General features: G+C 37.3%; 6 protein-coding genes, 1 long non-coding RNA gene and 1 pseudogene across 8 annotated transcripts; 3 read left to right on the top strand and 5 right to left on the bottom strand.

The window, feature by feature from the left end:
* Positions 1-11,074: 11,074 nt before the first annotated feature.
* LOC130742685 (uncharacterized) lies at positions 11,075-12,881 on the top strand. Its single transcript, XR_009021243.1, has 2 exons — positions 11,075-11,192; positions 12,631-12,881. It is a non-coding gene; the product is annotated as an uncharacterized LOC130742685 (long non-coding RNA).
* A 6,259-nt stretch (positions 12,882-19,140) lies between these two features.
* LOC130746040 (homeobox-leucine zipper protein ANTHOCYANINLESS 2-like) lies at positions 19,141-24,849 on the bottom strand (annotated as a pseudogene).
* A 5,793-nt stretch (positions 24,850-30,642) lies between these two features.
* LOC130744757 (uncharacterized protein At4g04775-like) lies at positions 30,643-31,168 on the top strand. The gene is made up of 2 exons (XM_057596916.1): positions 30,643-30,816; positions 30,896-31,168. Exons 1-2 carry the CDS (start codon positions 30,643-30,645, stop codon positions 31,166-31,168), a joined length of 447 nt encoding a protein of 148 aa, XP_057452899.1.
* A 2,237-nt stretch (positions 31,169-33,405) lies between these two features.
* On the bottom strand, positions 33,406-36,317 carry LOC130746039 (uncharacterized). Its single transcript, XM_057598547.1, has 2 exons — positions 35,655-36,317; positions 33,406-35,403 (listed from the first exon to the last, which is right to left on the bottom strand). Exon 2 carries the CDS (start codon positions 35,399-35,401, stop codon positions 33,584-33,586), a length of 1,818 nt encoding a protein of 605 aa, XP_057454530.1. The 5' UTR covers positions 35,402-35,403; positions 35,655-36,317; the 3' UTR covers positions 33,406-33,583.
* Positions 36,318-41,884: 5,567 nt separating this feature from the next.
* LOC130746038 (probable pectin methyltransferase QUA3) lies at positions 41,885-47,235 on the bottom strand. The gene is made up of 7 exons (XM_057598546.1): positions 46,403-47,235; positions 45,106-45,309; positions 44,812-45,022; positions 44,465-44,726; positions 43,850-44,224; positions 43,278-43,373; positions 41,885-42,413 (listed from the first exon to the last, which is right to left on the bottom strand). The coding sequence occupies exons 1-7, from the start codon at positions 46,826-46,828 to the stop codon at positions 42,206-42,208; spliced, it is 1,782 nt and encodes a 593-aa protein (XP_057454529.1). The 5' UTR covers positions 46,829-47,235; the 3' UTR covers positions 41,885-42,205.
* Positions 47,236-48,324: 1,089 nt separating this feature from the next.
* LOC130746037 (COP9 signalosome complex subunit 1) lies at positions 48,325-52,413 on the bottom strand. The gene is made up of 6 exons (XM_057598544.1): positions 51,893-52,413; positions 50,010-50,330; positions 49,690-49,806; positions 49,510-49,595; positions 48,917-49,151; positions 48,325-48,720 (listed from the first exon to the last, which is right to left on the bottom strand). Exons 1-6 carry the CDS (start codon positions 52,286-52,288, stop codon positions 48,544-48,546), a joined length of 1,332 nt encoding a protein of 443 aa, XP_057454527.1. The 5' UTR covers positions 52,289-52,413; the 3' UTR covers positions 48,325-48,543.
* Positions 52,414-54,692: 2,279 nt separating this feature from the next.
* LOC130746036 (plant UBX domain-containing protein 9-like) lies at positions 54,693-61,905 on the top strand. Of its 2 annotated transcripts, XM_057598542.1 has the most exons (11): positions 54,698-54,993; positions 55,153-55,214; positions 55,368-55,872; positions 55,970-56,041; positions 56,119-56,211; positions 56,767-56,859; positions 56,965-57,171; positions 57,250-57,369; positions 59,301-59,444; positions 60,366-60,422; positions 61,593-61,905. In XM_057598542.1, the coding sequence occupies exons 1-11, from the start codon at positions 54,796-54,798 to the stop codon at positions 61,698-61,700; spliced, it is 1,659 nt and encodes a 552-aa protein (XP_057454525.1). In that variant the 5' UTR covers positions 54,698-54,795; the 3' UTR covers positions 61,701-61,905. The 2 variants fall into 2 exon arrangements, with proteins under 2 accessions (XP_057454526.1, XP_057454525.1); XM_057598543.1 differs by lacking the exon at positions 56,767-56,859 and having other exon boundaries at positions 54,693-54,993.
* A 460-nt stretch (positions 61,906-62,365) lies between these two features.
* On the bottom strand, positions 62,366-68,698 carry LOC130746034 (probable methyltransferase PMT15). Its single transcript, XM_057598541.1, has 6 exons — positions 67,905-68,698; positions 66,237-66,447; positions 65,313-65,610; positions 64,157-64,549; positions 63,698-63,775; positions 62,366-62,893 (listed from the first exon to the last, which is right to left on the bottom strand). The coding sequence occupies exons 1-6, from the start codon at positions 68,598-68,600 to the stop codon at positions 62,653-62,655; spliced, it is 1,917 nt and encodes a 638-aa protein (XP_057454524.1). The 5' UTR covers positions 68,601-68,698; the 3' UTR covers positions 62,366-62,652.
* Positions 68,699-71,054: the final 2,356 nt, after the last annotated feature.

The raw sequence follows: 71,054 nt of genomic DNA, 5'->3' as shown, positions 1-71,054 counted from the left end.
TCCGAAGATTAAACTTTGAATCAGATATTTAAGGAGTTCAGTTATCTACGGTGTGTATGTGCGGCCTTATTATGCCCTCTTTAATTTAAAGTTGTGCATTGACTTTTTTTACTAAAAAGTTAATTTCAAAATGAGAAAAAGAATGATGCACCGACGGTGTAAAGTTTTTTTACACTGTCAACCAATCAGATTTTAAGGATGTGTCACGTCAATTAATGAAATTAAATAAAAAGAGAGATTTTCTCACATCCTTGAAATCTGATTGGTTTACAGTGTAAAAAAACTTTACACCGTCGGTGCATAGAAATTAAACTCTTTCAAAATTTATTATAATTGATCATAATATATTATTATTTCTTCCAATGCAGCAAAAAAATAAATTATTTATTACACTACACAAAATATATTTATTGATGATCAATTATGAGATAGTGCAACAATTAGGAGAGTATATATTGAAAAGCTTTTCCAAGAAAATAGTAGGGTGGTGGCTCAATGGAGAAAGAAACAGGCCCATAAGATAATGTCTTAAAGCTAACAAAACTAAAAAGGCCAACTGCCATTCCCTCTTTCTGATAGCCTTTCATTTTCTTGACTTTATTACCTTCGTCCACACCTACAGGTATATCGGGATTTGAGAGATCACACCTCACGTGCAATCTTTGTTTATGGATGTATCACTACTAAAAATTATACTTTTCACATCAGGGTTTTCACAACGGTGGAAATAATACCTGATGTGAAAGATAACACAGTGGCAATATTGAAATTATAGTGAACTTTTATGAGAGTTTTCACATCAGTTGGGAATATGTCTGATGTGAAAAGTAACTCGTAAATAGTTTTTACAACGGTTGATATAAAATTCGATGTGAAAGCAAGATGCGGTGGCATTTTTGAAATTTTAATAACTTACTTTTCACATCGGTTAGATTATAGCCGATGTGAAAAGTCCATCTTTTCTTTATTTTTCACATCGGTTAGAATATAACCGTTGGGAAAAGTACTTTTCACATCGGTTCGAATATAACCGTTGGGGAAAGGTACTCTTTTCTTTATGTTTCACATCGGTTTTTCTAAAACCGTTGGGAAAAGTCCCTCATTTCTCTGTTTTTGACATCGGTTATAATTAAACCGTTAGGAAATGCCCCTCCGTTCTTTAATTTTTTCACAAACCCTGAAACCCAAACGCGCACAAACTCACTATCAGCTCTCGCCATCACCTCTCGACGCCGCCATCAACTCTCGCTCTGGTGCGTTCGCCACCACCTCTCGCCGCCATCAACTCTCGCTCTGGTGCGTTTGCCACCACCTCTCGCCATCAGCGCTGGTGCGTTCGCCATCACCTTTCGCCATCAGCTCTGGTTCGCTCGCCATCACCTCTCGACGCCGCTCCTGGTTAGATCTGGTGTTTATGGAAGCTCTCGACGCCGCTCCTGCTTCGACACTATCAAGGTAGTTTCTGAACTTTTAACTGATTTGTGTACTGATTTGAACTGATTTGAACTGGGTTTTGGGTTTTATGTACTGATTTGAACTGGGTCTCATGCTTAGGGAAATCGGTTTCCATCTGATTTGAACTGGGTCTCATGCTTAGGGAAATCGGTTTTGGGGTTTTGGGTTTTAGTTTCTGAACTTCTAATTTAGTTTTCTGGTTTCGACAGTCCTTTTCCTTCAATCTGCAACAGAGGATGCTGGAAATCGATTTCCATCTTGGGGAAATCGGTTTCCATTTGTTACTGGAATTCAAAATTTCTTGTGTAGGAACTAGTAGGAATTGGGAATAGATTTCGATGTAGGACTCTCATCTGCAACAGAGGATATTGGAAATCGATTTCCATCTTAGTAGGCTATTGATAGAGAAGTTATCATTCCTAAGGGTAGAGCATTGAAAAGAGGATGAAACTCTAAGAATAAGTTTCATTTTATAGATGGATCCATGTAGGAATCCTCAAGCTTTGATCCTAGCAATGATGCATGGGAGAGATGAAATGATGCACGTTTGGTTTATGACCTCAGTTACAGCTTCGATAGCTCAAAGCATCGTGCACATGGAAGTAGCTTCAGAGTTCAGAGGTTCATAAAGATCTAAGGGGAGAGCTTTCTCAAAGGGATATGATTAGAAGCAAGGACATGTAATTTAGCTCTTTACTGGTTTGCATGACAATACTAATGTGGTTCAATCTCAAGAATTGCTCATGAATCCATTTCCTATCATGAATAGAGATTTTTTTCTAGTTCTTCAACATGAGACCAAAACTGTGGTCCAGTTGTGGAAGAATTAAAATAGATACTAATTAGTGTACAGCAATCAAGGAAGATACTAATTAGGTGATTGTTGAAAGGGCTGAGAAGAGTGATGTTCCTGATATTGATAAGAAAAAGTTAGTATCTTCTATTCCTTGTACAGAGAAGTTGTGTCTTTTGGCATAGTTTATGAACTCTGATTTTCTTTTTAGTATGATTACCTTATCATGCTTTACCTGGTTGAAGTTTTGATGTCAGATAGAATTGTACCTGAATTCTGAGTTCTGAACTAGCAAACCTTGTGGTTCTAATTTCATTTGGTTGAGTTGTTGAGGGTAGAAGTTAAACATGGTAGAACCCAATTGTCAATTGGATTTCTTTGTTGTTTCCAATTTTTTGTTAACCTTCTGTAGTGTTTGACACACTGTATAATTCATACTTAATTATTGCAACCTTATGTTGATACCATGTGTTTTGGGGATGGAGGTAGCAGTTTAGTTGAGTTGTGTGTTCAAGTGTTCATTGATACGACTTAAAAGAAATAATGGCCTGTTGTAGTTAGTGAAGAAAAAGAAGTTTGTTTATGTTAAATATACTTGTATGCGGCCTCTAATAATTACTTCATCATATATAATTGTTATTTGTATTAAGTTGGTATGTACTTATCCAGATTCCTAAGAGGCTAGGATCCTTGATCTGGATTTCAGCTACTTCAATGAAATCAGTTTTCTTTCTTATTCAATGGTTGTTTGTATCAATTTGGTATGTACTTATCAGATTCACATGTAAAGTTCATTTCAAGGGACAATGTTACTGCAAGGGTTGAAGTATATAAAGATCATGCGAGGAATAGACATAGGTTATATTAAATGTTTTGATTGTAAATCTGGTTCCATTGCTTTAAACAGAGTTGTGCTAACACTTAAAAATCATGTTTGAAACTTCTATACAGCTGGAAACTAGCCCATGGGTTTACTGGAATTTGATGTTTTTTTTTGTCTTGTTTGTGCAGTATTACTATGAGCCAGGCACTGGAAGGCAGTTTCGCTCTCTGATAGCTGTTCAGCGAACTCTTCCACCTACTCCAGCTCCGGCAAACTCTTCCAGCCACTGCAGAACTCTTCCATCTTGCTGTAAGTTTATTTTCTAAGGTTGTATTTAGCTATTCATTTGAAAAATGTTGATGAGTTTGGTCCCAGTGTCAATAATGTTAACTTTGGATCTAGATTAGCACAATAAAGTAATTTAATATCTGTTAATTTTCAGAATGTAGCTATGGATCGTAGTTGGATGAGAGCTAATCGATTAAGTCATGAGTTTAATAATGGAGTGACTGAATTTCTAGAATTTGCTGATAAAAATCTTCGAAACAACAATGGACTTTTTCCATGTCCTTGTGTTTCTTGTGGGAACCGGGAACCAAAACTTACTAAGGATGAAATAAGGGACCATCTAGCTTGGACGGGGATTTGTCAAAATTATACACGATGGATATGGCATGGTGAAGTAGTAACTCCAAGTGTATCCCAAAGAGAGGAAGTTTGTGTAGATACGGATGATCGGCTGGAAGACATGATACATGATCTTGGAGAAGAATCATTTAAGAGAGCGCATGTGTATGATACTTTATGTAAAGACAAAGAAGCTGAGATAGAAAACTTTTGGATTTCACCAAAGTGTATTAAAGAGTTGTTGGTGGGTTCGGCTTGGCTTGACGTTTCTATTCTACAAGTTTGGTGCACGTAAGTACACTATCATTTCTACTATTATCTTTTATAACTGCAATATTCAATATTAATTTCAAATTTATTCAGGTATATCCATCGTCTATGTATTGAAAGAAACAAATCAGATGTGTTTGGAATTTTGGACCCAGTCATCTTGAGTTTAGCAGGTCCAAATATCCAAAAGTCTAAAAGGAGAGTTCAAACACACATACTATCTAAGTTACGTGATTTCAACAAAGTGTGTTACTTAGCACCATATCTTGCTGAGTAAGTATATGTAAATTTGTCATTTCTTTTATTTTTTTTAATCCAAATATATCTTACTTGACACACTTATTGTTCTTCAACGCTTACAGTGGGCATTGGCAATTAATTATCATTTGTCCTAAACACAATACCTTAGTACTCCTTTGTTCATTACACAAGGATCTTCATTCACCAATGAAGGATATTGTTATGAGGTAAGTGTATATTTTATGTCGCTTTTGTTATATATTTATGTCCTATTACCCTGAAATGTTTAATTTTCTTTGTTGATTATTTTCAATTTTTTTGATATAGAGCTATGGAGATTTATCAATTGGCTGAGGGTAGTAAAAAAAGGGCTGAATTGGTTCGTCCCAAAGTAAGTGTAGGGTAGATTATGGTTGCGTCTTGTTGTTGTTGTTTTGATATATATTAAGTGTATAAACATCGAATTCATTTGTAGGCAAGGTTGCAGCCTAATGGGAATGATTGTGGATATTATGTGATGAAGAATATGCTTGACATTGTCTCTGCTAATATTACTAAGTCTTGGAATGAGGTATTTTAATTTTATGATAAGTTAAATGTTTGTCTCTTAATTAGTTTGTCTCACTGTTTGAGTTCTTCATCAAAATGTCACAAACCTTGTATTTTAACCCATTGTACAAATTGTAGGTATTAAATGATCCAACGGCATTAACAGAAGAAGAGTTGTATGATTTGCGAAACAGTTGGGCAACTTGTTTTCTAGAGTTGATTAAACCTTAGAATTTATCAGGTTTATGCCTAAACTGTCTGAAAAACCTTAGCTCTCTTTGTATTGTGCTTTTTTCTGCACCTGCATTTGTCTTTGCTGCACTTGATGCGTGCGTACGTACCTTGTTATACTCTAGTTTTTTATTCTCTTTTGTCTTTGTTTTGGCTATATGTTGCTTGTTGTAACACCCCGATTTCGGTGGCGTCACTTTAGTAACCAAAAGAAAATACTTTAAGCGGAAAAACGTGAATTATTTTTTTTCGACAATATAACTAAAGACAGAAAGCAATAAAACTCCCCAACAAAAGATAAAAGGAACTACTATACAACTATATATACATGCCTCGCTAAACACTACCACGTCACGAGTAACCTCCAGTGACGGGTGACAGAAAAAGAGTAACGCCCGAAGGCAATATGTACAGTCCAAGATAAAGATACTGTGTCCGCAACACTAAACTACAAAATCTGAGAGCAAGTTGGCCCAGCGGCCTAAGAAAAGACCCCCTAAATCCAGCCAGCTCTCTGTGATCTCCATAGGAAACCACACAAAAGCTACCGGTAGGAAAACTACCCTGTCCCCAAAAACGGAAACATGACGGTCAGAGCATCGACACTACTCCTACACTATCCCTACCCGAGGAGCCCACACTAGCACTCGATCCTACACGCTAGCGCGGTCGTCATCCGAATCTGCATCCAGGACGACTAGGTCGACGTACTCAACACTGCCCTCTCTGTCCACCCTAATGCGCTCCTGCACTGGACTCTCGGGCTCGGGGCCCGGAACGAGATCCGCGACGACAGCAGCAGCAGTAGACGGACTAGACTCTGTCGAAGCCCCACCTACTGGCACCTCCTCAGAGGGGTCCTCATCATCTGAAGGGGATGGTGGCGGTGGAGGTACTCCCAAGCCGGGTCCACAGTGTACTCCTGGAGGCAGGTTGAAGCTCACTATGTGCCTCCTCATCACTCCCTCCGTCAAGCGTCCAAATCGGTCGACACGGTCCTCCATGATCCGACCGGTGTAGGTCGCACGGTGGCCCTCGGGATCGACCACCCATGCACCTGGGTCGTCTTGATCAAGCATCTCGTACCTGGTCCCCCCCGACGGGCTGACCATGGTAAACCAATCCCCCATACTCATCTGACAAATGGCGTAGTCCGCCCAAACACACACAGCAGACGCGAGGGTCAACTCCAAAGAATTATATAATTAATAAAACCAGATATAATTATAGGATAATAAATACTCGCCTCTCAGGCTTATAAGTTTTGGGATAGCTTCCTAGGGTTGCATGTATCACAATGAATATAAAGAGCCATAAAAACAAGTAGCATGCCTCAAAAATAGGATAAACAGTTACCAATCACACTCAGCAACTAAGTCAGCATGTATGTTGCATGAAATGCAATGCTGGGTAACAAAATGCATTCCGGAAGAAGGATGGACATCAACGAGGCGGCCCTAACACCAGCCACGGTGGGTACCTTCCTGCTCGCGTGTCTCTTACACCACACAAAAGTAGTCAGATCAGCAGTGAACCCGTAGGTCTGCCATTCCGTCTGCTACTGAGGACCACCGTAGTGTCCTAAATATGGAAATCCGGGTCTTATGACCATTTTGGAATCCACCGAGGTCCGGTATCACGCCGTGTATTAACCTCAAAATGAGTGCATGAATGCAAGTGATTAGCCAAACAACGTCTCCGACCTCACCCGACACGTCGCCACGTGTTCTAGATAACTTAAAGTCTCTAAAAGAATACCCTAAGGTAAATGTCGATTCTGCGACAAAATACAATTAATCATAAACAAAAGAGTGCAACCACTCACGACAACTCTTCGAGTCATCAATGCTCTCACGAAGTCTCTCGCTTCTGTGGAGTCTCACACATTCACAAAGTCTCACGCTTCAGTGAAGTTTTATGCTTTCACAAGGTCTCACGCCTCAGTGAATTTACACACTTGCACGAAGTCTCACGCTTCAATGAAGTTTCATGCTGTTCACGAGGTCTCACGCCTCAGTGAAGATCCATGCTTTCCACAAGGTCTCACGCCTCAGTGGAGTATCACGCATTCACAAGGTCTCACACCTCCGTGAAGCTTCTCGGCTCATCCCTTGGATGGCTAAACAAACTGCTCCCAGAGCGAATGAGTATCAACATACCCAGAACTCGAAATCTTCTCAACACTTGGATCCGACGACACTTCTCGTTTTCCAAAACTAAACTTCAATCCAAAGCTTGCATCCGAGATTGTTATCTTTATTTAAAGGTTTAGAGGTTGTTTAATATCTTATGAATTTTCTTTATAAAAATAGCTCTTTTTTAGTCTTATCGTATTCCCTATGAGTTTCAAAGTTCCCATAAACCCAAGTAATTCCCTGAGAAGGTCTCGATCCATTGGAGCATGACAAGGTCCGAACTCCGTTCGTCCTTTTAAAACTCTCTCAAAATCTCATAAAAATTCGGCATGACCTGCCCGTAAACCTCACTCTTCAGAATCTCAGGTACAAGTGGAATAGCATAAATAAAACAGCTCAGTCAAAAGCATAAACAGCATATTCCAACACATCCTAAGTTAACCATGTAGCACATAGCATGTGAATCATTTAGCACACAATATCATTGCCTCAAGTACTCAACAAGGTCGGCCGAAGCCTCAGAGAACAATTCAGACATTTAGCAATTAAGTGCATAACACATAGATCAAGTCGAACTTGTCAACACCTAAAGCATTATCTAGTAATTCAGAGAGTAGCCCTCACCGGTGGGTCTTCCAGCTTCTTCCTCAAGATGTTCTCCAAACTCTTCTCCTTGATTTCTTGGAATCTCCTCAAACGAACCTTAAGCAAAAATCACAGAAATCAACACCAAGAGTCAGAAACTCAGCAATCAAAGAGTCCTAGGGTTACACAGTACACTACTACCTCCTTGGTACGACAATCTAACGCGTTAAGACAAGTTTTCGAAAAATCGGATTCTCCTCCCCCCTTGATATAGCTCTCGGCCACTTTCCTTAATTGGGAGGGTCGATTTTTCTTCGATCAAACTTGGTTCCTAGGTTAACATAAGCCGTAACTAAGACGGTTCTAGGCTCGGAAAAATTTTCGGATCGAAAACTGATATAGGGGCAGTTTGGTCATTATTTTTAGCTCAGAATTTCAAAATTGGATTTTTGAAAAACAAATTAGATGGGGACGTCCACAACGACGTTTATGACGACAAATCCTACTAGCACTAAGCCAAGTCGATAGATTAGAGCGTAAAGGTTGCGACTTTGCCGAAAAATGGGTATTTAGGGTAGAAATTGATCCCGGCGGCATTTCGTCGACATTTGACAAAATCTAATCCGCAGAACACGCTCAGGAGCATGCAGGGAAGAAGTTTAGACGCTGAAATCAGCTGATTTGAACAGTTTTTCAAAAACCTCAAAATTTTGAACTCAGAAAGTCGCAGGAGAAATGGACAGAAACGACGATTCGAAGGAGAGTATAGATTACCTACCTCGAGGTCTTCGATTAGTGACGATCGGTGAAGCAAACGGGCAAGAAACGACGAAGATCCGGATCTCTCTCTCTCTCTAGGAACTCGCGGTTTTGGGGGTGGGGAAAATGGGTTTTTTTGCAAAAAATCTAATTTTCAAGCTATTTATAGGTTTTGGAAAAAAACGGAAAAATGATTTTTTTGCGATTCCGATTTTTCCTGCGCGTTCCTCTGCGCATTCTAAGATAGGTTCTGGCGACAGAATTCCAGAACTCAAAACAGGATTCTTGGAATTAAACCAAAAGATCCAAAATCGGCATAAGTCGGTGTAAGTCGGTTTATCCCGAAAAACTACTTTTTGCAGTGATCGTCGGATGAGAAAACTTCCTTCTGAAGAAAGATTAGGAATGATGAGAGAAGTAGGAGAACGCGGGTGGAATCTTCATTTGAGTTTCCGGATAGAAAAAGTCTTCATCGTCTGTCGATCTTAGGTTTTTCGAACTATCAGGGATTCCGTTTCGGCAAACTTCCGAGAATTGGAATTTGACGTTCGTACTTTCCAGGATTTCGCATCGAAATGGTTGTTTAAGGACGGAAAAGAGAAGTTCTAACATTTCTCTGAGGATTTTTGGAATTAGTTTCCATCGTGTCCTAAAGCGTAAATTAACTATTCACTAATACCTTCGACCTAGGATTAAGCGTATGTTAGTTGTGCTATAACTCTTTCGGTTTTTCGATACATTCTTGGACTTTTCCTGAACCTCTTTCCTTCCCAAATTTATCTTAATCAAATAACTCTTTTATTTTATTCACTTATCCAAAGCGTTAAAACTTGGGCCTTACACTTGTTGAGTTTGTTTAGCTGATATACTGATCATATCATTAGTTTGTTTATGCTAGATTGATTGAATTGCTGGGAATTTTGCTGATATGGACAGTAGATTGGTGGAGAGATGATTGAATGGATTCATATGAGGCACTTTTTCTGCTGAATTGCGTGGCTCAGAATTTCAAGTGGTAGTGAATCTCTTTTTGTTGTATTGGTGGTCTTGGAGGCTTGGTAAAATTTGGGATAGGCACTAACATTTGGGCAGTTTGTTGCCTTTGGATTAGTAGCTTTAGAGTTCTTACTACCTTAGTCTTTTCTTTAGCTTAGCTAGTTTATCTTTAGCTTAGCTAGTTTTGGTTACTTTGTATTTTGGCTTTGGACCGTTTCCTTGGTTTTTTCCAAAAAATATTTGGCAATGCATGATCAATTATTAATGATCAATGAATATTCAGCTCAAATTACTGTAAAAAAACTGAAAAAAAAAGGAAAAAAAAGGACATTTCACCTCGGTTAGAAAATCAGCTGATGTAAAATATGTATATAAAAAAAAAAAAAAGAGTATTCACATCGGTTGCGAAAATAACCGATGTAAAATGTCTAACTTTCCACATCGGTTATTTCCTACCAACCGATGTGAAATGTATACTTTTCACATCGGTTATTTGATTCGCCCGATGTGAAAAATTACTTTTCACATCGGTTGTACAACCGATGTGAAAAAGTGGTGACATACTACATCACCCTTACTTACATCGGTTATGAACCGATGTAAAAAGTGATTTTGGCCCGATGTTAAAAGTAGTTTTTCTAGTAGTGTATATGTTCATCCATGAAACTTAGAAGAGAGAATGTGATTCAGAACTGAATTATCAACTACGTGGCATATACATATGCATATCTAACCTTGTTTCAATGCTTGGATTGTGTTGTAAATTCAAAAGTGTGGTCCTTTATTCCCAATCAATAATTAGAGAGGGGGGGAGGGGGAATATTGTGTTCCATCCGTTACAAATTTTAGTTTTTTAAGGTCATGCATATATAACTTAAAAAAAACAATTAAGGTCTCAAAGAAGGAACCCAAAGAGCATCAGAAGATAATAACTCAGTCATTCTAATAGGAGGGTTTTGCATTGAACCACCAACTCAGAAGTAGCTTAATTGGACTCCTAACTTAGTAAGACCAGTCACAGAAACATTATTCTCACAAAGAATGTGCTTAAAAGACATGTCCCAACAAAGCAACACTCCTCAAAATAACACATTCTTCATGGTAATGAGATTAATAACTAACATAGAGTAGGAGAAAACGACAACCGTATTGATTAAGGGAACCGACCAAGACTACCCAAGAAGGGGTAGGGAGAGAGGGGAACAGTGGAGCGCTGGGGCGAGAAGAACGTGGAGGGTACACGCCAATGGCTAGGACGGCGGGGGTAGACCGAACACCATGGGTGAGCCTGGAAGGGGGTTTTGCAAAGACACTCTGATGCCCAAGTCAGTCAGGGGCCTTAGGGTGAAAAGTCTCTAAGTGTAGAAGTTAGATAAACCTACCTTGGCTCATGTTGATCGAAGGTGTAACACCCCACTTTTCGTTATTAGGTTATTTATTATTTTATCTTAATTATTATTATGCTATATGGTAATTTGATGAATTATGTGATTATAATTTAAATCTCATGTGATATAGAATAAGATTTAGATAAATAAGTTTGTTAGGTTTTTGTGTGAGTAATTGAGAGTGGGGCCCGTTAGTATGACTATTTAAGGGATATGAGTGAATTAGAAAGAGAGAAATCAGAATTTGAGAATTGGAGAAGTTAGCAGAGGAGAAGAAAAGAAGCGTGAAAGAGAGAAGGGGAGAAAAGAGAAGAAAAAACCTAGAATTTGATCTTCAAGAGGTAAGGGTTTGAATTTATCTTGTATAATTGTAGAATAACAGAGGTTGAGTTTAACATGAAGGAACCCTCATCTTTTTTGAAAATTCAGAACTGAGAGACTGTGTTGAGTGTTAACATGTGGTGAGAAAAATTGATTTTGAGCGAAATTGAGGTTCCGGGGAAAATTGGGTTCTGTTATGTTTTGCCCGCAGATACCCTAACAGTCTGTGTTGTAGAGAGCATAACTCTCTCTACAGAATTCCAAATTGAGTGAAACCAATTTTGTATGAAAGCTAACTCATAGGGCTATGTTGGGTAATATTTTCATAATTTTTCGATTGCTGGTTCAATACCAGAATCATTTGCAAGTTTATTCTGTTTCTGCCCGCAGACACCCTAGCAGCCTGTGTTATAGAGAGCATAACTCTCTCTACAGAATTCCGAATTGAGTGAAACCAATTTTGTATGAAAGCTAACTCATAGGGCTATATTGGGTAATATTATCATAATTTTTAGATTGCTGGTTCAATACCAGAATTATCTGCAAGTTCACTCTGTTTCTGCTCGCAGAAACCCTAACAGCCTGTGCTGTAGAGACCATAACTCTCTCTACAGAATTCTAAATTGGGTGAAACCAATTTTATATGAAAGCTAACGTATAAGGATATGTTTGGTAAAATTTTCATAATTTTTGGACTGCTCATTTAGTACCAGGATTATATGCAAGTTTGCTATGTTTCTGCTTATTTCTGAGATTGATTCTGAAACTGATTCTAGTAATTGATATGAGACATCTGATGATTTTGTGTTGCTATTTTGTCAGTGGAATAGTGAATGATTTGATAATTGTATTGAAGTGTTATTTTGTGCAATTTTGGTGTGATTTCCGTTATGGAATTTGGTGAGAAAATATGTTATATATTTGGGGCTGGAGTGGTCTCAAAATTGCATGTTTTAATTTATGAGTTTTTGCACGAAATACACTTCATTTAGTCAAGAGGCAACGTGTCGGTTTTCATCGGAAAACTGAGGTTTGTCCCAGAACTGGCGTGGTTCTGGAAGTCTGGAGTGGACTTCATTGGTGGTTAACTGTCTGGAGTGGACGCGGTGATACCGCTAAGGTTAACAATTGGTACCACATGCATACATTAGAGTCTCACACACTAAGTTTCACTTTTTCAGTGGTTTTATGTGTTTGGTGATTTGTTGGTGAATTGTTTTGCTGTTGTGGTAAAGTCGAATTATTATTCTTCTTTAAGCTTATAATTTTTCGAAACATTAATAAGAATTGTGAAACTGTCTTGAGAGAAAATATTATAATCACTCAGATTTTAAAGTAAAGGTGAAGAGTTTATAAAGCAGGATCTGAATTGTTTACTTGCTCTTTGTTATGTTATATTTTATACAATGTAAGTTCTTACCCTTCTGTTGGAATGATGTTCTATGCGACATCGCTCAGGTACAGGAGGTAGAGATGTGGCTCATGAGGAGTAGCTTCGGAGAGTCTTAGCTTATGTTATTATTATTATTATTATAAAATAAGTGTCTTGCTCTGTAATGTAACACTGGTTAGATATTTTACGTTACTTTTACATTTATGTTGAGAGGATTTTATAATCTCTTCTTATGGAAGTTGTTGAATAATTTTCTAAATGATGGCGATGTCGTACTGTTGACGGCCGAAGTGCTTATGAAATTCAGTTCTGAGTATGATGAATTTTATTGGAATATCATGGAAGATAAACCTATTTAAATAAGTGATTTTATGCATCTTAGGATTATCTGACTGGTTTAGAAATTTCATTGGCAGGAATAATTCATTCTTTGAAAAGCATATGAACTTATAAATTTTCAAACACAATCAGTGTTAATTTTAATGAGTTTTCGTGAAGAAGTGTAATACTCCCTTGATATGTTTTTAAACTCTGATAAACGTTTTTAAATAAAACAATGGGAAAAAGGGGGTGTTACAGAAGGAGCTTTTTATACATGGCCAGGGTGCTAGTGTAGGCCTGGGTGAGGTTATGAGTACCTAGATTCTAGGGGATTCATAGCCGTTAGATCTCCCTGGGCTTTTGATGTACACAAAGATCCAAGGGTCAAGGGTTCCTAGTAACCAGTAGCTAGACCTTGAGCCTCGCTCCTAGCCTTTTACAGTTGGGGTCCCCGCGATGGGATGGGTGAGGTGATTCGCATCCTACCCCCAACTGGCAATGATCACTCATGACGTGATCTGCTAAACCCACGCGGTCGTCTAGGTTGTTGATCGGTAGTGTACCCTAACTGGGGGGTGTGGTCAATCTTACCGACTCCCAAAACAATAGCCCCTTAGTTCTGGTCCACAAGAGTTGTGTGGCTTGAACTAAGAGACGGTCGGTCTTACCGACTCCCAGAACAGTTACGAAGACTAACATCTTACAAAGAAGAAACCCTTGATGAATTTTAGTCAACTGCCTTTGAAATTTCAGAGATACCAACACTGCCATATAAACCCAAAAGCCAATTTTCATCCACAACTTACATAATTAGACCACCAAAACTAGCTCTACCTGGGTTCAAAATAAACTAGCATCCACATTTAGGGCCACACAACATATTTAAAAGTGCCAAGTAAATAGGAATACAAAATTTCTTAAAATTGTGACAAATAAAAAGAAATTGAGGGAGGGAATATATATTTAACTTACACCTTAATTATCAATACTCTCACATTATTTAATTTATAAAAAAATGATGATTGGTTAAAATAAAAAATGGTGGGTGAGATAAAATTGATTAAATAATATGAAATAATCATTAAATATTAGGGATATAAATGAAAAAAATGAGGTGAAATGTACAATACAAGAAACATTTTGGAATAAGTGGGAAAAACAAAAACAATATCTCCATATGTTCTTCTTTATAAGTAATATTTTCAGCTTTTTATACGGCCTTTAGTATAAATCCCTTTCAAATATCTATGAAGCATTAAATAACTTTTCCATGTTTACTCTTAACAATATTTATGCCCATATAAAAATTTCTAACCCTTACCAACAAAATCCTTTTAGTTAATTTAGGAAAAAAGACATAACTTTTTATAGATCTAAAGACTAACAACTACACTTAACTAATTTCTTATGTGTTAATCAAAGTATTCACAGTCTATAAGGTGAGACTAATAATTCATTCAATTGTCAGCGTATTAAGTGGTAAGAGGTGGACTAATGTGTTTTTCCGATTAGCTAGAATTAACATTCAAACGTCTAACTACTTGCTTAAGGGCCGCTGTATTGAATCACTACATCAGCCCGCATAATTAACTATTTTTTTTATATATCTATGTGAAATTGTGAATTAGTTAAAAATGTCTTATAAATAGAAAAAAAAATGTTTTGGAAAAGAGATGGTATAAGAACGAAGTAACTAACTTGTTAGAAGTTTCATATTGACTTGAGACATGGTCAAACAAGTGTTTATAAAGGGTAGAACAATCTCAACTTTTGATCTAGCTTTTGGGTTGAGTTAGGCCTCCCTAATTCTAATATGGTATCAGAGTCTATGCTAGACCAGTTTGTTTGTTGTAGAGACCTCCATATTTAGGCAATCTGTTGATGTTTATTGCATGCTCCAGATGTCCAACCCTGTATGTGAGGGAGTGTGTTAAAAATCTCACATTGACTAGAGATATGATCAAATAAGTGTTTATAAGGGTAGAATAATTCTCAACTCTTTAAGAAGTTTTTACCTTGAACTTAATCTCCCCTAAATCTAATACTAAAAAAAAGGTTAATTTTTCATACACCAATTTGTTGGAAAGGACCCCACAAGGAAGGGCCCAAACATGCATGAAATATGGGGTGCTCTAGTATTATATGGTGAAATGTCCACAATAATATTGGCAGAGATCCATTCACAGTGGCAAGATGCCATGATGCATGTGTCAAATAGAAATCAATTGACGGAACAAGAAACTTGTGAGTAGGTACAAACACTAGAAGTCGCCAAAACGCTTTTTATTCACACATGCATACATGGTTGGAACTTTTAAGATCCTCATATCATATCCATTATTGACATTATTAGGAAATATGAAGTGTAATTATCAGTTGGGACGTGTGTGTTTCCTGAAAGCATGAGTCACTTTCCGAGTTGAAAATTCACTCTAATGGTCCAAAGTTGAGACTGTTTGTCAACAGTAACTAGCTCATATATACTGGGAACAAGATAGGAAACATCCTCTCATCATAACTTATAATATATATCCAGATTTAGCTAGCTCACATCAATTTACCAATATAATTTTTTAATTAGTTACTATGTACATCATTGGTGGATTTGTTCTATATTTCTGGAAACTCTTGCATCCACCAGAAGATAATGACTGTCCAATTGTTTGGCATTAAAATTTTAAAATAATATGGAAATATGGATTGAGGAATTCTAAGGCTTTGTTTGGTTAGGTGGAAGGAAAGGGGGAAGGAAAGAAAACACGGAAACCTTAGTCTAAATTCATTCATCGGTTTCTGTGTTTTCTTTCCTTCCCTCTTTCCTTCCACCCAACCAAACATAGCATAACTATTTGTTTTTTACGTTTAAGGAATTCTAACTAAATATAGGAATATAGTTGAAAAGAAAGTGAAAAGAGCAAACATTGATCTTTTGAAAGAAAGAAAAAAAAGATTTCACGCGACCAGAAAGTCTAGAGATAAAATGGTTTTTTTTTTTTAAAGATGAATGAAATATAATCTAAAGGATTGCCTCACGGCACTTACATCATGCGAGAAATAATCTCTAAGAGTGCTACAACAATGCACAAACCCAAAGAAAATGAAGAACAAGCATGCACACTCAGCTGATACACCTAGCTAAAAACATGAAGTAAAATCCATAGGGACGCACAAAAACCCCTAAAACCCCAAAAAACAGAGAGACAATTGACTTCTGAGTGAAGAAGATCTTGATTTACTTTTTAAACAACGCCCCCTTTACACAACACAACGGCTCTGCCGGAGTTGCAGTGCGACAAACCAGCGGCGTGGCTTCAAGTGCACAAATAGGGGTCAAAACCAGCAGCTCTGTTAGCAAGGGGATGAGGAGATTTTCTGTAGATTCCAAACATACAGTAGCAGGACCCGACAGAGGGGCGATGAAGCGACAGATATGGCGAAAGAGGAGATCGGGTGCCAAAGGGAGCAGAGACTGAGCGCGGAGTCCAACAGAGTGGAGGCTATGGCTAGATCCGTCGCCGGAGCTGTAGGTGGCGGCCAGAACTGTTGCTGTCGATAGTGAAACGTCGGATCTAGACCCAGATAAAATGGTTATTTAAGTTGTTGAAATGGTTAAAAAGTTAAAACAACCGCTAAAGAGTATACATGAAGTATATGTCGCTGGTTACGTACACATCATTTCCATAAAATAGAAGGTTGAAAAATGTCAAGTCCAGGTTCATGAAGGATTTCTTTGAAGGGACAAGAGAACTCGCTATTACTTTTCATATACGAAGAGTTACTCGAATGTCAAAGATAGTTCCAATTCTGAAAAGGAACAAGAAAACTTGTTATTATTGACGATAAAAATTGTCAGTAACCCCATAAAGTCATTGGTAATGCATTGTTACCAACAGTCAGTCGACGACAAATAACAATGGCATTGGGCTCCTTAGTACGTAATTTTTTCTGACGGAATTGCAAAATCGATCGATAACTTACCCATAACTAAAGTCATCGCTATTTCGTTAATAACTTTGGCTGTCGTTAATACTTTATTTTTCATTTACCCCTACTACTACTGCTACTTATCGATTCTCCTCCACCCCCACCTCCTCATGGAGTTCATAAATAGGAAAAACAAAATTGTCTTCAGTGACAACAACAGAAGAAGCAGAACCACTCCCATCTTGTTTTGCCTTCAATTGCGCAAGTTCAGCTCTAAGGGTTGTTGTTTCACTCTCTTCTTGATCCCGCCTTTGCTAGAGAGCACTTGATTTTGTTCTATCATTTAGCAAAAAATGTAATTAACATCAGGGATCATATGTGGATACTAAGACGCTAGATGAGGAGCTCTAATTGTTGGCTTATGTGTCAGAGTGTTAATGTCGATTTGTAACATGCAACCATAGCACTTGCACTATAAATTTGTCCATTGCGCTTCCCTCCTACCGTGTCAACCTAGAGTTTCATAGCAGCGAAAAAGTCAACTTATGTTTGAAGATCTCTTGCATATGTGCGGTCTTCTCATCTTCTCTCTTAATTAATATATATATATATATATATAGGCAGCACAAACCTTCGACATATATATCATATTATTACTTCATATTTTATTCTTGAAAAGGTGTATATTTGAAAATTCTTTTAAAAATTATTCAAAAGCCAAAATAAAATATGAAGAACATTTTTTATGATTAGTTTTTTAAAAGCCAAAATAAAATTTAGAAGAGATTTTTTTATAATTAGTTTTTGAATGTGTTTTCTATGAAAAATGAAACTGATACAGACAAACTAGTAATAATGAATTGGTGAATTCTGTGGTACCCACATTTTTTTTTGGTGTGGTATAGGCGATTGAGTAGATTAATGACTTGCGAGAATTGAAATTATAATTCTCAACGTTATAATATAGTGCTCTCGTTCATTGGACTACTCAACTGCCCCTGACGATCTTTGTTGACGTCCACCACGACCTTGCAGCGGTTGCTGTGAATCTCGACCCTAGCATTGGGTCTAAGTGACATGGTTTCGATCAATGGAGAGGTCTAATACCGATCTAATTGAAGTCATTAATCTTAAAGTACAATATTAGAAAAATACAATTGCTAACTCATGTGATACATGAGTCTTTGTTACAATGTCAACTCTTTGAGGCTACCATACCTTGGCCTGAATTAAGGTACCACAACAAACTCCTAATGAATTTGGCTCGTCTAAAGTAAGAGCCACTTTAAATAGTAAAGTGAATTTATGACAACCATTAATAATGATTACATAATTCAAAAAGTTAATAAAACAACTTAACCAATGATTATAATGACTTATTTAACCTCTAAAATGACCTCACTTTAGAGGAGAGGTGAGGTACACACAATAATAACATACACGGAAATAGAAGAACATCAAACTATAAGTCTATTTAGATTACCTTCAGAAAATATAAAAACAAAAAACAGCACATCTACACTTTTCTTTAACAACTTAGGGTGTGTTTGGATATGTTTTAACTTTCATTAACATACGCATTATAATACAATGTTTACTCTTTCAAAGAAATAAGAATTGAACTGGATGACTAGACTCCTAATCCAAACACACTCTTAACTACTTCATTCAATCAATAGTGCACAAGTTTGGACATGTTTGTTTGCAATTTTTAAAACAAATTTTCGATTATTGTTTGATATAACCTATTTTTAAAAACTGTTTTTTAAAACAGTTCTCATTTTTAGCTTTTAAAACTAAAAAATCCAAAGAGCTTCAAATCGTTTTCCATTTCTGTTTTTAGTCTTCAAATATTAATTTTCTAAATGTTAAAAAACATATCATTCAAACTGTTTTCTTCTTCTGAAAACAATTTTTAAAAATTTATTTCTAAAAATTGGTTTAAAAACCTGAAAATTAAAACTGCAATCAAACAAATTCTTATTTTCTCATTTTTCATATTAGTCCTCTTGCCAAAAGGGCATTATCACACACTCAATCCCACCCTCCTTTGTTGTCAGATAATGCTCCTATTGTCAGAACCTAATTGGCCTACCTCACGCAAAGGAAGACATACCAGACGCCCCAGCATTAAATGATGATAACTCTTCTCCCAACAGCTTCTGCACCATCATTTAAATGCAATGCATGCATGCTTACTTAATACTTACACACCACCAAATCAAACCTTACCCTCACTCTGGACCCACCAAACCAAGCACCGCCTAGAAAATCAGATTTTTTTTTCATTACAGAAAAAACAAATTGGGAAAATGCAACTTAAAATAACATTTTGATTTTGATCAAATACTAACACAATCTTTTCCATTTTTCTATGCTGTTTTTTCATTACAGTAATTTCTTGGTTTTCAGCTAGAGGAGTAAGCATGAGGTAAACCCGAGTCAATACCCGAACCACAACCCTTACCTTGCGTTCAGTAACCTGACCTGACCTGTCACTTTCGGATCCTTAGTTACCATCATGCAAGGTGTTTTTTTTCCTATGAGTGGTTCGTTCTTGACTCAAACAACCCAACCCAACCCCACATCTTCAAAACCCACACCCACGCGTTTTCCACACGCGCCACCTGTTACAGAGTTTCAACTTTCAACTTTCAATCACTCCTCTACAACAAAAAATACAAAAAAAACACAGGGTTCACGTGACTCAGAGGTGATGATCACGTGACAGACAATTTTCACAGTGAAAGCGCGGCTCTGATCTTCTGAACCGTGCAGGAGATGAGATTGTTCACGGTCTCCACTGACTCCACCGTCAGCTTGGCCGTAGGGAGACTATTCACGAGTATCTGAAACGCCACCGTCAGAAGGGACCCACCCGCACGCGCCTCACCATCATCACCGCCATTAGCACCACCACCATTCTCCAGCCCACGCGTCTCATCACCATCAGGAGCAACCGCAAAACCAGACGGCAACAACGCCACATAAGCAGAATCGCCACCATTCATGACCACGTGCATGGCCGGAGTATCCACCGGCGCGTACACCACAAGCGACCCCGACGCGTCTGTGCATGTCTCCTGTAGTATCAACATGCTACTCTGGTTCGAATTCATTGCCTGCAAAATAAAAATAAATTATAAATCAATTAATACAAAAATATTTTTATTTCAGTATAATATAGTAATAGCATCTTGTCATTTTCATGAAGTTATATTGATTTCCAAAAATAAAAATGAAATAAAATAATGATGTAAGAAACCCTGTCATTTCGTTTTAGTCAAACCCTGATTCAACTTTTTCCTATATTATATTTTTAATTTTCAAAAAATAAAAATAAATAAAAAGACAATGATGTCAGAAAGTACCATGTCCTTTTATTTTGACTTGTTATAAAATCTTCTTATTTTACCGCTTCATCAAAATTAGCGCCTCTAAAAAATTTCCTCCTTTGTCCTTTTCATATTTTCAACCTCTCCAATCCAAACAATAAACGACAAAGAAAGCTCATTGACATGGAAAAGGGCATTATGGTCATTTGATAAAAGAAAACAATCTTACACTAGCTCGTAGAAGAGAGACGCAGTTGCCATGGTCTTGACCCTTAGCGATGTGGGCCATCTCCTGCATGGGACCACCGTTGGAGAGTATGTCCCACTCACTCCGGAGCCTCTCGTCACGGAGGAAATTGAAGAGCCGGTGAGGGGAGACAGGGAGCCACACAGACGTGGCAGCGCTGAGCACGATCCCCGGTGGCTCACCGGGATCGTCGATGCTCTGCCGTGTCATCACCCTCACGTTTTCCTCCACATTGCCCGGATTCAGCTTGTTCCATTTGTGCACGGTGGAGGCGCACACCCCGGCGCAGAAGTTGTTGGTCATGCGCTGCGCCAGCTTCAGCATGCTGCGCTTTCCCCCTGCTGTAATCGGTGCTGTTCCGGATCCACCACCACCACAATTAATAACTTTAGAAAAAAATTCTTAAATAATTTCATTATTATATCCAACCTTCATTAAATTAAAAATATAAGATAATGTTACCGGAGTGGTCTCTGATGGAGGGTGGTGCAGAGGACATGAGGATGGCGAGGCACTCGCACTGGCGTTGTAAGGTGGCGATCCAGCGTTGTGCTCCAAACCCCATGCCGGAGCTCAATAAGGGTCTGTACAGCTGGTGGACTTGACTTTCGTCGTATTCTGCATGCTCCACCCATGTCACCTGTAAATTAAATGAAACGCAAAATTAAAGGGTCGTTAGATTGCACACAAAGTTTAAGAGTTTATTAATTAATATATAATTTGATTAAAATACCATTATTGGACAAGGGGTTGAGACAAAGGTATCTAATGAATCTCTACCAAGTAGATAAAATATTGGTACAACATAAAAAGTCAAGTAAGGGGGTAGTGACACTATGAGCATCGAGATTTGCCAATGTAACTAAACTCAAAACTAATACAGTACTCACTAGAAACAGACAAAATAGCCACTCTTTGATTTTCAACCCCAAGGGTTTGGATTTCAAAACTATGCTATTATTATTGTTATATTGGAATTAAATAATGCTTCTGGGGAATTGTCTGATTGGAATAGAAACATCATATATGTTGTTTATAGAATCAAAAAGTACTTGGAAGATTACAAGATAAATTGTTTAGGAAAGGATATCTACTATCTAGTTAATGTGGTGCAGAATATCAAGTGACAGAGGCTTCTATGATTAAATTAATGAAAATTTTCTGGACCTGGACCACATGATGAGGGGTATTATTCAAATATACTAGTTTGTTGGATTTTAGATGAATTGTTGAGAAGCTCAGTGTAGAATTATATTAATGCTTTGATTGAGACAAGAAGAAGCACACTGCTCAGTTGCAATGCAATTGTCCAAATTTATTGAAAAGAGGAATATGGGAATTATCACTGACAGAGTAGTTCTAGAGTGAGTAGTCACTAGGCTAGTTAAGTTGCTTGGAACTAGGAGATTTTTAATGGCTTGGAAAAGCAAAAGCCCCGTGATTCCTTGGCCTGGTGTTTGCTTCACTTGAATATTCTACCAGCTCTCATGATCCAGTTACTTGAAGGTAATTATAATAATTTTTTAAAAATAAAAACATGAAATCAAGAGAGATTAAACAGGCTCCATTAAACACTGTACTTTAGTAAGGTTCATAAAATAGTTGCATGGTGATTAGTACAACCCTTGTGTGTGTCTATAAAATGTTTAGGACACAAAGCGTGGATGACTGTAAATCATTTTTACTGTCCTCTAAATTATGTTTAGAAACTCTCCTACAATTGATTCTAAAACAAAAACAATTGTGTAGCTTCCAAGCAAAAATAAGCTGATCCAATTGTTATAACAAGCAGAAAGAACATTTGGAAATTTTACCTTGGAATAACCATTAGGCATATCTTGCACCACACAACCAGAAGGAAGCCTCCTGCAGTTACCAAAACTAGGCACGCCCGAACCTTCTCGGATGGTATCTATGGACAGATCCACCACAGCCCACACACCTTCTCTGTGCTGCTTGCAAAATCGGAGGAAATTGACCTCGCGAACCGGAACCAAAGGTGAAAGAACATGAAGTTCACCATGCATCTGTGCACATAATTGATGGGTTAACAAATTAAAGAAAAGCTTTACTAAAATTAATAACAGTGTTCCATACAACAAATTGAACTTACTAGTTGAAGTGCACCATTTCTGGTTCCATTTATCCCACTGGATACAACTTCGTTGGTGGCGGTTCTGGCAATCATGCAAGGAAACATCTCTGCCCATCGATTCTGCGAAGGCGAAAAAGCAAATCAATTTGATGTTGTACACATTTCCACATAGAATGAAAACAATTCAAACACAAATTTTACCCAATTACTAGTTTAATATAACTTACTGCATCCATGAGAGTTTCAACAAGGGCTAAGCTGTTTATGATGACCATTCCAGTCTCCCTAGAAGCCTCAGAGACAAAACCATTAGGCCTAATCCCAATGCAAGGAGTGAATGTCCTCATGTACTCCTCATGGTTCAAAATTTCCCTCCCCACTTCAACATTCCTCATCCAGAGAGGCTCACCGGTCTGCGCCATCTTCATCAATTCATCCATAGCAGCCAAAGCAAGCTCAACAATCATAGACCTCTCAATTGATCTATCAACAAATCCAGAAGTAACCCCAGTCGGTGATGGTCTTATTGAAGGAGACACCATGGCTAAAGAGTTAGCCATCCCAAAATCAGGCATTGTGTTCATCCCACCAAAACCATTGTTTCCCCCAACACCAAGCTCCAAACTTGAGTTCGGCAATGACGAAATGGGGCGACCCAAGAACTTCCCCGCGAGCGCGCAAACCCGGTCTAGCTCATCCTTCAATCGGGCATTCTCGATCCGAAGATGCTGCTCCTCAATTGAAATCTCACCAATCATAGCTGGACCCCCACAGTTTGAACAAATTGGGTTCCTCATAGCGTCCCTAATAGACATGTTCTCACCTCTCAGCTTATCATTCTCTTGCCTAAGCAGCGTGTTCTCATGGCGTTCCAATTGAGTCTGGTACAATTGTACAACCAAATAAATCTATTAACAAAAGTAATAAAAGTTTCATGATGGTCCATTAAAAGAAGCCATGTGAGAAAATGTACCTTCATTTGGGTCCTCCGATTTTGGAACCAGAACTTGACCTGCCTAGTTTCCAAACAAAGCCTTCTGCTGAGTTCTAATCTTTGCTTCTCATCTGGGTGAGGACACTCCTTGAACAACCTAAAACCCATTTACCAAAAAAAAAAAAACAATCATCATTCAGAATCTAAGTAAATAAACCTTAAAAACAAACACACGGTGGACCAAAATAGCATACGCTTCAAGCTCTTGAATCTGCTGAGGAGTGTGTCGGTGATAACGCTTCTTCTTATTAGGAGGATTGTCGGCAGCATCTTGTTCATCACAGGAAGCACCACCATCCATGTTATCACTGCCAGATCTGCTTTGCTCTTCTTCCCTGCTCCTCTTCAAACCATTTGGCTCACACATTCTATTCACATCTTCTTGTCCATCTATATTGCTTTGCTGCTTTTGAATTTATTTTCCAAACACAGAAAACAAAAAGGAAAACAAATCAGGAAACATAACAAGAACAAGGTAACTACCAGCAAGAAATGCAAAGGGGAACTAAGAAAGCTAACAAGATCTCTCACAAGTGCCAGAGACAATCCAGGAGAGGTGAACATGGGTTTTGCCAAAGAGGGAGTAGTAGTCACCAGGCGTGGCTGAGAGATTGCACCAAAGGCCATTCTATCGTTGGTGGTGTTGCCGTTGCTGTAAGGAACATCAGCTGCTATGTTTCTACCACCGCCACCGCCACCACCGGAGTTGTTGCTGTCAAGAAAACCTCCAAAACTCATCAAAGAAGCCACCTTTTCTCTTTGATAAAACCACCCAGAAAGCCTTTTCACTCCACTGATTCACCGATTTGCTTCATCCATGAAATTTTGAGTGTAAATTCACAAAAACAGAATTTTTCAAATCTAATAGTACTTCAAAAAATAATAGAGACAGAGATAGAGGAGACAAAAGGGTAAGTCCCTAATGTCTCAAATCTCTCTGACTATGAAAAAAATGCTATCTTTTTCTTCTTCTTTTTTTCTGCTATTTGGAGAGAAAGAAAGAGAAAGAAGGCAAGCTTAAGAAAACCCTCTGTACTGTATGTAACAGCTTTGCTCTTCGTTCTCTATCCTTCTCTCACTGATGATGACCCTTTGACAGTAACACTATGTGGTTTTTAGACAGAAGTTCAAGTGGTGGCTTTGGGTTAAATGGGATAGGATATAGGAACCCTAGTGTGGTCCGTTTTCTGCATGCTTGACTATTGTAAAGATTCAATGGAAAAATAAAATACTGTATATATATGATATGATAGAGAAAACTGAAAAGGGGGTATTAGGATATAGTAGAAAATTGATTTTGGGACACAGAAAGGTGAGAGAGAGGTGAAGGGAGGGAGAGAAAATGAAGAAAAAGTTGAAGATAAAATGCAAACATGTGGACTCTTTGAAGCCTTACAAAGAGATACTTCCAAAAAGGGTTGGTTGACTCTTAGCAATGTGATTGATCTGTTCACTGTTTTTATGTGTTTTTTTCTCTGTATCCCTACAAAGCCTGTGAGTGAAGGTGAAAATTGCAGTGTGCCTTTTTGATAACTTTTTGTGGGGGATGAAAGTAAACCAAGTTAAAATAAAAGAATGCTTCGAGGTCAGATTAGATCCATGGGATGGGGCTCTTTCTCAGAGATCTGATTCCTTCCTCAAAATAGTCCTTGGGATTCTCACTCATGCGTAGACTAATAAGTAAAAACATTATTTATGGGGTCAAATTTTTAAACAAATTCGTACCTAAACGCAAAGAAAACTGATGAGATAATGTATGGTTGAATGACAAATTATCTCATAAAATAATTACAAACACTCTTATTACGTAAAAACGCTAATTTCCAATCATAGTATGAATTACTCCCTCCGTTCCAAATTGTATGATGTTTTAGGTTGTGCACATTGTTTAAGAGCTCATTAATTAATAATTTTTTTTTATTAAAATACCCCTATTTAAAGTTGTGTTATATTAAGAAGAGAGAAATGTTATTATTGATTAAGTGGATAGTGAGAGTTGTGATAGGTGAAAATTGAAGGTGATAATTAAGAGATATAATATTAAATGAGGGTATATAAGGAAGAAAGAGAGAAAAAGTGCATTGGTTTTGCAAAACAACTTATATTTTGGAATCAATCAATATCATCAATCAATAATACTATTAAAAGAGCAAATGTTCAAAGGACTAAATGCTGATGTGTCGCAACCACAAGTATTCTGCTCTCTCATGCAATCTTAGACGTAGTGGAATTCCACGTGGCATTCTACAAGCTCTTCTCTCCTTTTTACTGTACACATGGCATTTCCTTCTTTTTTCTGTTTTTTTATCAAGCTCCGCTCACCATTCTCTCCCCCACTATCTTCCTTCATTATTAAGAACACATTCTCTCTCCCACTATTTTGTTTGTTTCCAAAAAAAACATAAAATTACTCCCCTATTCACGATGAAGCCTTTCATGGCATTTTTTTTATCAATCAATTTTTATCTGTACCTTTTTTTCTTGGTATAAATATGTACCTTAATTATAATTATAATGAATTTATGATAATAAACAAAATTATATTATCTATATATATATATATATATCAAACTTTCCTATAATAATATATTTGGATTTTTTTAAACTATTTGGATCCTCTTTTACTTTTAGAAATTATGGGTTTAAATAAATTTAGGATATTTTTTTAATTAATAAATTTCATCAATCTTCCCAAATATCATACACTTAATACTTTTTAAAATTTAGTTATTGAATTTTAGATAAAAAAATATTTTTTAAAATTAAAAAAATCAAATAAAAAAGAAGTGATTTACTTCTTCTTTCCTATCCTTTCTGTATTCTTTATTTTTTGATTTTTTCACGTGATCAATGTAAGATCAAGTTTTGATCTAATAGTACAACTCTATGTTTTGATGATTACAAGTTAACCTTTTGAGTATGAACAATTATGGTACTCTAACGTGTTTTTCTGAGTGTGCTATTTACAGGCTCTGACCTTGATTCAGTCTCACACAAATCAGAAGCACTGTGCATAAAGAGTGACCCAAGCAACGCTTTCGCAACATCTATGTTCACTCTGAACAGTAGAAATGCTTCAGAAGATCTGAAGTTATACAAACTCTGATATGGACTCAGCCACCAGAAGTTCTGAAGATCCAGAAGTTCTGACAACCAAGAAACTCTGAAGGTTCAGATGTTCTGATGATGTAGAAGACTCTGAAGATCCAGAAGCTGAACAGTGGAAACTCTGATGTCCAGAAGCAAGAAACTCTGAAGACCATGTACTTCCCTCTGAGTTCAGAATCAGAAGATACAACGGTCAGAGGATCTGTGCTTTCCCTCTGACTCTGATCAACCGGCTTCACAAGTTCCAACATGAAGCATTCCCCTGATCAGAAGTCTCCTAGGTTTAAAGGTCTAGTCGCTATCCAAGTACAAAAGCGAATGTACTTTCCTGACGACCTACCTAACGTTCTCAGCCACAGCAGAAGCTGGAATTTCCAGAACTGCCCTCCAACGGTAGCATTCCCATGCAACGTTCAACACTAATCCTTGGAGTATAAATAGTGACTGAAGATTGAAAGAAGCGGCTAGAAGCATTCACACACGCGCAAGAAATATTCAAATCCTTCTAAGCTTTCTTTCATCTTGAATTTCATTGTGTTTACTACAAGCTTTTTAGAAGCACTTTCTTTGTAAACAAGAACTTCATATACAGTTGTATAGTTTTCCTTTAGGAGATCAAGGTTGATCGGATCCTAGAGAAGACTAAGAGAGTGAATCTTAGTGTGAGCTAAGTCAGTGTATTGTTAGTCACTTGTAGGTTTCAAGTGCAGTTGTAACACATACCTGATTAGTGGATTGCCTTCATTCTAAGAAAGAAGAAATCACCTTAACGGGGGGACTAGAGTAGCTTGAGTGATTTATCAAGTGAACCAGGATAAAATCCTTGTGTGCTTTTCTATCTCTCATCTTTAGCACTTTGTTCTCGAAAAGATTTGTTAAAATCTTTAAGGTGGAAGTTTTATCTTGAAAACGTTATTCAAACCCCCCCCCCCTTTCTACCGTTTTTCATACCTTCAATCAATTGTTGGAGAACTCCCCCATTCTGCACTCTCTCCCTCTCCAACGCTAAAACTCCCTTCAGGCATTAAACGCAGCTCTATTTCCATCATCTCTTTCCCCAATTCAATTTTTCCCTAACCTAATCAAGCACGCGTGATGCTTCTCCCCACATATGTCGATCCCGTTCCCCTTCTCGAGATGTTCTCCCACCGCCGCTACCTCTATCCAATCTCTTTCCCCAACTTCGTCGCCCCACGTTTTTTTATCTCCAATTACCAGTGTGCATTCACACTACCCTCCCTATTTATTGTTTTCGTTTTCCAGGTTTGTGTCTTAACCCTAACTCGGATTTTGCACATCCAACCCCATTTTCTCTCTATATAAGGATCTTCTTGGTTATTCAAGACTCAATCAGCCCTTGGTTTGTTTCCCCTTTTCCTCTTTTTCATTCCCGTCGTTTTCCATGGCTGTGAATGTTGATGGCGTCTCAACCATTGATTCTTCCAAGAGACTTTGAATGCCCTTCACCCTCCAAGGGGTTGATCTATCAGGTATCTTCTTCATTGCTGATTCTGATTATGTTATTGTTGAGTTTTTCTTTTGCTTAGAACTGAATCTGGTCCCTTTTCCTTTTCCACAGAACCTTCATATTGGAGAGCCTCTCCAGGGTCTATCCTAGAGGGCAGGGAAGGACTGTCCTGTCCAAGGTTAATTGTATTGCAGATGCTTTATATATGATTCTATTCTATGTTTTTGTTAGTTTGTATTTTCAATCTGTGTTGAATTTGTTGTTTAGATTTCATTTTCTTTATTCATTATACTCTGAGATTGTGAAGACTATTTGTTACTTTCCAGCTGATTGATTTTTGGAGCTTCTATTCTGTTTCTAAGAGTGCAGAAGCTTTAAATTTCATGTATTTTCATAAATCTTTTGTTACCAAGCTATACTGACTGTATGCTACGGCTATTTAAATTTCATATCTGACATTTGGGTCTTTTTTGGAATAATCGTTCTTTCTTAGTGTTTTTATGGCTGGAGAAAGCAAAGGCCCTTTCCCTATTTCATTCTTATTCATTTGAGTAATTCCTTTATCATTTCTAGGAAGCAGGACTCAAGGAAGTTGGAAATACATCAGCAACAAGTTAATATAAGGAGGTTGGAAATACATCAACAACAAGTCAACAATTTTTATAGGCAATAAAAATTGAAAATTTCCTCAATCCATACTCTTCGACTGAAGTCTTATCGAAATATAATAATAGCATTTCATACAACAAAGAAAATTCAAATTAAACTCATTTTCTTGAGGGACACTAAAATGCTAATTGAGTAATTTAGTCTTTTGCTTATTTTCTTATTTATAAACTTAGAGTTGAGAAATGCTAATAACACCCAATCTTTTAAAACACTCTCCAAACACTCTTATTATAATTGATTTATTTTTGGAATAGTCAATAATTTTTTCACACTTTTATGAAACATGTTAATTTTTTTAATAAATTATAATACCAAAAAATATGTTGGAATGTGTCTTTAAAAAATGTGTTACTTACACTCCACTTCACACTTCTCATTTTTCATACTCTTCATTATTTCTTCACCCTCTGCTCTTTCTGTTGCTTCTCTTAACTGTGATCTTTAATTTCATCCCTTTCTTTATTTAGCATCTTTCTTTTGTTTTTCCCTCGATTCCAAATAAGGATAATTTCTTGGGCCCTCAAGTGGGACAGACGAGCTCTACTTGCGTTGAAAATTTTACATGTTATGTATGGTGACAGGCAAATGAATAAATGAAGTTATATCTAGCTAGCTTAATTGAGCTTAAATAATTTCTTGGTGGGTATGGACGTATGGTTGACAGGTTTTAAAATTATGTCAAGAAGGCTCAAAGCAGCTGGCTTTTGCTAACTTTCACAGCATTTACTAGAGCAAAAAACAATGACAACACCTCCAAAAATGACTATGTTTGAACTTGTGTTATTATCTTTATTTTAGTGTAATTTGTCTACTAGACCAATGCTTTATTGATACATTACTAAAATGAGGTTGTCTAAATGACTCATGATAAAGTTTGAGTTAAATAACTCATCATCTAATCACATTGGAGATAAGTGAGTTGGAAATAAATTAATAAATAAAATATAGAAATTCCAACTCACTTATCTCCAATCTGATTGGATGATGGGTTATTTAACCCAAACTTTATCATGGGTCATTTAGACAACCCCTCACCGGGTTGAAAGAAGCAGTATATAATATTTAGGGGGGGGGGGGGTTGAAAACAACATTTAAGATTAAAAAAAAATGGTTGCCCCCTTAAAGTCCAATGATGAGAACGGCGAGAGGAAACCTATGGAGTCGAAAACGGTGAGAGTATAAACTACGAGAAAGGAGACGATGTGAAACAAGGCAATGATGTTGAATCAGGGACGAATCCAAAAATTTGATGTTGTGGGGGCAATATATACATAAAAATTTGGAAAAAAAAGTTAACATATACTATTAGAAGTGATGACATTTTTCACGAAAGGGACCATAAAAAACCACACATTTTTAATACTCAAGTGAGGACATTTAGCAATAGGGATAACTATCATATTAGTCCCTGTCTTTGTCTCACCGTCTGAGGTAAGTCCCTCCTCGGAAAATTTATTGTCTAAAGTCCTCGTGTTTGAAAAACGTATGGAGCAGATCCTCGCCGGAGGGCGGAGCTCCGGCGAGTGTCTCAATGGCATGCTGACTGGATTAATGAGCATGACGTGGAATTAAAAAAAAATTAAAAATTAAAAAAAAATTACAACTCAGATTATTAAACCTAATTAACATATTCCTAATTAAAACCCTAACTTAATTAATCAAAACAAATTTCCCCCCCAAACTTAACCCAATTCACATCAGTTAAACCCAAACCCAAAATCCCCAATCCCCTATCCAGAACTTAACCTAAACCTCGTTCTTCCTCTACCATCGACTTCTCCGCCTCTCTATCTGTTCTTCTTCGTCTTCTTCCCCCTTTGCTAGTTGTTCGTATGATTTTGGCTTGTTTTCTTCCTCGCAAACGCATCCCTGCAACCCAACCCTGTGATTCGTAGCATCTTGTATCCTTTCCTAACATGAATGGTTCTTCTGCTTTGAATGGTTCTACTGCCTCCTCCTCTCGTTCCAGGCAAAGGCATAGGTCTGTAGGGGCTAGGGCAAAATGTCAATGTGGTCTTCCTCTCATGCTTTACACTGCTGGTACTCAAGAGAACCCAGAGAGGAGATTTCTGAGATGCAGAAATTGGCATGTAAGTGTGGTTTAATTTGTAATTCATTTTTGGTTCCTTAAATTTTGCTTCAACTTTCATGATACGTATCTTTTTTCAGTTACCAGGCACATGTGATTTCTTTTTTTGGATTGATGATCCTGTTCAAGAAAGAGAACCCAGACATGTAGAGGCTGAAATTGATAATTCTGAGATTGGCGAATCATCTAACTCAATGCTTCCTGGAGCTGATTTGAAGAAGAAGATTAAGAAGTTGAAGAAGAAGCTTGAAATTGAGACTTTTCACAAGAAAGTTGCATGTTTGATTGCTCTAATTTCTTGGATAGTCACATTTTGGTTTTTCTGTAGGGATGAAAAGAGTTTGAAGGGATGAATGGTTTGAAGTGTATTCTGTTTTGGGTAGTTGTTTTGTGTTAGTGAATTAAAAGCTTGGATGTAGCTTTGATGAAAGGTTGTTTGTATTTCTGGCCTTGAATTGAATATGTGGCCATCATTTCTATCTTGGGTTGATGTACCATGTATGGAAGTTAATGAAATGGCAGACCATGTTGTTGTGTCTCATTTATGTTTTACTCCTACTTCCTTTATCATACACATCTAACATGAAAGAAAAATCATGAAATGGTGGACAAAATAATGACTTAAACCATGAAAATAAAAATCAACATCATACATTACTTAAACCATGAACTTAATAATCAACATCATTTCTGTTTGGACAAAGTACAGATAGGGTAAATAGAAACAAGATAATGACTTAAACCATGAACTTAAAAATCAACATCATACATAATGGTTAAACCATTTCTGTTTGGACAAAATGGTGACAGCCTACAAAACACCATAATAGCACTAAGCACTTATAATAACAAAAGCAAGTGGGCATAGTTTATGTGGTCTAGAAATCCCCACTCCTTCCCTAAATATTACAAAAAATCAACCCTAGTGGCCATGTGGTCCATATTCTGCTTTTGAATAAAAGATTCTCACTCCATTAAAGCCATCCCTTCATCCAATGCATAATCAGCTTGAACCTCCAAGGGTGTTGTCAAGCACAACACTGAATTGTGTTGGTAAATTATCTCCAACTTGTGTACCTTGCTCTTCCCTTATCTCCATGTCATTCCCTCCATCTGCTACAATAACTAGATCTGGATCTGAGCTGCCAGCTTGAGGATTCTCAACAATAGAACATGAAGTGGTCGCTCCTCCATTGTCATCAATGAGTGCAGCTATATACTTCCTCTTGATGGTTGTATCATCTACAAATCTGGGAATTTCAGGTACCTTTTCTTTCTGCAAAATTTGTAAGACAAACTTGATTTAATTTAGATCCTGAAAGTAAATGATTTAATGGTTGTGAGGGTAAAGCTATACCCGTTTTCCAGTATTCCGAGGGACATTAACAGTAGTAGAAATAATGGGTTCCCTTATCACAATTCCAGGAAGTGAAGTTGCAATTGGGGTTTCCTTTGGGATGTTCTTACAACTTGTTCTATAGTGACCATATTGCTTGCACAAACCGCATTTCCTAATCCCTTTTTTCTGTTTCAATAAACAACTTACATTAGTCTATATAGCCAGCATCTACAATATGTACTTAGATTTAGTGATATTACCTTTGCTTTATTATGAACAGATGTTGGTTGCTCTATTCCATCAAAAGCTTGAGAGTCCATAACTACATCAACTGGAGCAGATGCTGCAGTTGCCTGTTGTGCTTGAGTCTCCATAAGTTTCTCCAATGCTGCACCAATCTGTGCATCAACCTCTGCTTCATCTATATCTGCATCATCATGTGGCTCATCAACTGGGTTCTTGCATCCTTTTTTATTGTGTCCATACTGGTTGCACCTACTACACTTCACAAAAGCACCTCCTCTCTTCAAATTGTTTGGAGTAGGGTCATCATATGGGTCTCTCCTTCTCATTTTCTTGGGCCTCCCTGCACCTCTCTTAAACAGTGGTGGCAGAATGCACTCAGGGTCATTTGGTGTCACCATCCATTGGTTAGGGCCAGGCATTGCAGTTAATTCATGTTCATAGGTAGCCCTAAAAGCACCCCTCTTGTAACAGTCATCAACATAGTCCTTTGGATCATAACCCTTGAAGTTAATTCCACACACTGCATGCCTGCAAGGAAAACCATTTAGCTCCCAAAATCTGCAACAACATGTTCTGTCCCTCAAATTCACAACATGCCTCTCCGAATTGATAGCATGGCGAACTTCAAACTTTAAATCTCCAACTTGCCTAGGAAACCAATTCTTGGTCTTTTCCACCTCAAATGAAATTCTTTTTAGTGGCTTGGACATAATTTGTCCACTCTACTTGTTCAGCTTCCCCATCATCCTTGGAAACCTTCCCATGACATAGGTCCTAATCCACTCCATCATAGTGAGAATAGGTTTATCTCTGGCCAAAATAATTGCTGCATTGAAGGACTCAGAGAGGTTGTTCATTATCACATCACACCTGGGATAAATGCTGAATGCATGCCTGCACCAACAGGATGTAGGCTTCTCCATCAACCATTCATAGGCCAACACAATTTTTTCCTTGATTAGTTGCATTTTCTCCCTCCATGCCTCTTCATATGTAGCTTTTGCTGCTGCCATCATTAAGTTCCTTAAAAGCACTCCACCACCAAACTTGGTCTTTAAATTTGCATACAAATGCCTCACACACAGCCTATGATCCATACCTTGCATCATCTCCTCTTTAAAGACTTCCATCAAACCCTGTCATGATAACATAACACAATCATTTGCAATTACAATATTCACCATTAGATTGTAACGAATTTAGGAGAAAGATGATATATACTTACCTTTTGTTGGTCTGAGATAAAGACCCATCTACGAGACCTTGAAGGATCAATGTCATCCATCAATAGCTCCAAAAACCACCTCCAACTGTCCTTGTTTTCACTTTCAACCATAGCAAAAGCAAGGGGGAAGTATTCCTCATTTGCATCACGAGCTACAGCTGACAAAAGGATCCCTCCATGTTTAGTTTTCAGATGGCATCCATCCAAGCCAATAAATGGCCTACATCCATTGAGGAACCCTCTCTTACACCCTTCCAAGCACATATAATATCTACTAAACCTTGGATGCAAGCTAGCTCTTGGTGTTTCAAAGCTCATTTTGCATGTGTTACCTGCATTCCTTCTTCTCAACTCATTGCTGAATCTCCACAGCAAAGTATACTGCATTGCAGTAGCTCCATCCACCTCTTCAGTTGCCAATTGCTTACCCTTCCAAGCTCTGTACCTGGTAATTCCAATCCCAAGGTTTACCCTAAAGTCATCAACAATCTCATTTGTGCTAATTTTATTAACAGTCCTCACCTTGTTCAACAATTTTTTTGTCACAAATCTAACACTGGCAGACTTATTATCAAAAACTCTAGCACATGTGTGCTCTCCCCTAAGAGTTTTGATTCTATAAGTCTCTTTGTTTCCAACCTTGCTACATAAGATCAGAAATGGACTGTCATCGCTCCTGCAAACAATCCTACATCTCTTGCTATCATTCTTCTTGTATTTATATTCTCTATTATTTTCCACACAATACTGAGTCAGAGCATCTTTAAACTGTGCAAGTGATATGAAGTCCATACCTAGTTTAAATTTGAAATCTGAGCCCATGTCTTCCTCACGGAATCTTTCAAACTTTCTCCTGGGAATGTCTTCTTGATCACTATCAGTAGGGACACTGTGAAGGTCCTCACTCTCATAGCCTCCATCTAAATCTGTCTCATCACCATTATCCCCATTGCCACCACTTTGTTGAAGCATCTGGGCAATGTGCTCATTCAATAGGGACTCAGCCTCAGCAAATCTTGGGTTTGTAACTAACTCAACATGCTCAAAATCCCTTTCTTCGTCACTATCATGGAGCCTATCAACTTGTTCAGAAACATCAGACTCATAATTTTCATGTTCCTGGTTACCATCAACAGCCATATCATCAGGGAGGATAGTATCATTTACCACAACATCAGGGAGGTCAGTATCATTTACCACAACATCAGGGAGGACATTATCTGTTACCATAACATCAGGGAAGACAGCTTCAGGGGCCACAACATCAGATAATTGTGATGCATTCATCTCAGCTTCATCATCAGATAATTCTACAATTACAGGAGGCCCCTGATTTATTCCCTTCCTCACCACAGCTTGCAACCTACTTGACTTTCTCACACTCTTTACTTGTTTGGCAGCCTTGCTTCCAGGTTTCTTCTTTTCCTTAACAACAGTAGGTACAGTGGGTGCACGCAAAGGGGGAATGTCTTTAGAGAGATTGTCCACAAAAATCAGAGCTTCATGCCGGTCATTTGAAACTGCATACTTAGCCAATTCTAGAGCATCCCCATCTGTTTTGTAGTTCCTGAAAACATGATTAGTAGCATCCTCAGGAGTAACCCACATTAGATCAAACTCCTTGTAGCCTAGTCCTTTGACAATTTGTACAGTGTCAGAGAAGGACCAATTAGCCTCGTCAAGATTCTGGAACACACTTTTTGCACCACCAAAGTAATGCCAGTATGGAGAAGTTCCAAACCAACCCCCATGTCGCACCATCAATTTGAACACCATCCCTGCAAAAATAGCAACCACATCAACCTATATCCCTTCCATCAAACTAAACATGGAAAGCTCTTGGTAAAAATAGGAATCAGTGTCAAAAATAGCAACAACATAAGAAGAAGTAAAAACCCAAATCCCTTCCATCACTCTACCCGAAAGACCAAAAGCCAAAACCATCGCAAATCACTATCGAGTACGAGGAACATCAGAACAACAATAACAAAAACAAACACAGATTGGAAAAGAGATAACTTTAACTTACTTTGAAGATGATGGTCCCTCACGAGCGGCGAACAACACGGTGGAACACGACAGAGAACACGACAGTGGAAGACAAGGTTGAGGCGGAGAAGTCGATGGTAGAGGAAGAACGGGGTTTAGGTTAAGTTCTGGATAGGGGATTGGGGATTTTGGGTTTGGGTTTAATTGATGTGAATTGGGTTAAGTTTGGGGGGGAAATTTGTTTTGATTAATTAAGTTAGGGTTTTAATTAGGAATATGTTAATTAGGTTTAATAATCTGAGTTGTAATTTTTTTTAATTTTTAATTTTTTTTTAATTCCACGTCATGCTCATTAATCCAGTCAGCATGCCATTGAGACACTCGCCGGAGCTCCGCCCTCCGGCAAGGATCTGCTCCATACGTTTTTCAAACACGAGGACTTTAGACAATAAATTTTCCGGGGAGGGACTTACCTCAGACGGTGAGACAAAGACAGGGACTAATATGATAGTTATCCCTTAGCAATATGAGACACAAGTGAGAGCATTTAGTAATGTGAGACACAAGTGATTTTTTTTATCAAAGGGACAATCAAAAACACAAATTTTTACTACTTAAATTTTTTTTCTAATGATTTTTTCCAAAATCAAGTGAGGGCACTTGTCCTCATACACTACCACTTACATCCGTTCTTTTGTGTTGAACTGAGCAGCGACATTGAACTCCAATAGGGAGATGAATGGAATACATCAACCAAGAGCAAGGCCAAGAACAAAGATGGTGCACAACCACCAACAACGCCAAGGCTGTGTGAGCCGTGAGGGTCGAGAGAGTCACAACTTGAGGGTCGAAAGAGACGAGTCACAACAATGGGGGCAAGGTTGAGCATGGGTTGAGGTTGTGAGATATAAATATTATACTGAATATTTTGAGTGATGTAATAGCCACATATCATGTTTATTACTGATTTTATCTTTCTCACTTTAGATGTATATTGAATGTCTGTATTATACAAATGTCTACGAATTACTTTCCACTCAAAAGCAAAATAGGTGCTTCATCACGGTTATTACCATAGAAGGCCTAGCAAATTTGGGTGGTGCGGTGTTTGATCACCAGACAAAAGAGAACTGCACATAATATAAAAGACAATAGTACACAGCACATGAGTATCACCAAAGGAGATAGATTTCACATCGTATAACTTCTAAACCAGTATGAAATATGAACAAGTTGAATTACTGAAGAGTTAGATGTGCTTTCAACTTATACTGGTTCGGAAAATCAAACCCGAAAATAGGTCATGGTCATGGTGGCACCGAAATAGGAGCTTGTAATAGTTATGAGGGAGGTGGGTAGGGTTTACCATTTGAAGACCCACAATCCCACATGTCCTTTCGCTCTCAAGTTAGCCAAAAGTTGAATGTAAAGGAAATAGACAGCTTATAATTATTGATTCTTTCATTTTCATTTTCATTTTCATTTTATATTATCTTTCTTAGATTTGACTATTGTAATTGTAATGTGTTCATACAGTTGATAGTTGTAAGACTAATTTTTTATTTTGCGATTAACGACTTAACACAACGCGATATTAAAATAAATAATGAATTTTTCTTATTTGTAAGAGTTGGAATTTAAGCATAACCATTTACTTAGTAGGTAAAGTGTTGAACCATTATACCAATCCATTTTATATAGCATTTGGAGAAAGCTATGACTTTGCTCAGCCCATTTGGTTATCATATTTGGATATGAATTGAAAGATTCACAGATTGCTTATATTTGGCCTTACCGTTATTCTCATATAAAATTTTGATATTTGGCTGTTTTCAACTAAAATTTATCTTAGCCTTAAATATAGGTTTTATTTAGATTAATAAGTTGTTTAATGAAAATAGGCTGTTCAAATCTAAATTATCTTTAGTAAAATAAAATTTACAAAATGAAGTTTATCTAAATTCTACAGAACAATCACCAAAATACACCATATAGATTATAGAGGAAAGCACTACTACTATAGGCTTTGGTTAATTGTTGCCCTTTGTGTTTGCATTTATATGGCAATGCCGTGTTCCAGCACACTCATGTTTATCACCACTCTTGTTTTTCATCTTCTATCCTTATACACAACCCAATTCTCTGAGTCTTGAGCAAAAAATGAAACAGATCTAGCTAGGATTGCGCTGATAATTTCCTTACATTTTTCTTTTGCTTCGAAATATTTGAAACAGCAAAGAGTGACTTTGCTTCAATTGGCAGTTGGCACAATTCCTTATTTCTGTAGAAATGAGAGGGAGTATGGAATGGTCCTTACGCTGAAAGGAATTTAAAGCCCACTTCACTCAAGTCAAAACGCAAAACTGTTCCAACTGCACACATAGTAGCCTATTTAATTGGCTTTTCAAGTGTTCACTTTCTCAATACTCTTCCTTTTCCTTTGTCATGCTTATAAGGACAAAACTCAAAGTGTAATTATACTTTTAATTTGGGGTCCTCAATCGCCTTTTAATTATTTGGCTTGTCTTTGAATTGCAAAGTTTGATTATTAGATTTAGCATCCCACACATTAGAAATGTCACCCAACTTACAGAAACTTAGTTTCCGAAGTATTTCGGAAATAAGGTTTCCGAAGCATTTTTTCACTCAAAAGTGGGGTGATACATGTATTTTGCACTACAAATCACGAATTAATTTCGAAATCTATGATTCCGAAATAATTCGGAACTTAAAAATCCGAAAATGGGGGGTGTGAAATCTAATGGTTGGGGTGGCAAAACCAGCTCTCGCAAAGTTTCATTTCAGGATTTCACACTTCTCTATTTCCAACAAAGTGCTATCAAATTTTGTTTTATTGTGAGAATTAAAAATGTTGTGAATTCCATAAACACTCAAATACATGCACAAGAGATCAAAATACATCAGATTATTCATTCATATCACTGCAATTTTTTTAAGGTGAGAATTATCACCTATGGCAAATCATAATGGATGTTTCTCTTGATATATGCAAGTGATCATATTTGAGAGATTGTTGAGAAGAACTATAAGATTTGTGTGTTATAAGAAAGTTCAAACGCCTAATCAAATCAGGTATTATAAGTTTATAATTAACGAAAGAAAACAATGAAAATCAAATGTACAACCGTCTTGCTTATTTTCTAATGTTTCTTCCTTAATCTTTGTTTGAATTGTGACTCTGAAATCAACAAATTAAGGTCATCTAAGATTTTCTCATGTAGGAGTCTGAAGGAAATAACAAAATCAAAGGCATGCAAGATGTAGAGAATGATGGAGTAAAATACTGTCAAAATTATTATGACAAACTTCTAAATAAACATTGTAAAAAATGTGATGTTGCGTGGAACTGAGTTTTTAATACAAGGATAGTGCAAAAAGTCCTTGTGATTGTTCCTAAAAGGTTTGAATCCACTATTTCCTCTTTGGAAAATTTCAAAGATCTATCAATTATTACTTTGACAAGATTGTTGTATGCACTGCGACCCTAAGAATAAAGAAGACTCGTGAGAGATGAAGATGTGATTGAATGTGCTTTACTAGCTAAATTGAAGCTCATTTAATTTGTGTTTACTAAGGGAATAAAAGGAATGCTCAATGCATCAATAGAGCAAGGAGAAAGTTCTAACAAAGACTGTGTATAAGATGATGAGAAGTCAAATCATCCTCCTTGTCCACACTATAGGAAGATGAATCATTCTCATTTTAGGTGTTGGAAGAGGCCTAAGACGCGCCGCAACAAATGTGATCAACTTGGTCTTATTGCAAATATTTACAAAAATAAAAAATAGCCTCAAACCGAGGCTTAAGTGGCAGGTAACTAGGAGGATGAGGAGTACTTATTTGCAGTAATTTCTTTCTCAACAACCTCCCATAAGATCACTTGCATTAAGAAAAAACCTCTATTCTAATTGCACATAGGTGATAATTCTCACCCTAAAAAACTAGCAGTGTTATGAGTGAATTATCTAATTGCACTTTGATCTCTTGTGTATGTATTTGGGTGTTTGGTATATAACTCTCAAACTTATCAGGTTCATCCCTCGAGAAAATGAGCTTTGATACTAATTATCAGAAATAGAGAAGGGTAAAATGAAAATTTTGCAACTTAAAAACAAGCCAAGTAATCAAAATGTGATTGTTGTTAAACGAATTTGTAAAACCAAATTTAATCCACATGGTTCTATGAGCTGACCTCATAGAGTATAAGAAAAACGGGACCACAAGCAGACGAGCACAATCATCCTGCCCTATGCGCGCTATAAATTAAATGACATCAATCTTTCTTCACGAGCTCCTCCATTTAATTTCTTGCATAAAATGTCAAATAAAACGTGAATGTGAGGTACTCGTACTGAATGCCTCATAAGTCATTCTTGAATATCTACTAGTATCAAAAGAGTAAAGGCTCCACCACCATATGAAACTGGTAACAAAATGTCCAAACTTCTTCTGTCTTGTGTTAATATTTTCAGCAGAAATTAATTGGACACATGCAAGAAAAATGTGTTCCAAAGTCACAAATGCTTACAAATTTCCTTCTTGAATTTATAGATTAAAAAAATGACCCCATTTCCATTTCAATGTAGATATACTTGTACTTATATGTATTATAGCTAGCAGTCTAGCACTCATTCATTCAAACAAGCATCCAAAGAAAAGGCTCCCACGCTCCCAACACGGGCTCTGCCTGCCAGGACATATCCTCTGCAATATTGAAGAGCTTTCTCTATTCCTAACTAGATTACACTTTCATTTCTGCAACCAACACAAAACCACTTGAATCTGGACTTCTCTGTAGTTTTAACTACCAACTTGGATGAAAATGTTAGGGTGTTTTCCCCACTACCGGACATTAGAAGCTACAATGATTTGAGGTTTTTTTTTTGTTTTGAAATTTCACTTGTGGCCCTGTGATCACAATAAGGCACCTGCAACCTGCTAATGTACTAACTTACATGTAGCTTTCAACAAGTAGCTGAGTTCTTGACCCAAAAAAGAAAAAACAAGTAGCTGAGTTTTAGGATCACGGTTCCTAGATATACTTGACAAGCACTCATGAGTAAATATGATGATAAAAAAAACCACTAGGCTAGTTCTCACCAAAGTTGAATCACTTCAAAAGAATATATTTGTTGTATTATGAAAAGTCAATTATAAATAGTTTGAGACATTTTTAAAGAACTGTTTCCACATGTAAATAAACCCCCACAAAATAAAATATTATGTCAGGATACATCTCAAAAAAACCAACAATGTCTAGTGATACACAAGCTAGATACTGTAAAAAAAAAAATAGTAAGTTCGAAAGTCATATGTTGAAAGGAGTTGTCACAGTATCCAAACAAGATTAGTGTTGCCCTCATAAAGACAAACACATGGTTAATTAGTTTAGTGCTAAATGTGTGGCACATTCTCCTTAAATATGATCTTGAGTTACATCCCACAATAATGTAAATATTGCTTGAACAAAATTGTTTCTCGTGGATAATACGTTGGTGTACTAAAAAAAATCTTGAAGGGTTTCATGAAATAAAGGAAGTATCTCCCATGTTAGAATTATTCTCATATTCCATCCATTAATTTTAAGGGCCGTTTAAGGGTGTAGAACATAGATTAAGAAAAATTAATACCCTCCTTTTTATTGAAGTTATTGTTCGATTGCCCTCTTTGCCATTTATATTTCTGTCAAGTTATTTTTATTAAAAATCTCTTATTAATTAACTAGTTAAAATAAGTGTATAATTATGTTAACTTTAATTTTTAAAACATGCTGGTTGGTAGATTCTTAGTTTTGACAAAAATCTTGGCTCCTCAAATGTTTGGGTGAAAGGGTTATTATGAGAAATCCATCAGATGTTTGCCTGGGAAAATGGCATTGAACAATTGTTATAGAAAGTGATTCTTCAGCCACTGAAGTCCATCTCATTACAATAGGTTGCAATCCTCCTCAACCCCTTGCCCTATGGTGTATTACCATATTGCTCAATGGCTTCATCGTGATTCAGATGCAATCATAGTGCACAGGAAAGTCGAATATCTAAGGCACATGAAAAATTAGGATCAATCTCATGTGACGTAACAATGTCAAGTTAAAGTTGTCATTTTCTCTCTACATCAAAATTTATAAGATATCATCTATTTCATACTCAGAGATAAACAGATACGTACATGACACTATCATGTTATGTGCTAATCCCCTGAGTTTTAAGAGAAATGCTGATGAAATAGAGCTAAAGGAAAAAAGGAAGCTGTTCCTCAAATAATTAAGAGTTAGATTTTAACTTATAAACCACATTACATGATACAAATAGAACAGTGATGAATGTTCTTCAATAAATACGTATTGATAAATAAAAACATTGAATTACAGGTGATTCTTATAGCTAAGAGAAAATATAACTAACCCTGGCTTCTGCTTTCACATTTTTTCGTTTTTTCTCCTTGTATAAACAATTAACAAGAAGGGAACCGCATCCCTTTGATTCATAAAGACAACTATGAAACCCCCATCCTTAAAACAGTGAGAAGGGATTTTACCTAAATTACACAGCTATGTAAGTGAGATGAGAATTACAGCTTCCAAAAGGTCTTGGTTGCAACTAAGATTTTGTCTCTGCCATGTGATTCAGGCTCTTTATCATATACGGTATGCTCCCATCTCACTGCTTGCGCAATACGAGCAACTTTGTCAAGTACTTCAGGAGTATCCCTCACCACAACAGTGCCTTCTGGGCGCATCATTCTGTCTATTTCCACCATCAAATCAACAAGGTTGCATCTGCAATGAAGTCAGGAAGCAAACAATGTGGGCTCATTTTTTATGTGAAACATTTCTCTATCAGTAGCTATACGAATCATGACATATCATCATTTTGTAGTTGTGCAGAGACAGCTGCTTTAAGCTGAGATCTGACATCAATTTAGTTGAAGTTGGCAATCTAGACAACTCGGAACAACAGCTGAGTAACTGTTAAACCATTCCTTGATACATACTGTACTTATAAATCATTCCAGGCAGCCCAAAGAACAAGCTATTTCTTTAAGGGTTGCAAGCTCTACAAAAGCTAACTATTCAAACTAACGTAACCAAGTTGTAGAAGAAGAAGGTAGTTTTCACATTTGAAAATTGAACATTTAAACGCAGTTAGGATTTAACAGAAGGGGAAACTGATTAGGGACAGTTAAGAGATTTTAGTGATAGAAGACAGAAATAGACTATTCTATCGGGTTAGAGGTTTTTAAAGTATAGTTAGTAGTAGGAGGGGATTAGCTATAAATAGAGGGAAATCAAATTAGAGGGATTCATTTGTACATTTTGAAAGTTTGAGAGTAAAAAAAGAAATCCTTTGAAAATAGGAAACCCTTGGGGAGAATTCATTCTCCGTCTTCTTGTTCAAGTTTCAATAATACAACACATTCTTTTAATTTTGTTTGGTAATCTTTCATCATTCTTCTGTGGGTTTCTAACAAATGCATTCAATTTAATGACATGAAACGTTTATATTAAATGTCCTAAGATGCAGTGACCGCAAAGAAAATACACCACCAACAGAAAATAGTAAGTAGTGCCACTGTGCCTGTGAGCAGATCAAGCAGTAAAGGAATAGGATGACATCAAATTAGCATTTTAGTATAAAAATACCTGCTTTTACCAGAGGCTGGATCCTTTATAAGTGATTCAATGCTGGCCACGTGGATCAGATCATAGGTACGAGGATATGTTGAGAAAGGTTCACACCTAGGAACAGTAACCCAACAATTTACATCCAAAATATTTACCCATTACAAATTGTAATGCATTGGTAATTGCACTGAGAAAAGGTCTTGCCTAAAAGCAGGATCCAAATAAATAAGATAGCTCAAATCTAATATAAGCAGACATGCTAGCAAAATGCAAAATAAGATACAGTGGAAAGTAGTAGCTTTGCAGAACCGCAATGCCACAAACAAGCATGGCAAACAAGTCAAAACTGAAGACTGGAATGAACTTGTGAGCAAAATAATTTCTGTGCAGTACTTTCTGAATTAAGAATTCTAAGGTGCTAGTATGAAAAATCTTTATCTGCACAATTTTTCCTGCTATACTTGACTTTCAAGTCATGTCAACACTCAAGAATTTTGAAAGGAAGGTGTCTTTACAATTGAATAAAACAAGCTAAAGCTAAAAAAAATTCTTTTTAAGGGAAAATGTTAGATATTCAGCAAAAAACTCACCAATCATGATACACTCCAATAAGCCCTCTGTCAAAGATTACATCAAGAGTGGACGGCTTGCGAGCTGGAACTACATTCATTACCCACACAGGATCAGATATTAATGCTGCCGCAAAACCCCCAAAGAATGCATTCATGTCCATGACGTTGCGTACAGATGAAGTCCCCAACTTCATGTTTAGAGAATGCTTATAGTACGCAACCCTCCTTAACCATCGCCTAGTGTCAGCCTGATATACATCAGCACCATTTTTCAGTAGTGTGGACCTAGGCTGTGGAGCAGTTAGCCTTTCCGGCCACTTGGGGATCACCCCAATAGAATATTCTCCTTTGACAGAAGATGTCCTACTGACACATTTCTTCAATTTGAAGTACCTAAAAATAAATCATAAAATCATCTTAATTGTAAAATCCCAAAGTAATCACAATAAAAAGTCTGTAAACAAATAACAATGATAGCATCCACCCGAGTGGTACTCTTATTAGGTCCATGTGATACAGAGCATAGAGGATGTATGGTTTATACACTACTGACGTTGAACATAGCAAAATGTGGAGAAAAAAAGATAGTTAAAGGAAAAATAACTCAGACTGGAAATAGCCAACGGGAATTACCAAGCAGAACTTGGATCATCTGAATCATCACATAACTTAAGACCAAAGTCATTTTGGTTAGGGAGACACATATCCCCTGCTGGCTTTTTCCAGATCACTGTGTTACCATCCACAGCAATCAGTTCATAACACAAAGCTCTTGCCACAGCCTGGAGATCAGACCATTCTTTATCCTGTTTAGGCCACTGAACAGGGGGACCAGAGATGACTAAATATCCACCTGGTCGAAGTAATCTGTCCACTTCAAGGAAATAAGTTGCATCTGCAAGGCAGGGTTTCTGCATTAGAGCAGCAACGTCTATTAAGAAGGTTGCAAATGCAAAGGTGACCTGCAATGAAGAACTTACTGTAGGCTGTAAAAGGGATTAAACATCGAGAACAATGGACTAAGTCAAAGCCAAATGCTGGAAATGGGAGTCTGCGAGTACCAAGCATGGCAACAAAAGCTGGTATTCCTCTTTCGAGAGCAAATTGTATCTGTGATTTATGTGAATCCCTAGGCGCAAAAGACAAGGTTAAAATGTTCTGAGCAAGTAAAAATCCTCCAAAACTGGCAACCTGTAAACCATGAGATACATTTTCACATTAGATGATGATGAATTCTACTAAAGTGCCAAAAGAAAACAGGAAATAGCTCCTACCCCACACCCCATATCAAGAGCAGTCCTCAGAGCACCACCATTCATTGGAATGTATTGACCAAGTTTTTCAATATACTGCTCTGCCCCATCTGGGAACATTGTGCCACCTCCAGGGAAAATGAAGTGGGGTCCTTCAAGTTTCATCCATCCCTGGTGACCTTTCCGGTCAGCAATCTTGTTGTGTGGCATGTTGCTGTGCCATATCTACAGAGAATATATTATCAATATATGACAAACATTTGCAACATTTTAAAATACTATATGATGGAAAGCTGATCAGATGTAAATGACAAACAGGTAACATAGATAAAGAAAGAAAACAATGCTCTGTGTTTCTATTTCTTTTTTGTCAAAAAAATTTAACATTATAGTGGAATATTGTAATGAAAAGCTATATAAATCGAAAAGGGTGAGGTAGATAAAGAAAGAAAACTATGCCATGTATTTCTTTTTATTTTTGTGAAGAAAAAAATTAACAATATAGTGTGATATTATAATGAAAAGCTACTATCACAAAAGGTTAACAGAGGATCTCCAATAAATAGGGGCTCTGTATAAGTAATCCATCTTATTTTTTTCTCCTCCCTTTTTTTTCTGGTATCTCTCAAACACTTCTTTTTCACTTTCTCTATACTTCCTACTAAATTCCAATACCAATTCAGACTTAGCAATCAACATACACTTCTTCTGAACATATTTTTCACATTCTGTTGGCAAATGTTTTTGTCCTAGGTTCTTCAAACAAGTCTTCAGGCCTAACTTTCTCCAAAACTTTTCTGCCAGATAATTTGAATAGAGCATTCTATTAAATCGCCAATTACTTAAAAATGACATTACATTGGTGAAGCAATCCTAATGTCAACCTTATCAAACATCACAACGCAGTAGCATTTCACAATTACTGTCTCATTTTAAAAGCCAAGGCACATCAACCTAAAGCATCACATTGACAACGGGATCTGGATCCAGAAGCATCTTAAAATGCAATCATTATCTTCTCCTAAAGGCCTCACTCAAACTTCAAACTAGATGCTAACAACTAATAAGTTAAATTTGAATCCAATCACATACTAGAAAACCCTCAAACAGATAGCTGCAAATCCATTCCAAACTAAAATCCACAAAAACAAGCTACTGTCTTCTAAAACAATACGAAGTTGCCAAACACTTAACATACTACCCCCCAATGTAAAAACTAGTGCAAAGCACCACAATTGAAATAATCAAATTAACAAAAGCCTTCACTGATTTACCAACTTCAAGCACTTCATGAGCTTCCAAAAACAGTTCACCATACCTTGTGCAAGCTCTCAGGCCACTGCACCGAAATCTTGTAGTCATTAGGCGGTGGAATGAGGCAAAGTGGCGTGTTCTCCGTTGGAGGGCAATGCCTCTCTCTGTAATAATTCATATCTCTACTGAGCTGACTATTCAGCCTCGGATCCTCACACGGCATATGGTCCACAGCCTCGGCGGGGCACGCCTCAATCACTCGGGGCTGCCCCGACTCAATCGCCGCCACGAGGCGCTGACGCTGCCCCGGATCGGAGGCCGACTGAAGCAGCGTCTGGCGCCCAGAGGCGGCGAGGGGATCACCCAGAGGAGTGAAGACCAGAATGAAGAAGAGCAAGACGAGGCCGAAGAACGCGGCGGAGACAAGGTCTAACAGCCGCCATTGACGCGGGTTGCTGCGCTTGGAAGGTGGGAGGTTCACGTGACCCATCTGGAAACAAGATGGATCTGGTCAAATTAGCAACTGGGTTTCAGGTTTTGCTGCATTTCAGGGATGAAAGTCGGTGCTTTTTGGTCAAATCGTGAGGGAATGTTTGGTGGGTCGGAAACTGGTGCTTGGTAGTGTTAATGGAACTTGGTGTTTGAGTTTGATGAAGTTGAGGATGTTTTTGTTCTGTGCTGAGATTGTTTTGGTGAGAATTTAGTGAGAGATGTTGAATTTATTGCAAGATGAAGGATCTATCTAACTTGTAAGATTCTGTGCGTTACCGTGTTTTTTGTATGCATGTAGCACAAGCACATTGGAGTGGGAAGTGACTGTTTACTTCAGCAGACAGATTGTTGGCGGTGGAGTATTCTATTTTGGAAGATGGATTCCCTGCCAAGCAATATAATAGTAGTGATAAAACAATGTTATTAATAAATGAAGCAAGTAAATTACATTCTAGATATTTATTTTGTTTGAAGGAGGATAGGAGGCAAGGGATGTGAGGATTCTTCAAGCTTTCAAAAGTGCTTAGGAGGTGTAGTCGGTAGAACTGTAGAAGCACGTGTGGTTCACACTTCACAGTTCACATCAATTAGAAATCTAGAATCATTAGTATACACCTTTTTCAGCATAGCAAATTAGCAATGCTAGCAACACTTGTAGTTTGTGGCGGTTAAATTACAAAGTAAAAAAGTTTTGCCGGTAGTTATTATTTTTCTTGTTCACCAATGGAAAAGCTCAATCATTACTTTCTTGATTTATTTTCATTTTTTTAACTCGAGTCATGTTGAAATTAAACAACATAAAAAACGTTTGTATGGAAGTGCATCTAACTTTTGTTCGTTTTATAATACTATTGGTTCTAAGAAATACTCCGTTTTTTCTAAGAACTGAAGTGCATACGTACCAACAATTCTTAATTAATGCTATTAATTTTTTTAAAACAGGTACCACAACTAATAATTAGCTGGTAATGCTACAGATTCATGCTATAAATGTTAGGTAAATGTGCATTTACAAGAATTTAAAATCATCGATGTCGTGGTTGTAGGTATATAAATATTTTGGAAAAGATTATATTGGATGCTTTGGATTTCGGTGAGAAATTAAATAGTGGACCTTGTGCTGGAGTAATGTTATAATTCATTTTGGAAAAGATTATATTGGTACGTGTCCACTCGAGTAAACTAAAAAAGCCATCTAAGTATATTGCAATGAAGATCAACACAGTGACAAGTCTTAAAAATGAAGAAATTCATGGTCAAAATAAAAGACAGTACTAATCCACTCGGAGTGGTCATCAAGCTTTTCTTAGAGGAAGGTGGTTATGGACTGAGGCGAATTGACCGTGAATTTTTTGCATCATGGACCAATTCAGCTTAGAGGGTGGTCAAGAGTGTTAGGTCATACTAGTTAAGAAAGACTCAACTATGTTTTACACGATGAAGTTGCACAAGGTGTCTTATCTAATAGAATAACAGTAACAAACACAAACGAAGGAAATGAAGATCTGGAGACGAATTAACTGAAACTATGAAAGAGTATATACAAAAGCTACCATAATATGTCGTTAAATGTTTGCACAAATGAATGTTTGCAGCCTTGTTTCAAACCACCAAAGGTAAGGTAATCTTCTAACTTTCTCTTCCTTATAGTTGACCAATGCCTGTGAAAAAGTAAAATAACAACCTTGGTCCCATTATCATCTCAATACAGAATCAAAGTTTCCTTAATGCCCTAAGGTTGTGATCATGCTTGATAAGATTTGCTCTCAGTAACATGGAACGAACATCACGATCAAATTCCCTTCCGGTATCTAGAACCCTTTGGAAGGTAGCATTCCTCTGATCAGCATGCCGTGCATACAAAATTTTGTTGTGTGAATCAATTCGAGCCTGCATATGTCCAATAGGTTCCATAAACCACAACATGTTAAAGTCCCAGAAAGGCAACTTTTTACCGTAAAAGAAGCATTGAAAATTTTAAAATCACATTCAGAAGTTATTTGGCCACAGGTAAATGAAAAATGAGAATACAGCCCAAATTAGATATGCACAGGGAAAACAAGACAGAGAGTAACTCCAAACAGACCTGTATCTGATTATCAGTAATCAATGCTTCAAGTTCTTTCTGAAGTCCAACAACAGTTGTTTTGAATGCGTCAGCCATCATGTTCAAATCAACAGACACAAATGGGAGTGTATACTGGATAAGAGCTTTGTGACGAATTTGATCATAAAGTGTCTCAACATGGTCATGCAAATGTATATCAAGCAATAGGTTTGCTTTGAGGTTCCCAAGGTATTCCAGACATGAAGCATAGTGGCTGCAAAAATGAGTGAAAGAGATTGGTTAACATGCCATGCACAAAGAGAAGCAGAAGGTGCCCAAGATACTAAACAGTTTGAGTTAGATAAATATTTAAAGACTTAAAAAGTCGCCTTATGCCAATTCAATAAAATTGAAAATTCTATTAAAAATGTTTTAATTTGCAGAGCACAAACCAAAAGGCCAACGAATAACCAACCCCATAAAAATCAATCAAGTTTAACTGTCTCATGAATCCATGACTGCAAACATTCCAATCCAATTCTTTTAAATTCTGATAATATACAATTACCTTATTTACATTCTTTCTAATATGGTGCATAAGTGAACAAAAGAGCTTATTTGCACCAACTTACCTCGAGTAAAAATCATTTACCAGTTCCCTTACTTCAGGTACTAACTCTAAGAAATTCCGAAAGTTGGAATTGTCAATAACTTTCGCCTGCCAAATATAAAAAATAAAACAATGAAGACAATGTATAAATGAATATTCATTTAGACAAAAAATCATCATAATAATATAATGGAGAACTTGCCTTCAACTCTGCCCGATCAAATGTTGCAAGTGCACAAAGTCCCCCATATGTTGCAACATCTTGAGGTGCAATTACTTCATTGTAGTGATTAACCAGTTCTGGGCCTGTTTCTAGAAACTGCATTAAATATTGAAAATGAGGTTGCCAAAGTTAAAAGCAATCAAGTGAATAGGTTATCATACATCAAACAATGATAAATGAATATTGAATCCTATACTAAAAATCAGGGATTTGATAGATCATGGAGTTATCTTAGAGTGAACTGGTCTTAACCTTATTCTGAGCAGAGTTGGAGTGAAAGAGAGAGAAAAGGAGCAAACCTTTCGAGCAGCAAGCTTATACTTTTTGGCCTCCAGATTTGCTAAGCCTGCAGCACATCGTAGCTTGGAAACTGTTATTGGGTCAAGGCCCTCAGGTGTCTGTTCTGCCTTGCTAACATAGCTTGAGACATGAGAAAATTGACCCATCTCAATGCTGACCAAAATTGCACTCATACACATATGGATGATGTGCTTTGATGTAGTGCAATAATCCCGGGTACGGACATAACTTTTAAAAGCATCCCCTAATTGACCATGGGCATAGTAAAAGTCTCCTAAATCATTGTATCCCATTCTTATGCTTTCTTTAATCAGGTTCGTCTGTAAAAGGTAAGAGGAATCTGAATGAGAGATGAGAGAAAACAGCAAATAGTGATTAAAGTAAGCTGGTTAAAAAAGGAAAAACCAGCCGTACTAAAATATCGTAAACGAGGAAGCAGTCCCAGTAAACAGAAACAAATCACAAAACCTATCCACGTAACTTCATATTTTTATTCTTATTTTTGTTAGGGCAATTCACAAAACCTATCCATCTAGCTTCTTCACCATGCCAATTATGGAAAGAAGCACTTGGTGTGACTAACACCTAGATATAAGGTAAAGCTCCACAGGGAGTCTCGGACAGGACACTACTCTCTAATTCTCAACCATGTCAAATGGAAACAACATGAAAATTCAATCTCGCATGATTGATACATTTCATCCGAGCACCAACACAATGAAAATTATAAGATGATGCATAATTTCCAGTCTGACAGAACACAATTGCAAGCAACTACCATCTACCCTCATAAATTCACACTTCACATAACACGGTAAACATAACTATCTGCAGAACTTTTTCATTGCACCAACACAAAACCAACTCTTTATCTTTCAAGCTACATACATGACCCATTACTAACCGCCATTTTGCATAAAAAAGCAACGCTAAAGTGAAGCACTGATGCTTACATACAAAATACAACTTAAACATACAGCAAAGCTCACAAGGTTGCTGGTAAGTACACAATTCAATAAAATACAATATTAGAAAGCAGAAGCAACAACAGAAAAAAAATTACAGACAGATAACAAAATCTATCCAATAGCAATACAAGCATGAAATGCTCTGAACCCACCCAAGAGGTCGAATAAATAAACAAGTATCAACCCCCACAATAAAAAAGAAAAGGAAAGAAAAAGTGACTCTTCACAAACATTACCCATATCATGACTCATCAAAAATCGGTTTGACTTATAATCAAAGTCTAAACTAAATAAGAAAGCATTGCACGAATAGCAAAAAGGAAATTTTCAGAAAATACAGATCCAAAATGACACATGACAGAAAAATAGTGTATAATTAATATTAAAGATTATAAATTAAAATGAATCATTGTATTTAATTGTATATTTTGACTCAAATTCATGTTCAACATAGCTACTAACAATCAGTAAAACAATTGAGCTATGATTCATTCACACCTCCACTTCACTTTCTATCTATCTCTCTTCTTTTACAATCATATCACCTATCACATCTCTCATTTTCTATCTCTCTCTTCTCTCTACTTAATTTCCACTTTATAACAAGTGTAAATGAAACTTTACTCAAAACAATTTATACAAGTTTTGTTCATGTATCACCTACAACTGACATGCTTACTCAGCAGCTAACCACTAACTGGATATCACAACTGAACCCTAAACTTCGAAACTAAGTGTAACTAATCACAAGATAAAAACCTAATCAGTTAACTATCATCTAATTACAGTGAGTGACTCTATTAGCTACCAAACTACCATTATCATATCATACAATTACTATTTCAAAGTGTTCTTTTCCCTTGATTATACCAAAAACAAAAATTAACAAAAAAAAAGTGATAGGAGAACAATACCCTATATGCATTGAGTTCGTTTTCAAGCTTCTCCCTCTTCTGCTCAGCCCTACGATCAAACGCATCGCACCAAGCCGAATCCATGTTGTAGTTAGGTCCCAACTTGCCATCGATCTTCTTCACGACTTCCCTGAAGAGATGGGTGTTCTCACCCTTCTTAATCTCATCATAGGCCATGCGAAGCGCCTCAAGCTGCACCGTGGGGTTCTTGTTGGCATCGGCGATGAAGAGAAGCCGCATGATCTTCGTGCGCCCCGAGTAAAGCCCTGCGTACGCCTCGATGTCGAGCTGGTCGCCGCTCATGATCGCTCGCCGGCTCCGGTTGTCGCTGTCGTCGCCGCCGTTGGCGTAGATCTCGTCGATCATCGGGCCCGATGTCTCGTCGTCACCGTCCATGTCGACGAGAATTTGGGATTAGGGTTTTGTGTTTTCTGAGCGAACAGGGTTTGCTTCTAGTGTGACTGTGCACCGAGACTCACTTCACTCTTTGAAAAATTTCGGTGCTATCCAAAATTAGTGTGTTAACACTTAAAACTAGTACTCCCTCCGGAAGCATGAAAGAGAAGAAAAATCTTGGTCCTTTTTATAAGAATCAAATGAAAGTTTGAGCATATTAATTAATTTTTTCCAATGATGCCCTTATTAATTCTAACTTGTAAAATGTGTCTCATTAATTATTCTCTCTCTTTTACACTTTCCAACACTAATAACAAAGGGTAATTTTGGAAGTTCATTTTAATTTAAGACAAATTTAATGCATTTTATCTAGTTTAACTACATTTCTTAAACTATGTGAATTTTTTTTTTGTTGCTTATAAATAGGACCGGAGGGAGTAGCATGTTTAGAGAATCGGACCGGTCAATTGGTTGTACGGTGGTTCAACCGATAATAATAAAATAATGTTTTTATTATTATTTATTATAATATGTAATATATTTATACAAGTTATATTAAAAAAAATTGACTAATTAAATTGTAAATTATAATAGATTTGTTTATCTTATAATAACTTAATCAAAGGAACTGAAAATGGTTAGAGGTTAGTAAGTTAATGATGAACCATGCCTAAGAGAGGTCGTAGGATTAGTTTCACATGCTAGTGATAAACAATCTATAATAAACTCATAAAACGCTATCTCGCAAAGAGAAAACTAACATACTAGTTATACAGTTAATTACTTCGTATAAAACTAAGCGCTGAAAAGATCATACAAGTTCATTAATAAGCAGAATACTAATCATATATAAATAGGTTTAGTTCGCCTCCTACATCCCAACATCAAGGGAGAATATTTAGCTACTCATGATACAATGAAAACATACACAACTTAGTAGCTAAACTCATTCAAAAAGAAAGTAAACGTTATTATTCTCTCAATATCTGTGCTGAATCACTCCAAAGATCATCAACTTTGAATCCTAACTTTGGACTGTGCCGCTAACCTTGTTTGTACGTGTGAACTTCTAACTTTTCTCCTTATGCGAACTCCACAAATTATATTCCTTAGTTTGGTTCCCCTTAAATAGCAAGTGAATTAGGGCTTCAATCATAACCTGATCGCTCTGACATGCATGGTTGTACTTGTGGTAATGCTCCCTAGGACGCGCGCACGAGGGAGTACCTTCTCTCACTTTTCAACATACCTCTTTCTTCTTCCTAACAAAACATTAAAGTAATTGCGCAATGCATACTTTTAATTTCAATTCACATTTATAGCAAATAAAGATAGTTTACATGTTCAAATTCATTTAGGTACTTACAATCCATTTCTACATATATTGTGACACATAAGTGAAGATTCTTTTCATTGTAAATTTTTTCTTCACCAAGTTAAAATTTTTAGACACATCTCTCTTTGTATAGATTTGTTATGGGAATCGGTAAAACTGACCATCCCTTGACCGATTGACCCATACCTTCGACTAACCACTCGAGATGATCACACTAGTCCGATCAAGCCATGTGTCGAGCGCCTTAAGTATGAGTAGTGCTAACTGGGGAGAGGATGCGAATTACCTCAACCATCTCATCTGCCCTACTGCATAGGGCTAGGAGTGAAGCTCGAAGTCTAGCTACTAGTTACTATGAGCCCCTGATCCTTAAATCTCAGAGCATAGCAGAGACCCTAGAGATATATAACGGTGGAGGAGCCCCTAGGGTCTTGGCTCTCATGACTTTGCCTGAGGCTACGCTAGCCCATCGAGCAAGTATAAAACTTTCTCTTTGGAGGTATCGTTTTGGCTTTCTAAAATATGTACTCTTTTTCCTTCTCCAGGTTTTTCCCAAGGGGGTTTTCCTGGGAAGGTTTTAATGAGGCATATTTTATTAAGCTGTGATTTCAAGGAGGAGGGGGTTATGTTCCTAATATGTTTTTTCATTGTCTTTTGCTTCTTTTTTACTACTTTATCTTTCTTCCTCTTTGTATTGGGTTGAAGTACCCCTTGTACTTCATTCAATATATTCATTTGACTTATTAAAAAAAAAGTATAAAACGGACTCTCAACCGAAGCCAAGGTAGGTTTTTCTAACTTCAACACTCAGATATTTTATAGTCCAAACTCCTGAGCTAACTTAGATATTAGAGTGTCTTTGCAAGACCCCCTCCCGGGCTTGACGACGGTGTTCGAACACCTTGCTGCCCTTCCTTCTCGTGCAAGGAGCAACGCTCCATCCAGCTCCAACCGTAGCTCACCAGCCCGTCTCAGCTCACCATAACACTGTTCTCTCACTCCCTTACCCCTTCCTAGATAGTCTTAGTAGGTTCCCCGAAACAACATTAAATAGCTGAATTCTTTGAATAATTATGATGAAAATAGAGACATAATAATGTTGCAATTAACATTTTCGATGACTAATTAGAAAGTCCGAAGGGTGCGGTATGTGGTAGCACGCGTCCTACACATGAAGGGCCACCACACAACGACACAAGTTGAAAAAGGTGGCGCGCATTCCCATACTAACACTCCCCTCTCACCGCACTGCACTGTTCTACGCGCTCTCCATCTTCCCACTCACATGGCGCCGCCGACGCCGGACGCCATCGCCGCCTTCATGCGAATCACCGGAGCATCCGAGTACGTCGCCGTCCAGAAATTAGAGGTCACATCTCATCTCATCTTCAATTTCTCTTTTCCTTATCCAATTTACACCATCTGAAGAAGTCACACTCTCACTCTCACTCTCACGCACACAAATCTCTCGATCTCACGCCAGAACCATATAAATGAAAAATTTCCTGCCATTTTTAACTGCGTGCAGGAATACGGAGGCAATCTCAACGAAGCTGTTAATGCGCATTTCATTGAAGGGGAAAGACACATGTATGGCAATGTAGTTCATAGCATTTCTTTCATTTTCTTTCACACACACTCAATATTTTCTATTGCATTTGTTAGAAGAAGTTAGAATCTTACTAAACGTGTTCTATGTTACTTATTTTGTGCTTTGTTTCCTTTTATGACTGAATTAACTAGTCAGGGGCAAAATGTTGCTAATGATGCTGCCCCAAACTATAATTACTCTGATGATAATAACCAAAACCGTGCCGGGTCACGCGGAATTTCGCCTTTTCTCAATGCTGCTAGAAGATTTAGGCCTTCATTGCTACTTGACTCAAATTATAGGAGAGAACTTAGAGATTTGTATACTGGGATGGGTGCTACTGGGCTTACAAGTCGTGGATCGCCGAATGCTTCCTATCCAGGGGAGGTTACGGGTGTCCCTCCCGGGCCTAATATTGCATATGGGTTGCCATATCAATCGGGACTGAACTCTGCAAATGCTGATGTGACTGGGAATTTACCATCTCATGGTCGAGGAGCTTATGGGACAAATGATTATCAGCATGACTACACGTTAGCTCACTCAAACTCCTCAGGTTTTTCTGAGAAAGATGCGGAGGAAGCAATGATTCAAGCTGCGATTGAAGCCTCCAAAAAGGAGAGCAGGGAAGGTTCTTCATGGACTGCTCCTCTTAATGTATGCTCATCGCATAAAGCTTTTTCCATGTCGTATTTACTCCTAATTCTTGATGCTTTCTGAAGTTCTTTTTCCCCTGAATAAATTGTTATTGCAGGATGGTGTGCTTCCTCAAAGTCATCTTCAACAAGATGATGATTTGGCTCATGCAATTTCATTGTCCTTAAAGGTTTTGGATTTTTCCTTTTATTGAATTTGTATCTTCCCTCTCTTTCTGATTCTTAGTTCTAGGTACATTGAATTTAGACTGCAGAGGAAGAGGAGGCAATACGTGAGCTTCTAGTCGTTGAGGAAAAGGATTTATTAGCCAAGGGAGACAATAGCAGAAGCAGTCTAGAGGTACATATTTTATACACTTGATACACACACTACCCAATGGTTTGAAAGCAGAAACACATGCATGTATTGGGTGATTCTGTATTGAGGATTCTGGGGGCCATGGTCATTCCAGATTTCACATAACCTAACAATTTTTTATTACATCTTACCTTTTTTGGGGTACATATGTTTTCCACCCCACAAATTTTTAATGTTTTACTTAAAAGCTCTCTGGTTCTGGCTCCCCCAACTTTGTCTTCCTACCTTCGCCCATGCCATTCCAAATCAGTGTTTATTAAAATGCAGCAAATTCTACTAAACCATTTCAGGTTACGAATCATCTTTAGATGGAAGTAATTTATAAATTTGAAATAGAACTAGAAATATTTTAATACATCAATTAAACATGAAATGTAGTAACCTAAGTTGGCATATGTTGTCTGCTTATCGTGCATATGAATGTAAGAACTTTTGAAGGTAGTTCATGGGAGGATTTATTAGATTGTCCAATCTTATTTGGAAAGGAAATATGTATTTCTTTCTTCTTACAAATTTATTTAACTTTTCCAAGTGAAGTCGGGAAAGCCATCCAATCGAAATGTAGCTTCAGGTGTTGCACAACCAGTCATGGGTCATCATGGAAATGAAGACGTATTTATTCCTGAGAAGGTGCCAATGGAGACTCGAGAATATTTGATGCACATCTGAAGAAGCTTCATGTGTAAACCGGATGGTTGTTATGCTAATGGTTTCTTGCCTTATTTTGCAATGTAGTGGGCTGGTATTTCCTCTGACGAGCTTAATGAAGCAATGATGCTTGAAACTGCACTTTTTGGTGAAATCCCCAATCGCAGTACTCAGAGATATTCAACTTCGCCTGATCTGCAACCTCGTCCTGAAAAACTTGATCCAAAGATGCAGTGTTCGTCCAGTTCAGCATCACAATTATTAACTGAAACTCAGTTGTTAAGACAACAACAGGTTCAGATTCTTACTTGCAATAGCTGTGTGATCAATTTTCTTGACAGGACGGCATAATGTCTAAACATTTTTATGCAGGATGCTGACTATCAAGCATCACTGCAAGCTGATAAACAAAAGGAATTGAATTCTCTCAAGAAAGCTGAAACCCATTCCTCAAAGGAAGAAGAATCACAGAAAAAGATGATTGAAAAAAAAGTAATACATTTGCTGAGTTTTGACTTATTTTGTTCCTCCTGTTAGTTGAGCTATGAAGCATTTTCTGTCCTTTTTGCTAAATCCTAACCCTTGGATCATCCATGTATGGTCAATGCTAGAAGTTAAAGTCATGTGACCTTTAATTAACTCCTAATCTTAACTATCCATGTAAGATTGAATGGTTAGGATTAGCCCCCTTTCATTGCACAACTATAAGTTAGCACTCTTGTTTGAATGGCCCTTAGATATGTAGGGCTGTGTGTGTGTGGCTTTTAGAGTTATTTTATGTTTCTTGATTTTCATGTGTTCCTTCATGGTGCTTATTCCTTAAGACTATTGCAAACTTAATATATATAAAATTCCAATATTAAAGTATGACCAGAGGCAAGCACTGTTTTATGATGTTTGATGTCTTAACTTATAAGGTAATATATAATTGGTTTTATGTTCATTCTGTGGACTTATATGAAACATGTTGAAGTAATTCAATTAGCCACTAGTCTTGAGACTTATTTCTGTATATTGTTTATGCATTAGATCACCCAACTGACCCAAGATCAAATTCTGTATATGGATCAATACTGTAAATAGCACTTGGGTCTTGCTAAAGTGGTTAGGCGGGTAGGGATATGGGTACAAGGACTACAAGCTAGAAAGCACGGACGCCACATGGATACATGATGTAATACAACACATAAAATTTAGATAAACGCACAGATTTAATAAAAAAAGAGAGATTTGATGATTCAAAATTTTAGCAAGGTCTTAGGTTCGAGTTTCGTGCATGGAAAAAACTCCTGCTTGGAGCCCCACCAGGATGTGGATGGTCACGGCTCGAATAGGATTGTCTCTCATTGAGGTTACATGTGTTAGACCAAAATAATCAAAAGAGAGATATGATGTTTCAAAAGTTAGCATGAGTCATTGTAGTTGTAGACATAGTTAAATGCAATGCCTTATCTATTTCCCTTTTGTATTGTTATAAATGTTGTAAAAATAGAAAGTAGTGTAAAATGCAGTGTATCCGAAGTGTCCAACATCTATGTGTCCTGCACGGGCATGCATGCTGTTTTGAAGTGTCTGTGTTTCTGTTGCTATTGAACTTAATTTAACATGTACTGAGAAAAGGCATTGCACTTGTTATTTGCAATAAATATGTTGTTTTCTTGTAAATATAAAGGTTTAAGTTGACACTAATGATTTCTAACTTTCATTGTGTACAATTAAAATCCTTTTTTTAGTAAGCAGAGCAATTAAAGTCCTTTTTAAACATCAATATGATATTTGTGGTATTATATTCTTCCGGATGTAGCTAAGTTTAAATGTAATTTTGATTGAGCAGAAGTATGCACTATGCAATATTCTTTCTTTGCTGCTCTTGTGGGGCAGAACCTTCATGTTTTGATTTCTTTGTTGTTATTAGTGAGTGGTCATGTTAACGGGGTGGAGTTCCTTGACATATGTTCTCGAGTGCATTATCATATTGTTGATTCCATTTGTCTTTTAGATTTGTAGCTTTTTATTTGAAGCATATACAATTAAGAAAAAGGATGTGTTCCTAACATCACTGTGTGGTTGGCAGACATGTAACCAACACTCGTGTTAAAGAGATTGTGACAATTCAAATTCTAATGTGACATGATAAAATTTGCTGTATGACCGAATCCATGGTTTTTCATTTGAAACAAGCTTAAACACTTCAAAAAAGGATTTACAAACACATATTGCGCACTTAGACATGTAACCGACAATTGTGTTAATAGAATGTGGCAATTCAAGTTCTAACATGTCATTTGGAACTGGCTCCAATTTGTGCACTGTGAATGGTACAAGATTCTTATGTATTCCTTTTTACTGCTTTGATATGTCATGGGAGGATTTATTTTCCATTTCTTTTAAAGCAATATTGAATTGTGTTTTCCTCACTGCAGGATTTGGAGAAAATGCTTGATAAGAAGGAAATTATGCTTCCCAAGGAACCACCATTAGGTGATGAAAAAGTAATTACTATTGTTGTTCGAATGCCAAACGGAAATCGTTGTGAACGCCGCTTCCTCAAAACTGACAAGCTTCAGGTAAAATTGGTGTTAGAATTCAATGGTTGTAGAGTTGTGGGGTTGACAAGATCTCTCCTCGATTCTATCAGTACACTTCTAGAAGTTGTAGTTCCAAAAGTGAAAATTTTCTTTTGCATCCTGAACTTGAACTTTCGGAAGTTTACTTCCGAAGTGTAGTATAAAGATATTTTGTGGAAAAGTTATTTAAAGTATGTAAATAACAATTCTAGGATATGCAAAAAGTAATTCCTCTAAAGCTCACCATAAAGAGTACTCAGGTTATTGCGATGACCGTGGATCTGGGATAACTCCTCAGCACAAGTTACTTGAAAGGGGTGTAACTTATAGGATGTTGAGGATGGGTGACTAGGACAGGGTTTTGTAGTTGCTATGGGAGAGAATTAAGGGTCATTTCCAAGCCACTACTGAAAGTATTGAGCTAGCTGCTGGTGGGAGCTTTAAAAATGATCAATGGGACCCTGGTGGACATCATTGTTTTCCATTAACATGTTTCAAGCAGTAGGACCTTGATATGGTTTTGTTTTTAGGATTTACACAATCCCTTACCTTGTAGACAAGGTGACTTTTTTTTTTTTTCAGGTTTAGGTAGTTTGTAGCTTAGCTAGGTTTGGGATTTAGTTAGAGAATGAAGGAGGAAATGTTATAAATAATAGAGACTTCACCAGCTCATGATTATCATAATTGGAAAATTGGGGAGAGTCCTGAGTCCTTAGAATATCATCAGGCAGTTTATGTTCATCTTTTGTACGTTCTTAGTACTGTACCTACTCTGGGTCAATGTTGAGAGGCTGTATTTTTCAGTAAACACTTTTATCCTTCTTCAGTACCAGTTTCTATCAGGTACTATGCATGTTATACATTTTCTGTGGAATTTGGGATAGTGGTTGCTAACAAGCTGTTATTTTTGCTACATTGAAGCTTCTCTTTGATTTCATAGACATTCATGGAGCAGTGAAGCCTGGCTCCTACAGAATTGTGAGTGTTTCTTTTCTATGACTTGATATCTGGATTAAACCTTCATTTTATTTTACTATGCCATGGTTTCAATTTTGTTTCTAAATGCGTTCTAAAGTTGTAACATATTCTGTTGTCAGGCAATGGTATTTCATAGATAACTGATTATGTTGGGTTTTTATTATTAACGTTTCCCAAATGCATGCTTCGGATTTGATCTAAATTTCTTAAGATGAATATCAGTGACTAATTTTTTTGGCACCTTTCACGAGTTATGGTCGTTCTACTAGGGCATGCATTTATTTATATTGGCTGATAATATTTAAATTATGTTAACGTGATCCGATAGTATCAGAATATATTGATTTTCATTTCTTTCGTAGTCCTATCCTATCTGTTTTACACCATCCATTAAATACTGTTTAGGTAGAGCAATCCTTATTTAGGGTAGAAAAATCCCTATCCTGAGCTAGTTTTTGAGGTAGAGATAGTTTACATTGACTAGAGATATGATCAAATAAGTCTCTATAAAGGGTAGAACAATCCTCACCCATAAGCTAGCTTTTGGGGTAGAGTTAGGTCAAATCCAAATTCTAAGAAATATTTGAGCCTATCATAAATCTGTTTAATGGCGACACTCATGTATTTCCCACCCGCAGATGTCCATTGCTGCCAATTTTAGGCTCCTGATGTCTAGCCCTTGGTAGCTTTTGAGGTAGAGTTAGTCCAACCAAAATTCTAAAATGGTGGCAAACCCTATCTGAATCCGTTTATTGGATACCACCTATAGATGGGCCACCGCAGATGTCTAGTCCTGCAAATTCCACGCTTTAGATGTCCAATCCTCGCCACCGCAAATGTCTAGTTCTGCAAATTCCACTCCAGATGTCCCCTCCCAGGTAGAGTTAGGCTAAACCCGAATTCTAATAAACACCTTCATTCTATAGACTTTCTAGTAAACATCCTAAAATTAGTTTGGCGACAGTTGTAACTACTTGTGAAAAACGACCAAGGCATTGGTGGTGGAGCTCAGATTTTTTTCTCCTGGATTGAAGTATATATAATATATGATATATTTTAGTTAAAATGGATTTTGGGCATTATATGAACAATAATCTTGTTCATTTATTATATTTAGATAACATATGAGATGCATGGATGATCATAATCATTGCTCTAATATTTGAACAGGTAAAATCATACCCGCGATGTGCTTATAGTATTAATGATAGCTCTTCAACCTTGAATGAAGTAGGCCTTAGCAACAAGAACGAGGCTTTGTTTCTGGAGTTAATCTAGTTTCACATATTTTCCACTGGTTTGTGTATGCGTTTTAGGACCCAAAACAATATTAAGGTGCTCACTTGATTTTGTAGAGAGAAAATTTGTGAGTCGGATGATATTTGTTGAACACAACCAAGGATCAATATTTGTGTCTGTACAGATCTCCTTGTTACTTGTCGAGTATTACAGTTGGATATGAAAGAAATGACTGTTAGTCAAATATGCTTTGCTAATTTGATCGGGCCTTTTTTCTAATTTCTTCGTGCATCATTCAATTCAAATTTAGGGCATCATATTACAATTTTTTAGCATTGAGAACCAAAGAATGAAGCAACAATAGTAGAAGGAAACTTGACTAGATCATCGATTCAAGTCCCTAGAAGATTGACTCATCTGGAAATTATGAGTTTGATTTTGGAAGAAGGTAGATTCAAAGAGATGTAGAGGAGTCAAATCCGATAAAGAATGTTTTACCATTTGCATTTTTGTTGGTGTCTACCAAGGTTCCCTCGGCGGATTAACGTAGACATGATTTCACATATCTCAAGACACGTAAATAAATATGATTTTTCAGAAATGAGTTCAACATGCATCAGCATTAAGTCCTTAACAAACCCAAACGGAGAAGATGGATGCAGCTGTGGCAATATGGCCTATGATCTTTGAACAAACTTGGAACATTGAGAGTACGAGAAACATTTTATACAGTTGATACTTTTAACAATTAACTTTCGTGTTTTATCAATTTACAGACTTTCTTTTTACATCAATATTAAAAAAAACTGATAAGCCTCAAATTTTTAAGGAGCCTTAATTTTATGAAGAAAATAATACATTGCCTTACCCAAAAAATTGGGATTTCAAAGAATTAAATTTCTGAGAAAATTAAAAAAAAAAAAGACCTACCCTGAGTCCAGAGAGCATATCAACCTGTTTTCCGATGTAACAAAAAAGAGAGCATATCAACCTAGCGCTTGCTGTTTGGGTTTTGTTCTGGTGGTGGGGCTGTCCAGTACTGTTTGACTGCTACTAGTATCTTTTCTCTCTGGAAAGGTCCCTCTTCATGATTTATAATCTTGGCATCCCATTGCATTTCATCTGTAATGCTCTTCACCTTCATCAACACATCCACATCATCGCGCAAAATGACGCTACCTTGCATCCGCAAAATCCGGTCCATCTCTAGAAGAATGTTCTCCATGCTACATCTGTGACATATGAATTTGATAAAGTATACGGCTTTTGCTATCTTGATTTACATAGTCACTATTGAAATAAGGTGTTTCTCTATTTTCAAAGTTTCATAAAGACAGGAAATCCCTGGAACTTCTGAGCTAACCAAAATGATATTATCTCATATGATTGTGGTTAGTTATCATTAGTTTGTAACTAATCACTACATATTAGTTAGGTAATAAGTTAGTTACTTTGTATTTGATTAGAAAACTAAATTGAATTGAGAAATAAGATTTCAGATCTCATTAGACTAGAAATCTGGGTTCTCTAGATTTAGGCTATATTTGGATACCCGTTAGTATAAGTGCAAACCAACATAACACTCACTCTCTTAGAATTTGGGTTAGGTCTAACTCTATCATGTACTTATTGAGCCATATCTCGTCAATGTGTGACCTTAACACACCCATTCACGCGCTTGGGACAAGACATTTGGAGTGTGAAATTTTTAGGAATTGAAATATGTGGGTGACCTATATATGAGTGATCTCCAATAGACGGGTCTAGGATAGATTTTGATACCATCTTAAAATTTGTGTTAATCCTAACTACCCCAAGTTAGCTCAGAGTGAGGAATGCTCTACTCTATGTATGTGCTTATTTGTCTATATCTCTAGTCAATGTTGGACCTTAACACACACACTTGAAGACAAAAATTGAATGAAACTCTTATGGATTGAGATGCAGTTTTTCACGTTGCACTCAACTAGTATCCAAACACTCCGTCATCACAAGTTACAACTAATTAAATTTCATCTAAAAAAATTTATCATTACCTGTTTTCATAGAGGCTAAAAACTGAATCACCATGTATGAAGTCATAAGTTCGAGGATAAGTGGACATGGCTTCACACCTGAGAGAAGACAAAAGCATTAAGCAGTGAATTTTAATATCAAGTGTCTTTTCACAAATGTTTGATTGAAATTTTACTTCTCATAAGACTAGATAGGACAATTGTATATGTGAAATAGTAATCTAAAGGACAAAAAAGTTGATAGAACTTGAGAGTTTTATTTAACAGATAAGCTGTAACTAGATTTGAACTCCTTTATTCATAAGCTGCAATTAACAAATTAACCAATTGAGTTCATATGAAGTTTTAAATTATCAGTAAGGAAAATATTGCTAATCTAATTAGGCATGCAAAAAAACTACTTTTAACTCGTTAACCAATATTACTTTGTGATTTAATGAAGCACTCAGCTTTGCTCTAGCAAATAGAAGAAAGGCATACCAGTTCTGATAGGTTCCAATCAGTCCACGTTCATATATGACGCCAAGGGTGTTAATCTCAGCCTCAACCGGGACAATGTTCATGACCCACACTGGATCATCAACCAGTGCAGCTGCAAAGCCTCCCAAGTAAGAATTCATATCAAGCAGATTTCGATATCTCCCGCGCTCTGCTAATTGAGGGTCCTGGGTTTTGTAGTATGCCACTCTCTTTTTCCATAACTGAGTATCTTCTTTGAACATCTCAGCATTTATTCCTTTCAAACTTTCACTACGAATCCTTGGGGGAATTGAAGTTAGTCTCTCAGGCCACTTTGTCAATTCCCCACCCGCAACTTCTTTGATGTCGTTTACCTCTGGCAGTGGAGTCAAGCAGGTATCCAGTTTGGTGTACCTGCAAAGAAAAAGCTTGATGAAATAATTGAAAAGGAAAATGTTCAACTTATGTTTTTTTCTCTATAGTCAGGACAATCCTAAATTCACGCATTCAAATAATCTAAGTTGTTTGATTCAGTTCAGACATCTCATACTTTTCAATAAGATCAGACGGCTCATACGTCCTCAAAATTTGAGCCGTCCATGTAGGATTTCCCTAACTGCAGAGAATCAAAATTCCAGGAGGTACCTATAGAAATGGAGTGAGAAACAAGGTAGAATATGGAAACAAGCTTAAGTGTCTGGGTAGTGTTGAGAAGTCTCACATTGATTAGAGATATGGCTAAATAAGTCCTCATATAGGGTAGAGTACCTCACTCATGAGCTAACTTTTGGAGTAGAGTTGGACCTAACCTGAATTCTAAGAGGTAGTAGGTTCTTCCTAACATAGGTTTACACCCTAAAGCTGCAATCTAATGGAGCATATTATATTGACTTCTCTCTTTATCTTCCAATTAGATTTGGTATCACTGCTACTGTCCTTGTCACCAAGCATAATTCTCTCTGTAACAAGAGACACTCTATGAAAGCTGTGTCCAAAGCATAGATCAATAAAATAAGGAACTAACAGTAAGAGTGAATGCAAGACTGCAAATCATTGTTTTCTCAAAACCTTCAACACAAAGCTAAGGCTTCTGATAATGAGCAGCCAAACATGTTAATATAGTCCAGTTGATTGCCCCTGCCAATTACTTTATAGTTACTAAATTGAAAATTATTACCATGCCATGTCTGGATCCTGTGCCTCGCAGTAGGGTTTATTCTTGAAGATCTTCTGTTTGAGTTTGCAATGTGCATGATTGGTGGGCTTCTGCCATATTGCAAGGTCACCCTTTTGTTTTAGTTTTTTCCAGCATAGACTTTTTGCCACATTCTCAATTGCATCCTGTTCTTCTTTGAGACTCTCAGCAGTCCTTTCCCAGCCCTTCCAGTGTTTCTGCCAGTTTATCGGCGGCCCTGATAGAATCCAGTATCCCCCGGGTCGTAGTACTCGATCAACTTCAGTCAAGTAAATACCATCTGCCAATCAGCATGCAAAGCAAGAAACAATTTAGAGGGTGTTAGGATGTCTGCTTGTGAACATTAGAAGTGGTTCTTCACTGCCAAAATCAATGAGTGTTTAGATGTTTGGGCCCTAGATGTTTCCTTTCATAATTGATTCTAGCTTCAAAACCAATTCTCGGATGAAATTCCAAAACCTACAAAAGCAATCCTACATTCACGTAGTCAAGGAATCTGAACTGTTCGATCAAGATTGGTTGACTCATATTTCATCAATATCAGACAATGGAGACAAGCTTGAAATTTGAGCTGTGTGATTGTTGATCGAATGGTTCTGGTTTCTTGACTATGTGAATCTCTCCCTACAGGGAATCTAAATTCATTCCATTTTGTCGACATAATTAATTGTGAGATTTTACAATTGGATATTGTATTTCCTTCCAAAAGTTATTTTTCTGATAAATGTATCTAAACATAAATCATTTTACTTCAATTCACTTTTACTAGAATCAATTTTATCCAAAATCATTTGTGATAACGGTGATACTGATACAAACACACACTTAGTGTGAAGTTGACACACCAACTGATCTAACTTACAAAAGGGAACATCATTCACAATTATTAGGGAATAATGGAAGTACCATACTGGCCCCAGGGAATGAGGCAACGTGAGCAGTGAGCCATGTCAAAGGCTCTTGAAGGATAAGGAAGCCTGATTGATGCAATAATTCCAATCAATGCAGGTACTCCTCGTTCAAGAGCAAATTGAACCTGGGCTTCATGACTATCTCTTGGTGCAAAAGAAACGGCTAAAATGTCACGGGACAGAAGATAAGCTCCCCAACTTGCAACCTGAATTGCAAATTGCAACTTGTCAGAGACCAAGAAAAATAAAAATAAAAATTAACATGCAAAAGCATGAATTTTTGTTAATAAGAAACGCCTAATTGGTTTTTACTCTTTACTATCTTCAAATAAATGAGGGCGAGCCTCGGCGTAACGGTAAGGTTGTTACACTGTGACTTTACAATCACATGTGCAAGTCGTGGAATCAATCTCATGTAACAACCTTACCGTTACGCCGAGACTCGCCCTCATTAAATCCACAAAGTGAATCTGGCATCTCTAAAAAGCTCGCGCAAAGTGTGAGCAGGTTTGCCCTTTAGTATCTTCCAATAGATGAATACATGTAGATACAGCCAGTCAGCCACAGCAAATGTCTTCTAGTGTATCTTATTATTATTAGCTTCTACACATGTGTGGAGAGAGAAGTCTTGATTAAATCAGGAAATGGGGGGACATGATTGAGGTGGTTGGTTGTCATTTGTATCTATGTGGTGCTTACTGGTTTTTCTACTAATTCTTGAACAAACAATTTGAAGACATAAACTCCAAAGCAGATCATCATTGCCAAAAGAAATTAAAAACAAGTATAGTGGTTTAAAAATGCAAGTCTAATTAAATCATTGAGCCAAAAAAGGTTCTTTCTTTCAAATGAATAAGACAAGAGAGCAAAATTTTATATTTCTATAAATATTATTTACTTCAACCTGAAGATTTTTCTAAAGATTTTTTTTGCAAACCAGCTCTACCCCACCCCACCCCACTATGCTAGCTAAGATTAAATATTCTTTTTCCACCAATGTTCCTTGATTCCTTTTCTTTCACGATCCCATCTAGAACTGTATTTTTAAACACTCATTTTCATGTACATTTGAATTTATGTTGAGCTAATGTAATGTAATGTGTTAAAATCCTGCTTTTCCAATATACATAAAATCACGTCGGAGTTGATTCTAAGCCAAACCAAACATGCAACAAATTAAAGTTCTTATTGAAAAATAAAAAAAAGTATAAAATTTCGTTGTAATTTCTTATTGTCATGGAGATATGATTTACAATGTCATCTTAACCGACATTCTATTTTTGTTTGTTATAAGAGCTTATGCAACCGACATTCTAGCTTGAACTTTTATGAAAATAATAAAATTATGACCAAAATTCAGCATAGAAAAAACCAAAATGGAAATTTCTCAGCTGGTCAAGTGAGTCCAACCTCGAAGTTGCCCAAGCAATTCGCGCACACGCTACACAGAGTTCAGAAATCTATGAAGTTGTCACCCTAACCAGACAGTTTAGCCGCTAAACCGGTTCAAATATAAACCGACTGGTTCAACCATTAAAATATTCCCAAAACTAAAAGCGTCATCATTGCCTAAATTGATAAATGCAGCAGAAATGGAAGTGAAGGGAACCGGTTCGGTTCAGGAAAACTGAACCGGAAAGTGGTTCAAAGAAAATTTACATACCCCACAACCGGTGTCAATGGCGGTTCTGATAGATCCATCCCTGAGATTGATCAGTTTCCCGATGTCATCAATGTATGCGCTTGCGCCACGTGGAAACATGGTCCCACCGCCTGGAAATCTGAACCGTTCCCCTTCGAAGTGGACCCAGTTCTGCTTTTTCTTCTCCACAGTCAGCTCCTTGTGCGGCACGTTCGCGTACCACGCCGAGTCCCGACTCGCCGGCCACCGCGGCGGCAACCGGTAACCATAAGGCGCAGGAATCCGGCATCGGAGAACCTCCTCCTGCGCCGGGCAGTGTCTCTCCCGGAAGACAAGCCTGCTCCGGGGGAACTTCAGTGACCTCTTTAGGTCCTCGCAGGGAGTGTGCTCGGAGAGGGAGGGGTCGCAGGGAGGGAGGTGGATCTCACGTGCCGCCGTGGGAGGTGGGTCCGGGAGGTGGTGGTGAGCGGTGAAGTCGAGTTTGGTGGATGAGGGGGCGGTGGTGAGGATGGAAGTGTTGTCGTGGTGTAAGCAGAGGGAGGGGATGGAGGTGATGGCGATGGCGGCGGTGGTGGGGGAGTGGTGCCAGAGGCCGATGAGGTAGAAGAGGGTGCAGAGGATAGTGGCAAAGGTGAGGAGGTAGATGTTGGTGAAGAATGTGTTGTGCTTTTTGGATGTGAAAGTGTGAAGTAGTGTGGCACAGTTAGTGTTAGACATTTTTCTGTTCAGTTTCCTGTGGAGAGTGAGTGAGTGAGAGTGATTATGAAATAGATGGATAAGTGAGGTGAAGCTTTCAATAGAGTCATAGACTGTTCGTGTTGTGTTATGTTTGTCTGGTGACAGTAAAATCTACTTACTAGTATTTTAGTTACAAAAGCATATGTGTTCACAAACATTCACAGCCTTTTCCTATCTCCCCTCTGCCAAGTTTCTTTCTAATTTTTTCTAAATTAATACAAAAACCAAATACTAAAGAAGTGAAAAAAAAAAGTACCAAGATGGGCAATAAACATCAACTAGTGATTTTCCTATTCTTTCCTATTATGCTATATGGTTTGGTGATTAAAAATAAGGGTAAGAGCACGATTGTGTTGTAGGTTAGCACAATTGTGGTTTTTGGGGAATAGGAAAATCACTAGTTGATGAGCACGATTGTGTTGTAGGTTAGCACAATTGTGATGTCTGTTCCGTTTGTGTATTTGGGCTTGCCAATTGGGGCTAATCCCCGGCGTTTGGCTACCTGGGAGCCGGTCATAAAAAAGCTAAGAAAGAGATTATCAAATTGGAAAGGTAAACACTTATCTTTTTGTGGGAGACTGTGCTTAGTGAAGAGCGTGTTATCTGCCATTCCACTTTACTACTTATCTTGTTTCAAAATGCCGAAGGGAGTGATAAAGAAGTGCAATCAAAACAAAAAGGGTAGAAGAGAAGAAGATTAGAGATAGCAGAAGATGGATGAAAATATAAGAAACCCCTAATATTTACATGTGTTTGAAGCCCTCATTGATAACAGAGGCAATAGAAGTTCACCACCCTCAACCATCACACTCATTGTGTCAGGACCAACACGAGGAATGTTCCTTAAAGCATAGCGTTGAACGGGCTTTGAAAGCTTTAAGTGGTATTAAAGGCGCGATAACAACGCGTGGTGAAACGCCACATGTATTCAAAATAGTTAAAACGCACAACATACAAAAAGTAAGTTACAAAAGTAATATTCAAGGTACAAGCCAACAAGACTACAAAGTAAAAAATACAGGTACGTACTTCAATTGAAAAGGAAGCATCAATTCAACTTCAACTGAGATCCTGTATGGATCAACCAAGCAAGGCTTATCGTTTTCTATGATGTATTCAGATAAAAATTCCCTCCACATTGAAATCAGGATTTAGGAGCCACAATTGTATTTGACCAAACTAAAATTGCTCGGCGCGACTCTTAGCATTTCATCATCTTGCTCCTTAAGTCTCACAACAAGGTCACACTAAAGTCAGAGCGCCTCTTCGTCAGTTTTGACTTTAATAGTGAAGACCTTGGATTTGGAAGTGGTAGTATATATACACATAGCTCATAGACTTTTAATCTTAGCATGTTGCTGCTGCTGGAGCTCTTCAATTGTGCCTTCAGATCAGAAACTTCTTAAGTATGGTTTCCCTCGTTTCCTAAATTATAGATTTTAAAGGACCATGTTGCTTAGATTAACTAAAAAGTTGCTCTTACATATACTTATATGAGAGTAAAGTGTAGGTTGGAGTGAAATGGGCTCGAGTTTCTTAATTATATGTATTAAGTTTAATTTCGTTACGCATGACAAAAATAATTGGAAGGGTCGACTTCACTTTAAAACAAACTAATCTTAGTTATAAAGTAGGAGATACTTAATCATGTGCCGATCATGTTATACATGATGTTGGAGATTATAATCTAACTATAATCTTCCCGAAATACTTGTCCTATTGAAATTTTCTTCTTACCAACTCATACATATATGGTCGTTTTATAGGTGCAAGTAACTGCAAGGATGATAAAATGCAGATGCTATCATTTGGTGTACCTGACTCAGCTAGGGATAAACAAATGATAAGTCATGTTTAACTTTGGTTTTTCTTTTTTAATTCTGTTGAGATTAAGCAGGCACAACTTGATTCAGATAGTACGATAGAGCGATAAAGTACGAATAAACCACACAGAAACTTTGTTCATGCAGTTCGGCCAATTGTGCCTACCTCTGCGGCTATAGAGTAATTATAGCTCCCTTTATTGATTCTCAATAATCAATTGTGTTTACAATAGCAGTTTCTCTCAACTGCCTATCCCAACAATCTCCACCTTGGCGAATTCTCCAACCCTCGTGAAGATCAACTCTTGAATCTTGATTTCCGGGATTGTGTTCCCCATTAAATCAAATCTTAATAAACTGAATATTTGGCCTCAAAATAAAACCTGTAGGCCCCAAATTTTCCTAATGGGCCAATTCCAAACAATCTCCACCTTGGCGAATTCCAAACTCCCTTGTGATGATCTGTTGCTTCAGTTTCTTGACTTTGATTTTTGGGATTGGTGGTGACTGGCTTGGTCAACATGTCAATTGCACTCTGACACTCGAACTTCACCTTGCTCAACACCATGTCATGTGTCTGTTAGATCTGTTAGTTTCACCTTTCAGTGAC

The sequence above is a fragment of the Lotus japonicus genome, chromosome 3 (genome assembly GCF_012489685.1).
Source record: "Lotus japonicus ecotype B-129 chromosome 3, LjGifu_v1.2".
NCBI classification, from domain to species: domain Eukaryota; kingdom Viridiplantae; phylum Streptophyta; class Magnoliopsida; order Fabales; family Fabaceae; genus Lotus; species Lotus japonicus.
The sequence above is the reverse complement of the archived record's forward strand: the minus strand, read 5'-3'. Positions and strand labels throughout refer to the sequence as shown.

Excerpts from the sequence above, each read along its gene's own strand:
- LOC130744757 (XM_057596916.1), top strand. The coding sequence starts at position 30,643 with ATGAATGGTTCTTCTGCTTTGAATGGTTCTACTGCCTCCTCCTCTCGT. Across the intron at positions 30,817-30,895 it reads TGAGATGCAGAAATTGGCAT|TTACCAGGCACATGTGATTT; the intron begins GTAAGTGTGGTT and ends ATCTTTTTTCAG.
- LOC130746039 (XM_057598547.1), bottom strand. The coding sequence starts at position 35,401 with ATGGTGTTCAAATTGATGGTGCGACATGGGGGTTGGTTTGGAACTTCT.
- LOC130746038 (XM_057598546.1), bottom strand. The coding sequence starts at position 46,828 with ATGGGTCACGTGAACCTCCCACCTTCCAAGCGCAGCAACCCGCGTCAA. Across the intron at positions 43,374-43,849 it reads ATTGGAGTGTATCATGATTG|GTGTGAACCTTTCTCAACAT; the intron begins GTGAGTTTTTTG and ends TACTGTTCCTAG. Across the intron at positions 42,414-43,277 it reads CCAGCCTCTGGTAAAAGCAG|ATGCAACCTTGTTGATTTGA; the intron begins GTATTTTTATAC and ends ACTTCATTGCAG.
- LOC130746037 (XM_057598544.1), bottom strand. The coding sequence starts at position 52,288 with ATGGACGGTGACGACGAGACATCGGGCCCGATGATCGACGAGATCTAC. Across the intron at positions 49,807-50,009 it reads ATAAGCTTGCTGCTCGAAAG|TTTCTAGAAACAGGCCCAGA; the intron begins GTTTGCTCCTTT and ends TATTTAATGCAG. Across the intron at positions 49,596-49,689 it reads TTGATCGGGCAGAGTTGAAG|GCGAAAGTTATTGACAATTC; the intron begins GCAAGTTCTCCA and ends TATATTTGGCAG.
- LOC130746036 (XM_057598542.1), top strand. The coding sequence starts at position 54,796 with ATGAAGGGCCACCACACAACGACACAAGTTGAAAAAGGTGGCGCGCAT. Across the intron at positions 55,873-55,969 it reads CATGGACTGCTCCTCTTAAT|GATGGTGTGCTTCCTCAAAG; the intron begins GTATGCTCATCG and ends TTGTTATTGCAG. Across the intron at positions 56,212-56,766 it reads ATAGCAGAAGCAGTCTAGAG|TCGGGAAAGCCATCCAATCG; the intron begins GTACATATTTTA and ends TTCCAAGTGAAG.
- LOC130746034 (XM_057598541.1), bottom strand. The coding sequence starts at position 68,600 with ATGTCTAACACTAACTGTGCCACACTACTTCACACTTTCACATCCAAA. Across the intron at positions 65,611-66,236 it reads CATTCCCTGGGGCCAGTATG|ATGGTATTTACTTGACTGAA; the intron begins GTACTTCCATTA and ends GCTGATTGGCAG. Across the intron at positions 64,550-65,312 it reads CAGGATCCAGACATGGCATG|GTACACCAAACTGGATACCT; the intron begins GTAATAATTTTC and ends TTTTCTTTGCAG.